General features: G+C 34.9%; 2 protein-coding genes across 2 annotated transcripts; both read left to right on the forward strand.

Annotated features, from left to right (window-relative positions):
• The first annotated feature begins 36,103 nt into the window (after positions 1-36,103).
• Positions 36,104-37,532, forward strand: LOC127538171 (hypoxanthine-guanine phosphoribosyltransferase-like). The gene has a single exon (XM_051961783.1). The coding sequence runs from the start codon at positions 36,106-36,108 to the stop codon at positions 36,547-36,549; it is 444 nt and encodes a 147-aa protein (XP_051817743.1). The 5' UTR covers positions 36,104-36,105; the 3' UTR covers positions 36,550-37,532.
• LOC127545326 (hypoxanthine-guanine phosphoribosyltransferase-like) lies at positions 36,886-37,293 on the forward strand. Its single transcript, XM_051972527.1, has one exon. The coding sequence runs from the start codon at positions 36,886-36,888 to the stop codon at positions 37,291-37,293; it is 408 nt and encodes a 135-aa protein (XP_051828487.1).
• Positions 37,533-72,089: the final 34,557 nt, after the last annotated feature.

Raw genomic sequence — 72,089 nt, forward strand, 5'->3', positions numbered from 1 at the left:
GGGTTTTGGGGTTTGTCAAACACTAGCTTATTAAAGTTATTGACTATTTGGTCCTGTGAACCTAACCTATTCCGCTGATGGACTAGTCTATTTCTTAGCCAATACCAAATGGTGTTGGTAACTGCTGCTTTATAGTATAGTTTTAGATCTGGTACAGCTAGGCCATCTTCATTTGATTTTTTTTTTCATTAGTTCCCTTGAAAGTCTTGATCTTTTGTTCTTCCAGATGAATTTTGTTGTTATTTTTTCTAGGTCATTAAAATTGTTTTTGAATCACACAAGCTCTAAAAAAGGAGAAGTTTTAAGGTGGACAGCCAGAAAAGGAAGTGTGAGGAGAAAGAAAAGGAGGGAATGGGACTGACAAAGCATGGAGAATTGAACAAGAAAGGAATTAAGTACAGCACTGATGAGCTTAAGGGGTGTGGGTGTTTCTCAGTTTCATGGGTCAGTTACACTTGAGCAGGATTCCGTTTGGCATTCTCCATCTCCTGACCCTCCCTGCTCAATTTCATCTTTGTGGGTCGAGGGAGGAGGAGGAGAGTGAACGACAATGACACCATCGGCACCATCCATGAAACAGCTTTGTCCACCCCCTATGACATGATTACAAAAGACACTGATAAGGCTAAAAAGGAAGGACAGAATACACCTGATTTGAGAATAGAAGCATATCCTGTGATTGAAGTTTGACTCTTCAGATCAGGTCAGGAGAAGATACAGTCCTTTTAATTTGGAAATCATCAAAGATCTGAAAAAGGGTTGCACTTTTTATGGGTCTACATCATCTTATGTTAAGATGCTATTGGAGAATTTGGCTTTTGAATTTTCAACCCCTAATGATCAGAAATCTATGGCAAGGATATGTTTAGAACCTGGACAAAAGTCATTGTGGCTTTCTGAGTATAGTGAACTCTATAGAATATAAGCCCAATGAAATAGGTAATTTGGAGTTAATATACCAATCACCTTTGACCAACAAACAGTTGTAATTCCTTATGCAGACACTTTAGCACAGATTAATTACCCTTTGACTGCATATAAGGAAATTGCTCCTGCTGCTATCGAAGCATGGGACACCCTCCCAGGAAGACAAGATAGAGGGGAAGACTTCACAAAAATAATGCAAGTTCAAATGAAATCTTTGCTGATTTTGTGGGACATCTGCAGACAGCTGTCATACAAACAATTGGTAAAAATGTAGCAACAGAAATTATGATAATGCAACTTGGTAAAGAAAATTCTAATGAGGTTTGTAGAAGAGGATGCTTCCTTAGATGAGATCATAAAATGCTGGGCCACGATGGGCAAAAATACCTTTTATACCCAGGCTATGATGCAGATTTCTCAAGCCCTAAGCATAGGAAGACAGAGTCCTTTTTCACAAGGACTTCCAGAGAGATTCACCAATTCTTTCTATGTGGTAAAGTAGAGCATTTGAATGGTCAATGTTGGCATAAAGATAGAGTGAAAAAACTGGGTGGGAGAACAAGATCCAAATCTCCATTCCAAAATGCAACAAAGGCTTCCATTGGGCATCAGAATGCAGATTGACTCAGGGAAATGAAAAATGGACTTGGCTCCAGGGCCCCAGGCAAAAACACTTGAAGCATGATGGCAGCCGATGCTACATACCAGAGAGTCTTTAAAAGTTTAGAACTCAGACATGACCAATCAGCCAAGAAGCAATCTGATGGGAGAAAGGGATTAGAATTCAGGAGAATACAGTTATATGCAGCTGGGACTACTGAGATATCCCCTGGAGAGGTGAAATCTGTCCCTATAATGTTCTCTTGTTGGGTTTTCTTGGGGTCCCTGAAGGCAGCCTTCATTTCAGTTCAGTAATCACCACATCAATAGCCAGGGGTTAAAGTCCAAATCCTTTAGTATCTTTTTCAAAGTCTTGTCTCCTTTCCTGGGACATGGATAGCTTTCTTAGAGGCCTATCTCTCTCCTTGGTTCCATGGGCTTGAGCTCCTTCCTCTTTCTCTGCCTTTTGAATCTCTGAATCCAATAGTTTGTGCTCCAGTCTCAAGTTAGCACAAAGGTAGATGATGGAATGAATCTGTCTTAGCCTCTGAGAGCTTCTAGTGCACTTGCCTTTTTTGGCCCTGAGAGTTTCTAGCTTATATGCTCTACACTGAGTATATGTCAATCATTATATCACTAGAAAATCATTATTTTTTGCAGGATTAAATCAATGCTAAACTAGATTTAACCATTGTCTCCTCAATTTCACTTAGTACTTTGTTTCAAGTACTGGCTCATAATAGCCTCCAGGCAAAGTGAGCTTAATCGTTTCACCTCCTGAAAGTGTTTACAAAACAGTGTCAATCCATATACTGATGTGGAAAACTGGGGAAGGTATAGCTAATATCCCAGTCACTAATACAGGTAGACAATATGTGACTTATAACCCAGGAGAAGTAGTAGCATCAGGTTTACTGATACACACTCCTGATAGGCAATCTGGTGATAGTTGCCCTTATTTTGACTCCCAACCACAGAATCCAGGAATATTCTAGACTGCAGCTTTTACAGCTGACTGTCCTATGGTTACTATCTATGTAAATGGCATATCATTGAAAGGTTTGGTAGACACAGGTGCAGAACTTATAATCATTAAAGATGCCAATTGGCCCAGTCATTGGCCAAAGATTACAGCAGACACCCATATGTCTGGAATAGGAGGATTAATAGCATCTGAAGTTAGTGCTATCCCTTTGAGATGGATATTTGAAGATGAAACAGGAATTTTTACTTCTTTTGTAATTGAAAAATCTCCATAAATCTATGGGGAGGAGACATTTTAAACAGTTAGGGTTAAAAATGAGTACTTCAGTTTTTTAGGCAGGGCTGCTGTTGAAGGCCTGCCAACCCTCTCACCTGTTCTTATTCAATGGAAAACTGATAAACCTTTGTGGATAATACAGTGGCCCTTAGCCAAAGATAAAATTCAGGCCTTATTAGATACAGTACAAGAGCAACTTGACTAAGGACATTTACAACATTCTCTAAGTCCTTGGAATTCCCCTGTATTTGTTGTAAGAAAGAAATCTGGAAAATAGAGGATGTTGACTGATCTGAGAAGAGTAAATGAACAGATGGAAACTATCCATGTCCTACTCAATTGCCTAGATAATTTCCTCTTTGGGTTATAGACATTAAGGATTATTTCTAGTCTATCCCTCTGGATAAAAGGGATATAAAAAGTTTTGTCTTTTCAGTGCCCAGCGTTAATTTAGCTGAGCCTTATAAAAGATATGAATGGACAGTTTTGCCATAGGGCATGAAAAATAGCCCTACTATGTATCAAATCTATTTGGCTGCTGATCTTACTCCAATAAGAAAAGCATTTCCAAAAGTTATGTTGTTACATTACATGGATGATATATTGGGATGTGTACATGAGGAACAAATGTTAGAAGCATGTCTACAAAAGACCATAGAAACACTAAGGAACTTCAAATTGCATATACCTCCAGAAAAATTCAAAGGCATGCTCCTTTTACATATTTAGGATATGAAGTATATCCTAAGGTGCTTACCGTACAAAAACTTTCTTAAAAACAGAGAAGTTGAACACCTTAAATGACTTTCAAAAATTGATAGGAGATATCCAATGGATGTGTCCTGTGTTAGGCTTAACCACCTATCAATTAACCGTTATATGACATTTTAATGGGAGACACTGCTTTAAATTCACTGTGTCAGCTTACATAAAAGCTCAAGAGACTTTGAGGGAAGTTGAACTTCCTTTATCCAATATGATTTAAAGAGTTCCAACCCTTGGAAATATCAGTTTTTGCTATAAAAAAGGAACCCACAGCAGTCCTTCATTGAGACCACAGTGTGGTAGAGTGAGTGAACCTCCCAGCACAACCAATACAAAGCTTTACTCCTTACCCAGTGCTTGTGGCTAGAATTTTATTAAAATTAATTAAACAAGTAATACAAATATCTGGGATAAGTCCTGACAAGATGTACACCTTTTATACCAATGTATGCTATGAAACCACCCCAGAGTGGCAAATTTTATTAGCCATGGCTCCAAATTTTACATATGGGTCTCCATTAAAAATAAGCTGGCTAGGACTTCCAGTTAAGATGGCGGAGAGGAGGCTCATAGCTGCATAAGCTCCACGCTTTCTCTCACTATCCACTTCATTACAAGCCTCTGAATTAATGCTTGACTGAAAAAAACCCACATATAGTTACCAAGAGAAGGCATCCTTGAGATTCGCCAAGAAAGGTCTGTCTTTACTGGAGGGCTGGGACGGTTTTAGATCGGGCGCAGGCTGAGGGTAGCGGCAGTGAGAGCACGGGAGCAGACTGGAGAGGAGGTGGGGAGTGATTGCAGCCGTCTCTGCGGGGAGAGCTTCGCTACAGGTTTGGATACTTTGCTCCGGCAGCAAGTCAGCAGCCCAGCAGAGAAGCTAAAAACACCGGGGCTGAAGAATACAACCCCAAACAGCTGGAGTCTCTCGGGACCTAGCCGCCCCCCTCCCCCCCCCCCCCCACAGTGACTCAGCATGCTCTGGGATCTCAGCGCGCAGGCGCAACACAGTCCTGCTAGTGCCTCACTGCTGCCCCCCCGCAGTCTGGAGAGGAAGCTTGATAACACACCCAGCCCCTCCCCCAAAGAAAGACTCCAGTTTTTTCTGTTTTTCTTTGCTAGTCTGTCTCTGATTATTAGACAGAATGAGCAAGAAACTGAAGAGGACTTTAACCCTTGACAGCTTCTATACAGATAGAGAGCAGACTCGAAATCCTGAGGAGACTAAAAACAGACAATGCCCAGGTGAATCCCCAAAGGAGGAGATCATCTGTTCCTCACACAGATGAAGCTCATAGAAGTAATTAAAAAGGCTCTCACAAGGGAGCTAGAAGAAAAATGGGAAAAGCAGAGTGAGGCTTGGCAAAAGAGCCTGGAGAAGTCAGTTAAAGAGAGAGTGAATAAAAAAGTAAAATCCTTGAAAAATAGGATTGGTGAACTGGAAACAGAAAATAGCTCTCTAAAAAACAAAATTGGCGAAATGGAAAAAAAATTCCACAGAACAAAAGAACTCAATTGGACAATTAGAAAAAGATCTTTAAAAAGTGAGAGAAGAAAATACTTCACTGAAAATCAGGGTTGAACAATTGGAATTGAATGACTCGAGGAGACAAGAAGAATCAGTCAAGCAAATACAAAAAATTCAAACAATGGAAAAGAATGTGAAATACCTTCTGGGGAAGACTACAGACCTGGAAAACAGATCCAGGAGAGACAATCTGAGAATCATTGGACTCCCAGAAAAACATGATGAAAAAAAGAGCCTGGACACTATCTTCCAGGAAATTATCAAAGAGAACTGCCGAGAAGTCATAGGAACAGAGGAAAAAATAAACATTGAAAGGATTCATCGATCACCCACTGAAAGGGATCCTAAAATCAAAACACCAAGGAATATAGTGGCCAAATGCCAGAACCCTCAGACGAAGGAAAAAATATTGCAAGCGGCTAGAAAAACCCAATTCAAGTATCAAGGAGCCACAATAAGGATCACCCAGGATCTGGCAGCATCCACATTAAAAGATCGAAGGGCCTGGAATATGATATTCCAAAAGGCTAAGGAACTTGGGATGCAACCAAAAATAACTTACCCAGCGAGAATGAGCATCTTTTTCCAGGGAAGAAGATGGACATTCAACGAAGTAAGCGAATTTCATCTATTTCTGATGAAAAAGCCAGAACTTAAAAAAAGTTTGATCTACAAATATAGAACTCAAGAGAAATCTAAAAAGGTAAAGATTAATCTTGGGAACTATATTTTGACTATATAGATGTATAAAGAATACATGCATACCTTGTTCTAGAAATTGATGTGGAAAGGACATTGTACCAGAAAAAGGATAAAGTGGGGATAGTACATCTCATGAAGAGGCATAGGAAACCTATTATATCTGAGAGAAAGAAGGGAGGGGGATGAATATAGTGGGTATCTTACTGCCTTCAGAATTGTCTTTAAGTGAAAAATCTTAAGACATATTCAATCTATGGTGAAACTTCTCCCACCTCATTGAAAAGTGAGAAGGGAAAAGTGAAAAGAGAAGGAATAAGCTAAGAAGAAGGGAATACTGGAACTGAGAGGGAAAGGGGTAAGATAGGGGGATGAACTCTAAGGTGGTGGGAGGGATACTAAAAAGGGAAGGCTGTGAGAAGCAAGTGGTGCTCACAAGCTTAATACTGGGAAGGGGGGGGAAGGGGAAAGGAGGGAGAAAAGCATAAACCGGGGTTAACAAGATGGCAAGCAATACAGAATTGGTCATTCTAGCCATAAATGTGAACAGGGTAAACTCCCCCATAAAGAGGAAGCAGTTAGCAGAATGGATTAAAAGCCAGAATCCTACAATATGTTGTTTACAGGAAACACACCTGAAGTGGGGAGATACATGCAGGTTAAAGGTAAAAGGTTGGAGCAAAATCTACTATGCTTCAGGTGAAGTCAAAAAAGCAGGGGTAGCCATCCTGTTCTCAGATCAAGCTAAAGCAAAAATTGATCTAATTAAAAGAGATAAGGAAGGGCACTATATCTTGCTAAAGGGTAGCATGGATAATGAAGCAGTATCTATATTAGACATATATGCACCAAGTGGTGTAGCATCTAAAATCTTAAAAGAGAAACTAAGAGAGCTGCAAGAAGAAACAGACAGTAAAACTATAATAGTGGGAGATTTTAACCTTGCATTCTCAGAATTAGATAAATCAAACCACAAAATAAATAAGAAAGAAGTCAAAGAGGTAAATAGAATACTAGAAAAGTTAGATATGATAGATCTCTGGAGAAAATGTAATGGAGATAGAAAGGAATACACTTTCTTTTCAGCAGTTCATGGAACCTATACAAAAATTGACCATATATTAGGACATAAAAACCTCAAACTCAAATGCAGTAAGGCAGAAATAGTAAATGCATCCTTTTCAGACCATGATGCAATGAAAATTACATTCAACAAAAAACCAGGGGGGAGTAGACCAAAAAATAATTGGAAACTAAATAATCTCATACTAAAGAATGATTGGGTGAAACAGCAAATCATAGACACAATTAATAACTTCACCCAAGAAAACGATAATAATGAGACATCATACCAAAATGTATGGGATGCAGCCAAAGCGGTAATAAGGGGAAATTTCATATCTCTAGAGGCCTATTTGTATAAAATAGAGAAAGAGAAGATCAATGAATTGGGTTTGCAACTAAAAATGCTAGAAAAGGAACAAATTAAAAACCCCCAATCAAACACTAAACTTGAAATTCTAAAAATAAAAGGAGAGATCAATAAAATTGAAAGTAAAAAAACTATTGAATTGATTAATAAAACTGAGAGTTGGTTCTATGAAAAAACCAACAAAATAGACAAACCCTTAGTAAATCTGATTAAAAAAAGGAAAGAGGAAAATCAAATTGTTAGTCTTAAAAATGAAAAGGGAGAACTCACCACTAACGAAGAGGAAATTAGAGCAATAATTAGGAGTTACTTTGCCCAACTTTATGCCAATAAATTCGACAACTTAAATGAAATAGAAAAATACCTCCAAAAATATAGCTTGCCCAAACTAACAGAGGAAGAAGTAAATATCCTAAACAGTCCCATCTCAGAAAAAGAAATAGAACAAACTATCAATCAACTCCCTAAGAAAAAATCCCCAGGACCAGATGGATTTACATGTGAATTCTACCAAACATTTAAAGAACAATTAACTCCAATGCTAAATAAACTATTTGAAAAAATAGGGATTGAAGGAGTCCTACCAAACTCCTTTTATGACACAGACATGGTACTGATACCTAAACCAGGTAGGCTGAAAACAGAGAAAGAAAATTATAGACCAATCTCCCTAATGAATATTGATGCTAAAATCTTAAATAAAATATTAGCAAAAAGATTACAGAAAATGGTCACCAGGATAATACACTATGACCAAGTAGGATTTATACCAGGAATGCAGGGCTGGTTTAATATTAGGAAAACTATTAGCATAATTGACTATATCAATAACCAAACAAACAAAAACCACATGATCATCTCAATAGATGCAGAAAAAGCATTTGATAAAATCCAACATCCATTCCTAATAAAAACACTTGAGAGCATAGGAATAAATGGACTTTTCCTTAAAATAGTCAGGAGCATATATTTAAAACCATCAGTAAGCATCATATGCAATGGAGAAAAACTGGAACCTTTCTCAGTAAGATCTGAAATGAAGCAATGTTGCCCTCTATCACCATTATTATTTAATATCGTATTAGAAACACTAGCCTCGGCAATAAGAGTCGAGAAAGATATTAAAGGAATTAGAGTAGGCAATGAAGAAACCAAACTATCACTCTTTGCAGATGATATGATGGTATACCTAGAGAATCCCAGAGATTCTACTAAAAAGCTATTGGAAATAATTCATAATTTTAGCAACGTAGCTGGCTACAAAATAAATCCCCATAAATCCTCAGCATTTTTATACATCTCCAACAAAACTCAACAGCAAGAGATACAAAGAGAAATTCCATTCAGAATAACTGTTGATACCATAAAATATTTGGGAATCTATCTACCAAAGGAAAGTCAGGAATTATATGAGCAAAATTATACAAAAGTCTCCACACAAATAAAGTCAGACTTAAATAATTGGAAAAATATTAAGTGCTCTTGGATCGGCCGAGCGAACATAAGAAAGATGACAATACTCCCTAAACTAATCTATTTATTTAGTGCTATACCAATCAGACTTCCAAGAAAATATTTTAATGATCTAGAAAAAATAACAACAAAATTCATATGGAACAATAAAAAGTCGAGAATCTCAAGGGAATTAATGAAAAAAAAAATCAAATGAAGGTGGCCTAGCTGTACCTGATCTAAAATTATATTATAAAGCAGCAGTCACCAAAACCATTTGGTATTGGCTAAGAAATAGATTAGTGGATCAGTGGAAAAGGTTAGGTTCACAAGACAGAATAGTCAACTATAGCAATCTAGTGTTTGACAAACCCAAAGCCCCTAACTTCTGGAAAAGAATTCATTATTTGATAAAAACTGCTGGGATAATTGGAAATTAGTATGGCAGAAATTAGGCATGGACCCACACTTAACACCACATACCAAGATAAGATCAAAATGGGTCCATGACCTAGGCATAAAGAACAAGATTATAAATAAATTAGAGGAACATAGAATAGTTTATCTCTCAGACTTGTGGAGGAGAAAGAAATTTGTGACCAAAGATGAACTAGAGACCATTACTGATCACAAAATAGAAAATTTTGATTACATCAAATTAAAAATCCTTTGTACAAATAAAACTAATGCAAACAAGATTAGAAGGGAAGCAACAAACTGGGAAAACATCTTCACAGTTAAAGGTTCTGATAAAGGCCTCATTTCTAAAATATATAGAGAACTGACTCAAATTTATAAGAAATCAAGCCATTCTCCAATTGATAAATGGTCAAAGGATATGAACAGACATTTTTCAGAGGATGAAATTGAAACTATTACCAGTCATATGAAAGAGTGTTCCAAATCACTATTGATCAGAGAAATGCAAATTAAGACAACTCTGAGATACCACTACACACCTGTCAGATTGGCTAAGATGCCAGGAAAAAATAATAATGAATGTTGGAGGGGATGCGGTAAAACTGGGACACTAATGCATTGTTGGTGGAGTTGTGAACGAATCCAACCATTCTGGAGAGCAATCTGGAATTATGTCCAAAAAATTATCAAATTGTGCATACCCTTTGATCCAGCAGTGTTTCTATTGGGCTTATATCCCAAAGAAATACTAAAGAAGGGAAAGGGACCTGTATGTGCCAAAATGTTTGTAGCAGCCCTATTTGTAGTGGCTAGAAACTGGAAAATGAATGGATGCCCATCAATTGGAGAATGGCTGGGTAAATTGTGGTATATGAATGTTATGGAATATTATTGTTCTGTAAGAAATGACCAGCAGGATGAATACAGAGAGGACTGGCGAGACTTACATGAACTGATGCTAAGTGAAATGAGCAGAACCAGGAGATCATTATACACTTCGACAACGATATTGTATGAGGACATATTTTGATGGAAGTGGATTTCTTTGACAAAGAGACCTAACTAAGTTTCAATTGATAAATGACGGACAAAAGCAGCTACACCCAAAGAACGAACACTGGGAAACGAATGTGAACTATCTGCATTTTTGTTTTTCTTCCCGGGTTATTTATCCCTTCTGAATCCAATTCTCCCTATGCAACAAGAGAACTGTTCGGTTCTGCAAACATATATTGTATCTAGGATATACTGCAACATATCCAACATATAAAGGACTGCTTGCCATCTAGGGGAGGGGGTGGAGAGAGGGAGGGGAAAAAAAATTGGAAAAGAAACGAGTGCAAGGGATAATGTTGTCAATATAAAGTAATCATTAAATAAAAAAATTAAAAAAAATAAGCTGGCTATTACATAATTGGCAATGGATATTTGAAGAAAATGTTTCTTAGGTTCCTCTTAAAGGACCAACTATCTTTACAGATGCATCCAAATATAACATTTGTGCTGTATATAGACTTAATAATAGAGTTGTCTGAACTCCTTTTCAGTCCATTCAACAGGATGAATTGTATGCAGTCATGCTAACTCTTACTTATTATCCAGGAGAAGTAAATATATTATTTGATTCAGCCTATTCAGTAGGTGTGGTACAAAGAATTTCCACAGCCCAAATAAAATTTGTAGCTTCTAATATATATCAGCTCTTTAAGGGGAACTTCAAGAACAAGTGAGAAAGCATCAAGGTCAGATATATATATATATATATATATAATATATATATATATATATATATTATATATATATATGTATATATATGTATATATATATACATATATATACATTCATGTATATATATGTATATATATATACATATATATATACACGTATATATATATATGTGTATATATATATATATATATATATATATATATATATTATATATATATATATTGCATGTCCATGTTCATAGTGGATATATTGCATGTCCATGTTCATAGTGGACTTCCAGGTCCTATTTTTTATGGAAATTCAAAGGCAGATACTTTTCTAACCATGTGAGCCAATACTCCTTTATTTCAGGCAACCCAGCAATCTCATTCTAAATATCATCAGCCTGCTTGAGCTTTACATTTGCAATTTGGGGTAACAAAAGAGGAAGCTAAGAACATAACAAAACCTGTACAGCTTGCCTTCCTTTCCATGCTCCTATGCTCTCTCCAGGGAAGAGCTCTCATGGTTTGAGACGCAGTGAAGTTGGCAAATGGATGCGACCCATTATAATTCTTTTGGTGGCCTGTCTTTTATCCATGTTGTAGTAGACACCTTTTCAGGATTTGCTTTTGCAATACCAGCAGCATAAACAACAGCTGGAGTGGTCATTGAATTCCTTATCCAAACATTTGCTATTATGGCTGTGCCACAAGCCATAAAAACAGATAATGGATCTGCATATACTTCTAAACATTGTGCACATATTAGATTTTACACACCACTGGCATACTTTTTAATCCTGAAGGACAGGCAATAATAAAGAAGAGAAACAAAGACATCAAGATGCTTCTCCAAAAATAAAAGCAAGTTGGGGAGCCATAGGTAACCCTAGAGAACTTTTAAATTTAGCTCTTTACACTATTAATTTTTTAATTTTTGATTAAGATACACTGTCTCCAGCAGACAGGTTTTATAACCCTCCAAAGGCAGTGTTCAGTGTGAGTAGCTTCACTATTTTTTGATAATGGTGATGTAAAGAGATCCAGAAAATGGTGAATGGAAGGGACCAGATAGGTTAACTGCTTGGGGGAAAGGGTTTGATTGTATCTCTACAGATGGAGAAAGAATCAGATGGTTGCCAACAAGCTGTATTTGCCTTTGGAAAGAGATGGAGAAGACCCTTAAAACAAAGGCAAAGACCCAAGAAACCTTGGTGGTTCCATCACTGACTGTGTCCATCACTGAAAGAGCATGGCAGTTATGGCAATTTACTCATGAACATCAAAAATTGTTGATGAGACTGCTGCAGGACTTTTTAAAACTAGCAGGAATCATTGGATTCCCTGAGATATGATGAGACTGTTGTAGAACTTCAAAACCTGCAGGAATCATTGGATTCCCTGAGACATGATGAGACTATTGCAGGACTTCAAAATCTGCAGGAATCATTGGATTCTGTGACACATGAAGAAATGGACAATAGATTGGTTTTGAATTATCTCTTGGCTATTGAAGGAGGTATATGCGTGATTGTTATTTATATACCCTCCTTCTAGGACTTATGGACATGTATATTCATATGGTTTGTTATATCATTATGTTCATTCATATTGTTACATTACTACTAGCCTGGGTATGTGCTTGTGTTGATATTTCAGTTTCAGTCCAGAGAGAATCTGCTAACAATATCTGGTTTGACTCCTTTACCTTTGGTGTTTTCATCTTTCTTTCTGAGGAGTCAAGGAGGGTGTGATTACCTCCTTTTGGGGATTCTTACTTTCCTTTCTGAATTGTGAGGGAGGGTGTGACCACCTGTGTTCTAAAACAAAAGAAAATGGGAGATATAGAGGGTTGATACTCTGAACAGGTGTACTTGAATCAAGGACAGCATGGTGCTTATAGTTAAGCACCTACTCAGTGTGAAATAATAATTCTCTATATGATGATGTAATGGCTCTCCTAACAGTTGGCATGTGCTCAGTGTGCTGTAATGATGTAATAGTACTGAGTTATTTAAGGGAATCTCAGATACACAAGCCTCTTTCAGTCACAGACTCCAACTCCATCTTTGACCAGCCTCGTGGTAGCCCTTCTGCCTCCTTCTTTACTCTTTCACTAAGACTAAGGACTCAGCCTGATCCTGAGATCCTTCAGGGAACTAGTCTGAACTTTATACAAGATGAAACTGCTAACAGAAAGAAAGTCTAATTTGGTGTTAAACTGGTAACTTACTTATTGGTATGGGGTTCCTTCTACCCAAGACAGCCTAAAAGCTGCAATACTGTATAGCAGTGCAGTAAAAGATGGATACTATAATTTTTACACAAGCAAACCTTTTGTCCATAAAGATCTGCTGATGGAATATATCACATTTTTCTACTTTCTGTTTTCTCCAATTGCTGTCAATGAAGACCTTTGCCATAAGGACAAGTGAAATATCCACAATATTGCTTCCTTATTTGTACTCTAATCCTTATTCTAATTACCCTTATTCTTCCTCATCCTTGCTCCAATACAGTTAATCCATTATCTACTTCATTCCATTATGTTTTGTTGTAAAGAAACTTTAAAATTTATTTCATTGTGATTTTTTGTTCTATGTAAATACCAAAGACAGTGATGTTTAAAAAACCGAAAGGCTGATGACTTTAATCCCTCTTCCACAGCAAATCACAGTTAGCTACTTTTGAGGTTTCACTATACTAAGTTTCTCAGAGGATCCTTAAAGAAAGTGATCACATGACATCTCATCAAGCACTCATAAATCAATTCAGAAAGGTAGAATTAATATAGGTGTCTTTCTTTCTTTTTTTTTAATTGTTTTTTTTATTTTTATTTGATAATTACTTTATATTGACAGAATCCATGCCAGGATAATTTTTTTTACAACATTATCCCTTGCACTCGTTTCTGTTCCGATTTTTCCCCTCCCTCCCTCCACCCCCTCCCCTAGATGGCAATCAGTCCTAATATAGGTGTCTTTCGAAACACAGTGCAAAAAAATTATATTTTATATTCCTTAATGTCTACAACCTTATGCTCTTCCAACTAAATTTTCTTATTTTTTTCTAATTCAAGTAAGGTATTTTCTTGATAATATGATTGATATGGCACTTAATTTATAAGTTAATTTGGGCAGAATAGAAATCTTTATTGGACAAATAAATACATAGATATATTTACATAAAATATTAATTTATTAATATTAAAATGCTTATTATACATTATATATGATACATTATAATATTGATTAAATTAGTTAAATATTATATATTTATATTGTGCATAAATATGGTATATTTATATAAACATAAATAATATGTTATAAGTTTTATGATGAGAAACCAAGAACTTTTTTTTTTTTAACTATTGATTTATTTTGTTATTTCATGAGATATCATTTAGTTAGAACTAATATGTTCTCTGGCAGATTTGTAGAATAAACAAATGTGCTATAGGATTCACAGGTGATTGTTTTGACTCAATTCTGCCTTGCATAATGCTTTGACTCTATGGTTGCTTGTAGTGGACCTATGTGTTGCTGTGGAGGTACAATTATTACAGCAATTCAAAAGAGATAATTTAATACAACTATGACACCACAATATAAAAATAATGATCATAAAATATTATAGACATAGTATATCCTTTACATGTTCTGAGGATGAAAGATAAGTGTTCAGAAATGGTGCAAGTAGACTTCATAAAAAAAGCATGATTTAAGCTGAATAAGGAAAGATAATAGATTTGGTCAGGTAAAAAGGGGGAAGAAAGTTTTAGTTTGAGTAAATTGTTCAAACAAAAATGTAGAGGGACAAGGAGATAGGAATCCATTTCAGGTTTTGATACAGTAGTTTGGCTCACCAACTTCCTTTTCTGTATACAATAGTAGAGACATACTTGTTAATAAATTGATAAGAAACCTAGTGACTGAAGCAAAATGCAAACTCAGCTTTATAATAGATCAAAATCATACCTTTGAACTTAGGACAGGAAAAAAGGACAGCTCACAATAGAGACTAAAGGCATTTGGGAGAATGTAATGGATTGAAAACTGAGTTGATGCACTGAGGTCCAAGACTGAAGGCTAATTACCAATTGGACAATACTCTATTAGTATATGCTTGGAGAAAGAATGGCCCTGTCCACTCTCTGTGCAGGTTTGATCTGTTTGGCGTATAGAGAGATTGAGACAGGATTTAGAGGGTAGAGTGAGAAAGCCAGAGTCACTCCTGGCCGGATTCGTGTCGAGATTCCTTTTACTTCGTATGGCCATTCCCTTCACGTCCACAAAGAATCAAGGAGTTTTGCTGATCCTGACTCTGGCTGATTCTAAAGTATCCAGGGTGCTAACGCAGTTATCACTGGAGAAAGGTACTTGAGGATCTTGGTATGATAATTTTACTCTGATGTGTATCGCAACTATTTATATTTCTGTTGGGGCAGCCAAAATCTGGGCTTAATCATTTGCTTCTCAATAGATTGAGCTTGTTAAAAAGGATATAGGAATATCAAAGAGTGTATTTTGAATCAACTCTTTAAGACTTGGAGGTGTATATATACTTGTCTCTCTGATCAATAAATTTGAAGAGTTCATATCAAATCCTGTCCCCTGCATTAACACACCCATTTCACTACTGGAGCAGGACTTTAACACAAAAACACAGAGGTAGGGGATGCAATCTATCCTTTGTCTTCTTACTTGACTACTCTGAGCATCTTATTATGTGCTGTAAATTTTTTGATCTGAAGATTAGTTCTTTTGTCTATTCCCCTATGTTGCTTCAGGAAGGCATCTTTACCAGAAGCAAAAGATATTTGTGAGGGCTGATATTGCTAACAGTTCAAGACCTCTTCAACTCTTGACTATTTCTCCATGATAAAAAAGCCCAGCAGAGCAAGGAAAGCAGAATTCGTGAACTTTTGGAAATTGTTAAATTTTGGGATTGTTTTCCATTTTGTAGATAGCTCAGCTCTAGAATCCAAGAATAGGGATCCAAGAAGAGAGGGACTGGAAAAACAGTCTGAAGATGTATAAATTAGCTCTGGAGCTATTTTGGTGCTAATGATCCGTTGGATATTTCCCAACACTGGTGAAGAATAATTGAAGACTAACTTTGTTCCAATAGGAACTGGTGGTCAATTCCAACTTGTTTTGTTTATGAGTGTATATATTTCCTCTTTGTCAGAAGGCCTAGTTGAAGAAAATATTTGTGGTCAATGTTCATGGGAGAATAGGTAGCCCTCTTGTGATGGTTAGAGAAAAAAACAAAAAAACAAAATACAAAACAGATTCATAAGGAAAACTTTCTTCCTTTTAGTAAGTTTTCTTTTCTTTGATACTGGTCAGTTCCTCTTCCTGGTCAAATATACCTTTACTCTGTCATTTTTTGGAAGATTTCATGTTTAGTGCTTACATTCCCTACTTGGATTTCGTTCACTTGCATTCGAGAGAGAAAATGTGACCCAGTAAATGGATATATTCCTTGCAGCATATAATGAATAGAAGGAAGCATGAAATGACTTATTAAAACCTAAAAAGGGAGATAAATGAAGTCGATATAACAATATGCACAATAATTAAAAAAACAACAAAAAAGGAAATGACATAAAGCAATCAAAAGTGAATGCTATAAAATTATCCCCCCCAAAAGATATGAGATTATACCTATCTTTAATTTGCAGAAATGAGTATCAATATTGTATATCTTTTCAGAGCTTTTCTAAGTATTGTTAGTTTTTGCTTTTTTTTTTCTTTTCTTTTCTTTAAAAATAGCCTTTTTAAAAAAAAATATGGACTGGTTTTCTAGGAATGAGAAAAAAGCAAATTTAGGTGATATAAAAACAAAAGATATTAGTAAACATTTAATTTTAAAACTTTATAGTTCTGAAGAGTTCCTTGAGGATCAACAAAGTTGAGTGATCTATCCATATTCAAATAACGAGTTGAGTATATTTTATTTAAGATATGAACCAGGTCTTCCTGATGCAAATGCTGTTTCTCAATGATCAGCTATCCTGTATATATTAAACTCCTACCCTATGTCATAAGTATGAGCAGTTTCTGCTTGCTATTGCCATATTTAATGGAGAAACATATCTAAGTGTGTTTCTGATATTATTTTACCTGCTAAATCTATCAGAAGATTTAATACGTATCATTAAAGACTTATATAAAGAGTCTGTCCAGTTATAATAAATAGGTTGTTTGCTTTATTGCAATGAAGGGAGACAAAACATTGCCTTCTGGATAACTACAGCAGTTGTTTTTACAATATAACTTTCTTTAGCATGTTTCAGATGCATAAATTTGTCTTGGTGCGTAACACCCAGTGAGTTACACAGTAGGTGTTCCAATATGGACGTCTGAAGTAGTTTCTACATCAGTCTGATGCTTCAGTAATCTCCCCTTTCTTTAGCCACATCAAAGACTTTCTTCAATCTTCTGTCATTTGCTTCCTTTACATTTTCATTGATCCCTATCTTCATTTTTACAATATTTCTCTAATTTTAATCTTGCTTTTCTTCTTATTAAGAGGTAAATAAATTTCTGTAAAGTCTTACTACAAAGAGAAGTAAACAAGTTTTAAAGAGATAAAATACCTTGGTTTTATAGTCACATAGGAAGACTAATAAATCTTTATTATTAAATATAATAAATATTATAAAAATACAAAGTTGTGAGAACCTATGCTTAACATTCAGATAGACTGCTTGTTGAAGCCAGAATTATGCTTTATTAACACATGCCCTGAATATGTATTCAAGTAGGCTACATGGAAACTAAACATTCTGACTTCAGAATTCAAATTGTAGTTTTGCTATTGTTTTGTACTGTTTGTTTTTTCTCTCAGTTCATCAAAAGAACCCTTCATTAATAAACAAAATCAGTCACCTACAATAACAGGCTGTTTGTACCATAATACATGTAAATAAAAATGATGATTCTTATATTATTGATAAGGTCACACCTATCAGGATAAATGATTGCTTTCTGCCAGTTTTCAGCTATTTTAATATACTCTCAGTTATGCTATGAGAATAGTCCTGCCTGAGCATATCATAAATTTACCCTGAACCCAATAAATATGAATTGTTATTTTATTTTGAAGAATGGCACATAGTTTGAAGAAATATTAATGCATTTTTATAATTAACATATGATAAAAATTTTATCCTTAATATTTTGTGATTAAATATAATAAAATAAAAATTAAAAATAAAGATTAATAAAAGATGAATTAGGAACCTAGTTCATCTAGGATCAATGACATCTACCTTTAAAAAAATTAGCTGAACATGCAATGTTTACCCATCTCAAAAGAAATTTTCTTTTAATGATTATCTTTAAGAGAAAAATAGATATTCAGAGAATACAATTATTAGAAAATGATGAAGCTTTACTTTGAATCCAGGTGTCATGTTTAAGAGGTGCTTTAGAAATAAACTTTTTATTCAGGGCTTTCATAGAAAAGTTCCATTTCAGCTTAAAAAATATGTCAGGATGAAAAGAAGAGATTTATACTGCCATTCTTTGAAGTGAGAGGGGAAAGGAAATGATCTGATAATATAACATTTCAGTTGGAGAAAGAAGAGAATGCTCTACTAACATATTTATTCAGTATATAAATATGTAAGATTAATTAAGGTATAGTGGAGAGAGGTACAATGTTAATGCAATTGTGTTTTGGAGAGAATTAATTTCATTTCCCTCTCTTTTTTCAAGGTACCACTTTTTAGGTACCACTTCCTTGATTTCTCCTACACCTTTGCTAGTCAGGTTGAGACCTTCCCTTCTAGTCTTTCTTGTCTATTATGTTCAATTTTCATTCTACATTGCCTTTTACTTACTTGTATACTTATCTCTAGATTATAAGCTTCTAGAGAGTAGGGTCAATAGCATTTTTTATCTTGCATTTCAGCATTTAGTGCAAGGCTCTAAATGTAGTTGGTGCTTAATTTTAAATATTTTAATTACAATTTTTTTTGACATCTTTCTTGGGTTATTATGTACTTATCTTTCTAATAGATGTTTGATGGAACTGCTGCTCAGTGGTTTGGAAGGACTCCTTTGTCTCAAATCCAGACTTCAAGATTTCCCAGACAGAATGTACTTTGCAGATGGACCAGCGTGACAAGTTAAAGTCTTCTTTCTCCTCATCAATCTCCTATAAAGCAACTCAAAACAGCCACGACAATATCCACATCTAAAAAGGAAGATAAAGGCCAAAGTATTGTCTTTACCTTTTTATTTATTCATTGACTCATTAGCTTCTTCAATCAATCAAGAGAGTCTTTAATTTTAGCCCTCCATTATACATAACCAGAAGTAGTGCCCAAAGCTTCTTTCTGTTCTATCAGAATAAAGAATAACTTTAAATCTGTGCCATTAAATAACCCCTAAAAACCATAAGAGGCTCAAAGTGCTGAAAGAAACTACATGAGTAAAGGTATTATTTTAAAGACTACAAGGTTAAGAACAGAATTGGGAAAAATATCAGAGCTTTGAAAAAAAATCAAAAAATGAAGCTTGAGGAGCAAAAGGTTATTAGGTTCAGGGAAAATCAAGGAAGTCTTCACAGGAAAAGTTTTCTTAAAGTTAGATAAGTGGATTTAGATTTATTATAAGTTGAATTATGCCTTTCTTCCTCTAACAATCAATAAAAGATAGTTACAACTAAGTTACTCCATAAGTTAGGCATTAATCCTGTCCTGCAGCACCAGTGTTAAGGATGCTAATGTATTTAACATGTAATTGTGAAAATGCATCACAAAACAAGTCAAATTTCTGGTTAGCTTTGAAGAAAAAAGTGTATATAGACATTTTAACTTAATCTAATTTGCAAACTAATCTCATAAATACTGTATAAGGGAACTTTTGTTTATTTGATGTATCTCTACAAGTGAAAGTAAGGGAATGTCAACCATGCAAATTAAAATGGCTACCCAGTCCCAGAATATGTGTAGGAAAAAATAAATTGGGTTTAAAAGAAATCAGCCTGTGGGCAATGAAGAACTTATTTAAATTAAAAATATAATCCAGAGCACTGATCCTGCTCAGTAATCAACCATTTCTTGACATTCACATATTTTATTTCTATAACTTTTGAAATGTGTGAAGGATGGGTGAAAATTTTATTGGCTGGTGATTTTTATGGGCTGATAGGTAATTTTTAACAGGTAATTTTTAGCCTCTGTACAAGACTGAAGTAGGAAATTAATTAACAGGATCTAGTGTCTCAATGTTCATAATTCCTATAAATATTTTTGAGACATTTGAAACAGATGAATAAAAATTGTTAATCCATCCAAATGTGAAGATTTTCAATTCATAAGCAAAACAAATACAAAAACTTTCTTTCCATTCAGATTTTTCTATTACAGGGCTGAAAGGGATGAGGGGAAGTAATCCAGTCTTATAAGCAGGGTCATACTTAAATCCTCCCTGAAAAAACAAGCTCCAACTTTTGCTTCCTAGTTAATTTTGCTTCCCTCGATGTACTATTCTTTGCTTATCCCTACTGAATTGCATTCCATAATGTGTTATGTATTTTCCAAGGAACCTAGGCATTTTGATTATGAATCTTATTTTCCCCTGACTGCCCCACAGCCCCAACTTTAGCTTTGGATTATTGCTTTCTACAAAATGAATAAAAATATTTTCTATTCTGTTTCCAAGATAATTGATAATTTTTTTAAGCAACATAGTACATAGAACTTATCTAACATGTTTTGTAATTCTCCCCTTCTCCTTATCCAAGCATATAATGATGAGATGATAATCATTTTTCAAATACAATCAGGGTTTAGATGACTCCCACAATTAAACATTAAAGAAATCTTCATTATATTCAACAAGTCAGAGTTTCAAGGGACAGAAGACTACAGTGAACTTAAATTTCAAATTTTTTTGTTCTTCATTTCTCTTATTATAATTATTAACAATCTGTTTTTTTTTTAAATATGGTGTTAATAGTTGACAATTTTTCCTTTGAGAATTGTTTGCCCATATCCTTTTAGGAAGTAGAAGATCAAAGAAAAGATAAAACTAACACTTGCTGTTGATGTTAACTGACAACAAAGAGAAGAAACTATTCAATATGCATTTTATTTTTATTTTCTTTGCCAATGAGAATGATCTTTATACTGGAAATTACAGAAGAAAAATGACCAACAGGGAGCTGCTAACCAAGACATGAATAAACAAATCTATTTTCTTTGATTGATTCAAGGAATTTGCAGCAGATAAAATATACTTTGAGGTACTAAAAGGATCAATTGATATGAATTAGTGAGCTACTTTCAGTAATACTTGAAAGGTCATGGAAAGCAGGAGAAATCCTGTAGGATGGTAGGAAGGTAAATGTCATTCCACTTTTTTGAAAAAGGGTAATAAAACTAGAATTTATAAACTATAAGCCACCTATCCTTGACTTAGACAGATGAAAAACTTTAGGAGAACTCATTAAAGAGGCAGTTGGTAAAAATTTAGGAAAGAAAGAAGTGAGACATCATGGCAACATCATTCTCCACACTATTCTTATGAAAGTAATGCAGAAAAGATGATCATATAATCAGAAGCATTCAGAGATTGAATTTCCTGATTAAAGAAGTGAACTTTTAGTGGCTCTGCAACACTTTGGTTTATTACTATCCTACAGAGAGTCCTTAGGAACTATAGTTGGTCTTTAGCTGTTTAATATTAAAAAAACAACTTGAATAAAGGTATAAGTGGCATATTCATTAAAGTTGCAACTAATGCAAAACTGAGAGAAATATTTAATGATATAGATAATTGAAGTAGCATTAAAAAATCTTGAATGGCCAGACCATTAAGCTGAATCTAATAAATTGAAATTTAATTGGAATAAATGTAATATGATATAGTAAAGGTATTAGGATTTTATTTAGGCAGATTCAAGTTCAAATACTGGTTTAGCCATTTTCCAGTTGTGTGTTTTTATAGAAATTGCTTTCCTTATCCTTGCCTCATCTGTAAAATGGATATAAGTGCTTACCTCATAGGGATGTTATAAAGACATAGTGATATAAAATATGACAAAAACATTGAAATAATTAAATTACAATATAAATGTTGACAATTATTGTTATTGATAAGTGCACAATTAAAGAATGAGTATTGAAAAGTACTTACTAAATTTTGTGAACTACAATTCAATATAGTTCATTATTGTGATGTGCATGCCAAAAAAGCTAATGAAATCTCAAGATTGGAACAGAATTTGTTATATGTTAGTATAGGGAAAAGAAAGTAATAATTTCCTTGTGTTCTACTCTTATAAGATACCAGCTTTGCAGAAACTGTATTCAGTTTGAGGCACCACAAATTCAGAAGGACATTGATAAATTATAGGGTTCATAGAAGGGCATTCAGTATGGTAAACGATAGGGTATGCTGTAACGAGCTTCTAGTACCTCTTGAAAGTTGGTTGTTAAATTTTAAGGGTGAGCAAATAGGCAACCCCTAAGAATGAAGGCTTGTTTTATTGTTATGGATTAAACTTAAAATTCAATCCTGAATACATTTTCACTGGACAGTTAGTTACTTCCAAAATCCTTACCAGCATATCCTGGAAATGACCTTGAGTCCATATTATGAAAGTATAGTTTGAAGGATCTGGGAATGTTTGGCATGATAATAAAATGGGATAGGGAGTGGAGAAAAAAGGAGACATGATATCTATCTTTAAATAGTTGAATAACTCATGTGGAAGAAAATTTACTACCTATCTTCATTGGCTTTAGAAGTAAAAAAATAAGGGCAACAATTGCAAAAATTTAGATTTAGACTCAATGCCCAGAATTTTTTTTTTTTAACAATTATAGCTGTCCAGAAATTGAATGGATCACTTTGAATGACTTACTCTTCACTGGAGGTCTTCAAGAAAAGTCTGTCAAGAAAAGACTTGTATAATCATTTTACTTTGATATATTGCTATGATCACTCTAGTTTGGTTTATACTCAGTATACTATAATAATATAATTGTAATAGGGTATTTAAACTGGGGACAAAGTCACACTTAGATTCAGACTGGTTGAGACTGGCAGACAGTCATACTGCTTGGGGAGACTGGGTCAGACTATGACAGACACAAACTGTGTAAGAGACAATAAAGACTTGGAACTCTATTCTTGTACATTTTCATAGTGACTATCCTGCTCATCCCAAGGCCCTTTAGAAGGACCTCCAGAAAGTAGCTCGAACATTACAATAAAATATCACTAGATTTTACAGAGAAACTAAATACTTGTAAAACTTTCTACTCCCCTTCCATTTTTATGGGGATGTTTATCACTAATTTTACTACATTAAACATGCTTCACTCAAATATATGTCAAATAGATTAAATGTCTTTAGAAAGAAATTGTAAATTACTTTAAATATTAACAATCTGGGGGGAGCCAAGATGGCGGAGAAGGTACACATGACTTTCTGAGCTTCTCTCATATCCTCACTACTAATTATTAAACTCAGCCTCAAAAATAGGGCTTGATTGGTAAAATTCATGAAGATTGGAAGTGGAACAATGTACCAGCTGAAGATAATCTAGATCACCAGAAAAGGTTTGTCCTGATTGGCGGGAACAGACCAGCACAAACAGGGATAGAACCAGAGACTAGCATATTGAACAAACTGAGGGGAGGTGGTCTCTGTGGTTGGAAAATTTACAGCGAGGACTCTACCATAGATTGACTGCTCTGCTTTGGTTGCAAAGCAGTAGACCAGCAGAGAAATTAAAGTCAAAGGTACAGGGTATTCTAAAAAACGCCAGAACCTAACAGGATCTGGCTATACCCACCCAAAACTGGAAGTGAGTGAACCAGCACAGGCCAGAGCACAGCTGTGCAGCCACATTCTGCAGCATGAGATTTGCTTGGGCAGTCACAAATCTGCGAAGCAGGGGGTGGTACAGCCCAGAGCTGCCTCTAATCTGCACAGTGGGGAGCTCAGCCTGGGGCAACGGAACTGTGATTCCCAGGGCAGAGACACTTCTGGTGCTGTGCAGGGCAGGGCAACTGTTAATACCCACAGCAGGCTTTTGCCTGGAGTAGTGACACATTTGCTGCTCAGCCTTTACCCCCAGGGCAGTTGTTAATCCAAACAAGCAGGGTTCTTAGTAGGGTACTTCCTTAGCTCAACCCATGCTACCTAGGCCTGAGTCACTTCTGGTGTGGAACTTTTCCCAGAGCTCTCCCATAGCTTGGCCACTCTTTGAAATCCATTGGTAGGATAGCTACTGCCCATATACCTATCCCTGTTCTGCAGAGGAAGCTGGTAACTTCCTTGCCCTGAAGGCAATCCCTAAAGGCTATAAAAATGAGTAAAAAAAAAATCAAAAGGACAATCGTTAGCTTCTATACAGAAAGAGGGCAAATTTTCAATGAAAAGGAGACTAATAGCAGACAGTCTCCAGACAAAACCACAAAAGGGAATGTAATCTGATCCCTATCACATAAGGCTCTCCTAGAAGAAATTATAAAAAATCTTAAAAGAAAGCTAGAAGAAAAATGGGGAAAGGAAAGAGAAGCTATGTAAGAGAGTAACAACTTCCTGAAATGTGAATTGGAAAAGGTAAAGAACTCCCAGAAAGAGTGGGGAAACAGAATTTGTAAACTGGAAAAGGTAAAGAACGTCCAAGAAAATAGGATTTGTGAATTGGAAAAAGAAAATAACAGTAAAAAAAAAAATTAGTGAAATGAAAAAAAAATTCCATAGAGCAAAACAACTCATTTAAAAACTCAATTGGACATATACAAAAAGAAGTAAAAAAAAAAAGCTAATGAAGAAAATAACTCATTAAAAATGCAGACCATTGGCAGGATAGCTACTGTCCATATACCTATCCCTGTTCTGCAGAGAAAGCTGGTAACATCCTTTCCCTGAAGGTAATCCCTAAAGGCTATAAAAATGAGTAAAGAATGATTAGGTAAAACAGCAAATTATAGACACACTTAATAATTTCACTCAGATAATGACAACAATGAGACATCATACTAAAATTTGTAGGATGCAGCCAAAGTGGTAATAAGGAGAAATTTTATATCTTTAGAGGCTTAATTGAATAAAATAGAGAAAGAGAAGATCAATGAATTGGGCTTGAAACGTAAAAAGCTAGAAAAAGACCAAATTAAAGACGCCCAATCAAATACTGAACTTGAAATTCTAAAATTGAAAGGAGAAATTAATAATATTGAAAGTAAAAAAAAATATGAATTAATAAATAAAACTAAGACTTGGTTTTATGAAAAAAACAATAAAATAGATAAACCTTTGGTAAATCTGATTAGAAAAAGGAAAGAAGAAAATCAAATTGTTAGTTTTAAAAATGAAAAGGGAGAACTTTCCACCAATTAAGAAGAAATTAGAGCAATAATAAGGAGTTACTTTGCCCAACTTTATGCCAATTTGATAACCTAAGTGAAATGGATGACTACCTCCAAAAATAGGGGTCCCAGATTAACAGAGGAGGAAGTAAATTGCTTAAATAGTACCATTTCAGAAAAATAGAACAAGCTATTAATCAACTCCCAAAGAAAAAAACCCCAAGACCAGATGGATTTACATGTGAATTCTACAAAACATTTAAGGAACAATTAGTCCCAATGCTAATATAAACTATTTGAAAAATAGGGAATGAAGGAGTCCTACCAAATTCCTTTTATGACACAGACATGGTATTGATATCTAAACCAGGTAGGTTGAAAACAGAGAAAGAAAATTATAGACCAATCTCCCTAGTGAATGTTCATGCTAAAATCTTAAAGAAGATATTAACAAAAAGACTACAGAAAATCATCCCCAGGATAATATACCATGATCAAATAAGATTATATATATATATATATACATATACATATATATGTATATATATATATATATATATATATATATATATATAGAGAGAGAGAGAGAGAGAGAGAGAGAGAGAGAGAGAGAGTAATGCAGGGCTGGTTCAATATTAGGAAAACTATTAGTATAACTGACCATATTAATAGCCAAATTAACAAAAATCATATGATCATCTCAATAGATGCAGAAAAAGGATTTGATAAAATCCAACATTCATTTCTATTAAAAACACTTGAGAGTATAGGAATAAATGAGTTTTTCCTTAAAACAATCAGTAGCATCTATTTAAAATCATCAGTAAGCATCATATGTAATGGGGATAAACTGGAATCATTCCCAATAAGATCAGGAGTGTAACAAGCTTGCCCACTATCACCATGACTGTTCAATATCATATTAGAAATGCTAGCTTTGGCAATAAGAGTTGAGAATGAGATTAAAGGAATTAGAGTAGGTAATGAGGAAACCAAATTATCACTCTTTTCTGATGATATGAACCTTAGAGATTCTACTAAAAAACTATTAGAAATAATCCATATCTTCAGCAAAGTTAAAGGATACAAAATAAACCCACATAAGTCATCAGCATTCTTCTATATAACTAACAAAATCCAACACTTAAGAGTTACAAAGAGAAATTCCATTCAAAGTAACTACTGATAGTATAAAATATTTATGAATCTATCTGCCAAGGGAAAATCAGGGAAATATATGAACAAAACTACAAACACTTTGCACACAAATAAAGTCAAATCTAACCAATTGGAAAAATATTAAATGTTCTTGGATAGGGCGAGCAAATATAATAAAGATGACAATACTACCTAAACTAATCTATTTATTTAGCGCTATTCCAATCGCAGTCCTCAAAACCTATTTTAATGGCCTAGGAAAAATAACAACAAAGTTCATATGGAAAAACAAAAGTTCAAGAATTTCAGGGAACTAATGAAAAAAAAATCTAATGAAGGGGCCTAGTTATAACAGATCTAAAATTATATTATAAAGCAGTAGTTACCAAAACCATTTGGTATTGGCTAAGGAATAGACCAGTTGATCAGTGGAATAGGTTAGGTTCAAAGGACAAAATAATCCAAAAAACCCAAAGACCCCAGCTTTTGAGATAAGAAATCACTGTTTGACAAAACTGCTGAGAAAATTGGAAATTATTATGGCATTGACCCACACTTAACACCGTACACCAAGATAAGGTTAAGATGGGTTCATGACCTGGGCATAAGAATGAGATTATAAATAAGTTAGAAGAACATAGTATAGTTTACCTGTTAGACCTGTAGAAGAGGAAGGAATTTATGGTCAAAGAAGAACTAGAGATCATTATTGATCACAAAATAGAAAATTTTGATTATATCAAATTGAAAAATTTTTGTACAAACAAAACTAATGCAGAGAAGATTAGAAGGGAAGCAATTAACTGGGAAAACATTTTTGCAGTCAAAGGTTCTGATAAAGGCCTCATTTCCAAAATATATAGAGACTTGACTCTAATTTAGAAGAAATCAAGTCATTCTCCAACTGATAAATGGTCAAAGGATATGAACAGACAATTCTTGGATGAAGAAATTGAACCTATTTCTAGCCATATGAAAAGATGCTCCAAGTCATTATTAATAAGAGAAATGCAAATTAAGACAACTCTGAGATACCACTATACAACTGTCAGATTGGCTAGAATGACAGGGAAAGATAATGCAGAATGTTGGAAGGGATGTGGGAAAATTGGGACACTGCTATGTTGTTGATGGAATTGTGAATACATCCAGCCATTCTGGATAGCAATTTGGAACTCTGCTGAAAAGTTTTTCAAACTGTGCATACCCTTTGATCCAGCAGTGTTACTACTGGGCTTATATCCCAAAGAGATTTTAAAGAATGGAAAGGGATCTGTATGTGCAAGGATGTTTGTGGCAGCCCTCTTTGTAGTGGCTAGAAACTGGAAACTGAGTGGATACCCATCCATTGGAGAATGGCTGAATAAACTGTGTTATATGCATATTATGGAATATTATTGTTCTTTAAGAAATGATTGGTAGGATGATTTCAGAAAAGCCTTAGAGAGATTTACATGAATTGATGGTGAGTGAAATGGGCAGGACCAGGAGATCATTATATACTTCAACGACAATATTATATGACGATCAATTCTAATGGACGTAGCCCTCTTCAACAATGACATGAACCACATCAATTCCAATAGAGTAGTAATGAATTGTAGGAGCTACACCCAGCAAAAGAATTCTGGGAGATGACCATGAACCCTTACATAGAATTCCCAATCCCTCTATTTTTGTCCGCCTGCATTTTTTATTTCCTTCATAGGTTAATTGGATATTATTTCAAAGTCTGATTCTTTTTGTACAACAAAATAATTGTATGGATATGTATACATATATTGTACTTAATTTATACTTTAACATATTTAACATGTATTGGTCCACCTGCCTTCTGGGGGAAGGGATGGAGGGAGAAGGGGAAAAATTAGAACAAAAGGTTTTATAATTGTCAATGCTGAATAATTGCCAATGCATATATCTTGTAAATAAAAAGATATAATAATAAAAAATATATTAATGATCAACAAAGCTAACTTTTTAAAAATAGAAGCTTCATTGGTTTACAATTCTGCCTTTGGTTTGTCAGGCAGCTTGTACTTCTCTTGACTATGTTGGGATATGAAAAAGAAATTGCTTTGGAATCTTCAGATCAAAGGAAAAACAAATTTCACCACAGTTATTTAGGAAAAAAAGACTTTAAAATGTGGCATAATTCGTCATGATTGTTGTTAAACATCCTTTAAAAATTCATGTCAACTTGATCTCGCTCTTGAATCTATCTCTTCTTGGCAGAATTTTGTTGGTATATATGGAAATATTAATGATTTGTGTGGGCTTATTTTATAGCTAGCAACTTGTCTGGAGTTAATTGTTTCAACTAGGTTTTAGTTGATTTTCTAGGGTTCCCTAAGTATATTATCACATCATTTGCAAAAAAATGATAATTTTGTTTTCTCGTTGCTTGTTTGTTTTTTCATTTTCTTTTTCTTGACTTTTAACTAGCCTTTATAAAACAATATTGAAAAATACAAGTGATAATAGATTTCTTTGTTTCATGCTTGGTTTTATTTTGAAAAGTTTTTAGGTTATACCCATTAGAGAGAATTTCTGCTGTTGGTTTTAGATGACTTATCATTTTAAGAAAAGTTTCATCGATTCTGTGCTTTCTACTGCTTTTAAAGGGACTAGATGTGATGCCAAAGCTTTTTCTTCATATGTTGAAATAAACTGTTATTTTCTTATTAATATGATTATTTAAGATAATATTTTAATAATATCAAATCAGTCCCACATTCATAGTATAAATATAATCTGGTCATAATCTTTATGAAATATTACTGTAATCTTCTTGATAGAATTATATTTAAAATTTTTGCATCAATATTAATTAGAAAAATTAATCCTAATTTTCTTTTTTCTGTTTTTACTCTCCTTGATTCATGTATCAAAACCATATTTGGGTCATAGAAGAAATTTTGTAGGACTCCTTGTTTACTTATTTTCCCAGTAATTTATGTAGCATTTTAATTAATCAAGCTTTAAATATACGATAGAATTCATTTGTAAATGCATTTTGTGCGGGAGTTTTATCTTAGGGAGCTCATATGTTATGCATTCAATTTCTTTTTCTAAGATGAGTTTGCTTAAGTATTTTATTTTCTGTTCCCCTAATATGAGTCGATTTATATCTTTGTAATTATTTTATGTAATTATGTAAATGTTTATTTAGATTGTAAGTTTTATTGGCATACAATTAGGCAAAATAGCTGCTAATAATTACTTTAATTTAATCTTCATGAGTTATGTATTCCCTGCTTTTCTTTTTTCATACTGGCAAATTAATTTTCTTTCTTTTTAAAATAAAATTAGTCAATTTATGTGTGTGTGTGTGTGCGTGTGTGTAATGGGCTGAGGCTTGAGTTGATGCATTGATGTCCCAAGCATGTGAGGCTAAATAGTAATTGGACCATACTCTATTAATATATATGCTTGGAGAAAGAATGTCCCCCGCCCACTCTTTGTGCAAGTCCTGATGTGTTGTATAGGAAATGACGATTTTGGTGGGTGGAGCCAGGGGAGTAAAAAGAGAAGCGGAAAGAGAGACTGCTCGCTGGTTTCTTGATACAGCTGCTCACATTGCTATCGTGACCCCCATTCACCTCCAATCTCCCCTTCACCTGCAATCCCCCTTCACTTCTGCTGGCTGGCTTTCTGTCACAGCTGCCCTTTACCTCAAAAAGAATAAAGATTGAAGATTTTTCCCTTAACCTGAATTCCTGACTCTGGCTGATTTTAAATACATGGTCATCACATTTGGCACCCAAGCATGGGAACTAAGGACCCTACTTTCACTAAAGAAGTCTCCAGTGACTAGGAACTTAGGTGAAGATAATAGACAAACAGGGAACTTATTTTCTTAAAGACAAAAATAGTAACCTTTTTTGGCTGAAATGGGACAGATGCTAGCTAAAGATTCTCCATCCCCCACCCCCACCCAGGAGTGGCACTATAGAAAGCATGCTTAAGCTGATACAAAATCAAGGGCTACTTATAACTTGGAAACAGATAGCTAGACTTCTAGATACATTAAAATGCACCTCCCCTTGGTTTTGAGAGGAAGAGCAAATCTCTCCTGATAATTGGACATTAATTGGGCAACAGCTCTCCACATATTACAATGAAAATGGTCTTCATTCAATTTCGAGGCATTCTATTTATACAATATAATACAGTTAGCCTTAAGAAGTCTTATAAGTTATAGAAGAAATAATAGGAATAGCCAAATGGGGAAGCCTGAGATAAAGGAGGAAGACAATGAACAAATTAATGACCATACATACAGGGCATGTAGACTTAAGTGAGGCTCAAGGATGTGGTGAATCTGAGGCAGCTTTAGCCCTACCTAAGGAGCAGTTAATTGACTCTCCTCCATCAACTCCACCCTCCAGGATGGAAGGAGAAGGGGTAGTGGGGCAGGGGCAGTGATAGCACCAGCACCTCCCCCCCAGCATCCAGCTGCTTCTATGACTAGATTGCAAAACGGACTAATTAAGGCCAAGGTAGAAGGGAGAAATGTATCGGAATTTCAACACCACATTTTTCCTATAATTCAACCATTTAATTCTTCAGATCAAGAAAGAAGAAAATATGCTCCTTTTGATGTAGAATTCCTCAAAGACCTGAAAAAGGATTACACTCTTTATGGGGCTACATCAGCTTATGTTAAGATGTTATTACAGAATTTGGCTTTTGAAATCTTGACCCCTAATGACTGGAAATCTATAGCAAGGATATGCCTAGAACCTGGACAAAACTACTTGTGGCTTTCTGAATATAGTGAGTTCTGTAGGATACAAGCTTAACAAAGTAGTAAAAGTGGAGTTCATGCTGCAATCACCTATGACCTACAAACAGGTGTATAGGCTTTTATGCAGATGTCACAGTACAGATTAATTATTCCATAGCCGCATATGAGCAAATTGCTGCTAATGCTATCAAAGTATAGGCTTCTCTCCACAATAAAAACGACAAGGGTGAGGCCTTCACAAAAATAACACAAGGACCAAATGAAACCCTTGCTGACTTTGTGGGATGTTTGCAGACAGCTATCACAAGAACTAATGGGAAAAATTCAGTAACAGACATTTTGATAAGGCAATCCTAATGATTGATAATCCTTTTGATAAGGAAAATCCTAATGAGGTTTGTAAAAGAATTATAGTAGGACTTCACAAGGATGCTCCTTTAGAGGAGCTCATAAGATGCTGTGCCACAGTGGGTACAAATGCCTTTTACAGACAGGCTATGATGCAGACTTCCCAAAATCCAAACATGGGGAGACAGGATCCCTTTTGGCAAGGAACTTCCAGAAAGACTCATCAATGCTTTCAGTGTGGTAAAGTAGGGCATCTGAAAGCTCAATGTTGTTATAGAGACAGAATGAAAAAACAGGGTAGAAGAACAAGACCCAATACCCCATGTCCAAAATGCAACAGAGGCTTCCATTGGACCTCAAAATGTAGACAGATTCAGGGAAATGGGATGAGGGGCTCAGCCCCAGGGCCCAAGGCAAAAAACACTTGGGGCATGATGGCAGCCAATGGTGGACCCAGAGAGTGCCTACAAGTCCACTATCCAGACATGACCAATGAGCCAGAAAGCCATATGATGGGAGAAGGGGATTACAATTGGGGAGAATAGAGCTGTATGTAGCTGAGACAACTGAGATACTCCCTGGAGAGGTGAGATCTGTTCCTCTCCAGTCTATGGATCCCTTGCCTTCAGTTATAGTAGGCTTGACCATTTCACCTCCTTTTTGTACATACAAAACTGTCCATCCACACACTGATGTGGGAAACTAGGGAATGTGTAGATAATATCCCAGTCACTAATAAAGATAGACAATGTGTGACTTATCAACCAGGAGAAGTAGTAGCATCAGGTTTACTCATACAGAATCCTAACAAGCAACCTGGTGATAGTCACCCAGATTCTTACTCCGACCACAAAATCCAGAAATATACTGCACAGCAGCTGTAACAGCTGACCGACCTATGCTCATGATCTATATAAATGGCATACCATTAGAAGGATTGGTAGACATAGGTGCAGATTGTACAGTCATTAGAGGTGCCAATTGGCCCAGTCACTGGCCAAAGATTAAAACAGACACCTACATGTCTGGCATAGGAGGATCAATAGCAGCTGAAGTTAGTGCTGCCTCTATGAGATGGACTTTTGAAGGCAAAACAGGAGTTTTTACTCCTTTTAGAGTTGAAAAAATCCCCATCAATCTGTGGGGAAGAGACGTTTTAGAGCAATTAGAATTAAAAATAAGTACTTCGGTTTTTTAAGCAGGGCTGCTGTTGAAGGCCTGCCAACGCTTTCACCTGTTCCTATTCAATGGAAAACTGATACCTAAGTGTGGATAGAACAGTGGCCCTTAGGTAGCAATAAAATTCAGGCCTTATTAGATATAGTACAGAAGCAGCTTGAACAAGGACACTTACAACCTTCTCTAAATCCTTGGAATTCCCCAGTGTTTGTTGTAAAAAAGAAATCTGGAAAATGGAGATTTTGGCTGATTGAAGAAATTTGAATGAACAGATGGAAACTATGGGGACTCTTCAGCCTGGACTTCCATCTCCTACTCAATTGCCTAGAGAATGGCCTCCTTGGATCATAGATATTAATGATTGTTTCTAGTCTATCCTTCTGGATAAGGAGGATACAAAAAGATTTGCCTTTTCAGTGCCCAGCGTTAACTTAGCTGAGCCTTATAAAAGATATGAATGGACAGTTTTGCCATAGGGAATGAAAAACAGCCCTACTATGTGTCAAATGTATGTTGCTGCTGCTCTTGTTCCAGTAAGAAAAGCATTTCCAAAAGTAATGTTATTACTAACGTGGATGATATATTGGGATGAGCACCTGAGGAGCAAATGTTAGAAGTACATCTCCAAAAGACCATAAAAACACTAAGGAACTACAAATTGCACATATTCCCCATAAAAAATTCAAAGACATACTCCCTTTCAATATTTAGGATATGAAGTATACCCTAAGGTGCTTACAGTACAAAAACTGTCCTTAAGAACAGAGAAGCTAAACACCTTAAATGATTTTCAGAAATTGATAGGAGATATTCAATGGATGCGATCAGTGTTAGGCTTGACTACCTATCAGTTACAACCATTATATGATATTTTAAGGGGAGACAGTGCTTTAAATTCACCACGCCAGCTTAACAAAAGAAGCTCAAGAGGCTTTGAGAGAAGTTGAACTGGCTTTATCCAATGTGGTTGAAAACCCTTGGAAATATTAGTTTTTGCCACCCAAGAGGCACCCACAGCAGTTCTTCATCAAGGAGATAGTGTGATAGTGTGGGTGAACCTCCCGGCACAACCAGAACTTACTCCTTACCCAGTGCTTGTGGCTAGAATTTTATTAGAGGCCATTAAGTGAGCAGTACAATTATCTGGGACAAGACATGACAAGATACACACCTTTTACACCAGTACACAAATTAATGTGTGCTGTGAGACCATCCCAGAGTGGCAAATTTTATTAGCCAGGCTCCAAATTTTACACACGGGTTCCCATTAAAGATAACCAGACTTTTACATAATTGGCGATGGATTCTTGAAGAAAAAGTTTCTAAAGTTCCTCTTAAAGGACCAACTATGTTTACAGATGCATCCAAACATAATATTTGTGCTGTATACTCTCATGACTTAACTATAAAGAGAGTAGTCAGAACTCCTTTTCAGTCCACTCAGCAGAATGAATTGTATGTGATCATTCTAGCTCTTATCCAGGAGACATAAGTATAATAGCTGATTCAGCAGGTGTGGTACAAAGAATTGCCTTAGCCCAAATAAAATTTGCATCCTCTAATATATATCAGCTCTTCAAGAAACTTCAAGAGCAAGTGAGAAAGCATCCAGGTAAGATTTATACTTTGCATGTCCATTCTCATAGTGGACTTCCAGGTCCCATTTTTGATGGTAATTCAAAAACAGATAGCCTTCTAACTATGTTGATCAATACTCCTTTATTCCAAGAAGCCCAGGCATCTCATTATAAATATCATCAGGCTGGTCAAGCTTTACGTTTACAATTTGGAATAATAAGCGAGGAAGCTAGGAGCATAGTAAAAGCCTGTACAGCTTGCCTTCCTTTCCATACTCCTACACTGCCTCCAGGGAAGAACCCTCATGGTTTGAGACCCAATGAAATCTTGCAAATAGATGTGACCCATTATAAATCTTTTGGTCATCTGTCTTTTATCCACGTTGTGGTAGACACCTTTTCAGGATTCACTTTTGCAATACCAGCAGCAAAAGAGACAGCCCGGGTGGTTATTGAATTCCTCATACAAGCATTTGCCATTATGGGTGTGCCACAAGCAATAAAAACAGACAATGGTCCTGCATATACCTCCAAACATTTTCCACACTTTTGTGCACAGTATAAGATTTTATACACCATCGGCATACCCTTTAATCCTCAAGGACAGGAAATAGTAGAGAGGAGAAACAGAGACATTAAGACACTCCTCCAAAAACAAAAGAAAGGGGGAGCCACAGGTAACCCTAGAAAACTTCTAAATCTAACCCTTTATACTATTAACTTCTTGATTTTTGACAAAGATGTACTGGCTCCTGCAGACAGGTTTTATGACCCATTTCCTCCAAGATCAACTTTGGCAATCAATCAGTCAATCAACACTCATTAGTCACCTACTATGTATAGGCCCTATGCTAAGTGCTGGTGATTCATTAGTAGGAAATATTATGTCTTTAAAAACTTTATAATCTAATGATGAAGTTTTTGCTAGGCTCCAGTGGCTTCTTCTTCACCTTAAGTGAAAAATAAATGCAAACACATATAAAGAATTTGACAAAGTAAAGACACTTAGTTCTAAAGACAAAGTCAGACAGTAGATCAATCAAGAAACATTGATTAAATTTTTATTAAGTGCATGGAGATACAAAGATAGGCAACAAAGTGTCTATGCTGAGGGAGCTCAAAGTCTAATGGGAGAAACAAATATGAAAGATACTAGGTATGTCAAAACTATACAAAGAGTAAATGAAAGGTAAATGGTAGGCCATGACAAATTTATTCCATAGTAAAAGAAAAGATAATATGTTCTTTTCTCACAGCCAAAGCATTGAAATGCAATGCAAATGAAAAACTAAATAACTACGGGTTGTGTTATTGTTGGGTCATTTTCAGTTTTGTCTAGCTCTTTGTGACTCTCTTTGTAGTTTTCTTGGAAAAAAAGGAAACTGAGCTAAATAGAGTGGAGTTTGCCTGAGGTCACAGAGCTAATAAATGTCCTTTTTATTTAGAGGTAGTTTTGCTCTTCAATTCTGGTTCCTTGGTATATACTTGCCTCCCTAAGATAGACTTGATGAAATTATAGAGATAGAGAGAACAAGGAATGGAGAGATCTCAATAATATTGGGTTGTTTCTTTGGTTTTTGGAGATAGTCTACATTTGTGCTCTTTTCTCTGACTCAAATGTGTTGGGATGAGAAGCTGCAGGTCATACTTCCTAGAGGCTCTAACTGATGAAATGAAATTAAAGAAGTTTTTCTACTTTTCTTTGAGAAGTCTGGTTCTTGACATCTGGACTTACATATGAGTATTTGAAGATTTTCTGACAGTATGAAGATTAAGATAGTTTTTTATTAACTAAGAAAAAATTAACTTCCACTAGACTTTAGTCATATAAAGGTGGAGACTACTGAAAAAAAAATCCTGAAAATTGATGTAAGAGATTGAATTCAAGAATTTATCTAGATCTTCTCCTTCTGCTGCTGCCCGGCCGCCGTCATCGAGCTTCCCGCATCATCATGGCGAACCTGAGCCCCAGCATCGTGATTGATTATGACGAACCAGGCTATGACCTGGACTTGTTTTGCATCCCTAAGCATTATGCCCAAGATTTGGAGAAAGTTTTCATTCCTCATGGGCTTATCATGGACAGGACTGAACGTCTGGCACGAGATGTGATGAAGGAGATGGGAAGCCACCATATCGTTGCCCTCTGCGTCCTCAAAGGTGGCTACAAGTTCTTTGCTGATTTGCTGGATTATATCAAGGCACTGAACAGGAATAGTGACAAATCAATTCCTATGACGGTAGATTTTATCAGACTAAAGAGCTACTGCAACCCCACGGAAGACAGAGCCCAGCAGCCACCCGTTGCCCATTCCAGCACCTCCATTTCTCGCTGCCTTTCGTACAACTGCCCCACTGACAACACGGATATGGATGTGAACCTCATCCTGGCGTAGAGCTTCCTCTTCGGATGTGAGCTCAAGGCAGACAAAGATTTCCATTTCAAGGTGGGGAACGAGCAAACCGAGCACCAGCTTTCCCTGAGAACCGTGAACTTGGGTGCCAGCGCCAAGGACGAGCTGCACGTTGTCGAAGCCGAGGCCCTCAATTTCGAAGGCAGCCCGACTACAGTCACTCTGGCATCGCTGAAACTGTCCGTGTAGCCCACGGTCTCTCTTGGTGGCTTTGAAATCACCCCTCTGGTCGTCTTGTGTCTGAAATGCGGTTCCGGGCCCGTGTACTTTAGTGGCCAGCATCTGGTTGCGCTGGAGGAAGATGTGGAAGAAAATAACATGAAGGTTGTGAATCTGCCTGCCAAGCGAGCTGCTTCTGAAGCCGATGACAAGATTCCCCCGAAAAAGAATGACCAGTCTACTGGGGACATAAAAGTGATTAGTGGAGATGATCTCTCAACTTTAACTGGAAAGAATGTCCTGATTGTTGAAGACATAATCGACACGGGTAAAACAATGCAGACTTTGCTTTCCCTGGTCAAGCAGTATAATCCAAAGATGGTGAAAGTTGCCAGCTTGCTGGTGAAAAGAACACCTCGAAGTGTAGGATACAGACCTGATTTTGTTGGATTTGAAATTCCTGACAAATTTGTCGTTGGCTATGCCCTTGACTACAACGAATACTTCAGGGACTTAAACCATGTCTGTGTCATTAGTGAGACTGGCAAAGACAAGTACAAAGCATGAGATGCAACTTGGTGGGCAGAGAAGCTTTGAAACACTTGGGGGAACCAATCAACTTCACCTCTGGACCACCAGCTAAATTTGTCCAATGTTTCAGCCCTGTGACCATCTGCTTATTAGAGCTTTTTGCATGTACTGTATCTTGTCTGTTTTATATTTTAGGAATGTCAAACAGTTGCTGCAGTTCTGATTGCTGTTTCATTTGCACTACAAAACCTAAAGACTATCACTACCCCTGGGTGGCTTGTATTGCTTGAATTGCTGTTTGACTTACGAATGGGAACTTACTTAAACCACACCGACACTGAATAGAAATACTTAAAGTATTGTGAATGTAAGAGATGTTTAAAGAGGATATACTGATTTTTTAAATTGGTAATTTAATTTTATATGTTACTGAAAATGCAGAGAAGTGATTGAATATTGTTAGTTAATACCTTTTTGGTGTCAAAGAGGGAGCAGTCAATTTCAATATCTGTTCCAGTTCTGTTACAGAATCCAAGAAGTTTGATTATTTTATGATAACCCTATCTAAACCCTAGTTATCTCCTGAAATTACATTATCATTTCAAGAATTTTGATTGTTGTTGTTAACAGGAATTAAAATGGAAGCAAAGAGTTAATTTTACTGAGATGGGCAAACGAACGAAAAGCCAAAAAAAAAAAGTTTGCTGAGCTGTCTGTCCCACTCTTACAGATTATTTCCTTTTTGTGCTCGCCAGTCAAAAGTAGTTTTCTTTTAAATATAAATTGACATTCTGGACATTTTACTTTTGAAATCTATAATGCAAAACGCTTCAAATAAAGGCTGTCTCTTTAAAAAAAAAAAGAATTTATCTATATACCATTACAAACATGCACAATACATATACACTAACATAGTCTTTGTTTCCTTGGAAGGGGACATGGATTATGAACATATAAACAACATGACCTCTCTTAGGGACACATTTCTTACTGTGTTTTTGTATCTCTGAAGACCAAGAAGGACTAAATTAGTAAATTGGCTTCTTTTTTGAATTATTATTATTATTATTATTACTCAAGAGCTCAAAACCAGTTGCAGATAAGCAAGACAATATAACATAATTGTTACAACAAGCACAAAGTACTATCAGGGAAAGATAGTCTCATTTTTATATTTGTCATGTCAAGTCTCACACTTACCTTCCTGGTCCAATAGCAGAAGGAAACAATATAGCAGACCAGGCATTACAAACATATCAACTAGATTAATCCAGTTAAGATGGCAGAGAAGGAGGCACACAACTGCATAAGCTCCACGCTTTCTCTCACTATCCATTTCATTACAAGCCTCTGAATTAATGCTTGACTGAAAAACCCCCCACAAATAGTTACCAAGAGAAGCCATCCTTGAGATTCGCCAAGAAAGGTCTGTCTTTACTGAAGGGCTGGGACGGTTTTAGATCAGGCACAGGTGGCGGGCAGCAACAGTGAGAGCACGGGAGCAGACTGGAGAGGTAGTGGGGAGTGATCGCAGCCGTCTCTGCGGGGAGAGCTTCGCTACAGGATTAGATACTTTGCTCCGGCAGCAAGTCAGCAGCCCAGCAGAGAAGCTAAAAACACCGGGGCTGAAGAATACAACCCCAAACAGCTGGAGTCTCTAGGGACCTGGCCGCCCCCCCTCCCCCCCCACAGTGACTCAGCACGTTCTGGGATCTCAGAGCGCAGGCGCAGCACAGTCGGGCTAGTGCCTCACTGCTGCCCCCCGCAGTCTGGAGAGGAAGCTCGGTAACACACCCAGTCCCTCCCCCAAAGAAAGACCCCAGTTTTTTCTGTTTTTCTTTGCTAGTTTGTCTTTGATTATTAGACAGAATGAGAAAGAAACTGAAGAGGACTTTAACCCTCGACAGCTTCTATACAGACAGAGAGCAGACTCTAAATCCTGAGGAGACTAAAAACAGACAGTCCCCAGGTGAATCCCCAAAGGAGGAGATCATCTGTTCCTCAGCACAGATGAACCTCATAGAAGTAATTAAAAAGGCTCTCACAAGGGAGCTAGAAGAAAAATGGGGAAAGCAGAGTGAGGCTTGGCAAAAAGAGAGGGAAGCTTGGGAAAAGGAGAGGGAGGCTTGGCAAAAGAGCCTGGAGAAGTCAGTTAAAGAGAGAGTGGATAAAGAAGTTAAATCCTTGAAAAATAGGATTGGTGAACTGGAAAACAAAATTGGCGAAATGGAAAAAAATTCCACAGAACAAAAGAACTCAATGGGACAATTAGAAAAAGATTTTTAAAAAGTGAGTGAAGAAAATACTTCACTGAAAATCAGAATTGAACAATTGGAATTGAATGACTCGAGGAGACAAGAAGAATCAGTCAAGCAAATCCAAAAAAATCAAACAATGGAAAAGAATGTGAAATACCTTCTGGGGAAGACTACAGACCTGGAAAACAGATCCAGGAGAGACAATCTGAGAATCATTGGACTCCCAGAAAAACATGATGAAAAAAAGAGCCTGGACACTATTTTCCAGGAAATGATCAAAGAGAACTGCCCAGAAGTCATAGGAACAGAGGAAAAAATAAACATTGAAAGGATTCATCGATCACCCACTGAAAGGGATCCTAAAATCAAAACACCAAGGAATATAGTGGCCAAATGCCAGAACCCTCAGACGAAGGAAAAAATATTGCAAGCGGCTAGAAAAACCCAATTCAAGTATCAAGCAGCCACAATAAGGATCACCCAGGATCTGGCAGCATCCACATTAAAAGATCGAAGGGCCTGGAATATGATATTCCAAAAGGCTAAGGAACTTGGGATGCAACCAAAAATACCTTACCCAGCGAGAATGAGCATCTTTTTCCAGGGAAGAAGATGGACATTCAACGAAGTAAGCGAATTTCATCTATTTCTGATGAAAAAGCCAGAACTTAACAAAAAGTTTGATCTACAAATATAGAACTCAAGAGAAATCTTAAAAGGTAAAGATTAATCTTGGGAACTATATTTCGACTATATAGATGTATAAAAAAATACATGTATACCTTGTTCTAGAAATTGATGTGGAAAGGACATTGTAGCAGAAAAAGGGTAAAGTGGGGGTAGTACATCTCATGAAGAGGCATAGGAAACCTATTATATCTGAGAGAAAGAATGGAGGGGGATGAATATAGTGGGTATCTTACTGCCTTCAGAATTGGCTTTAAGTGAAAAATCTTAAGACATATTCAATTTATGGTGAAACTTCTCCCACCTCTTTGAAAAGTGAGAAGGGAAAAGTAAAAAGGGAAGGAATAAGCTAAGCGGAAGGGAATATGCAAACTGAGAGGGAAAGGGGTAAGATAAGGGGAGGAACTCTAAGGCAGGGGGAGGGATACTAAAAAGGGAGAGCTGTGAGAAGCAAGTGGTGCTCACAAGCTTAGTACTGGGAAGGGGGGAAAGGGGAAAGAAGGGAGAAAAGCATAAACCGGGGTTAACAAGATGGCAAGTAATACAGAATTGGTCATTCTAACCATAAATGTGAACGGGGTAAACTCCCCCATAAAGAGGAAGCGGTTCGCAGAATGGATTAAAAGCCAGAATCCTACAATATGTTGTTTACAGGAAACACACCTGAAGCGGGGAGATACATGCAGGTTAAAGGTAAAAGGTTGGAGCAAAATCTACTATGCTTCAGGTGAAGGCAAAAAAGCAGGGGTAGCCATCCTGATCTCAGATCAAGCTAAAGCAAAAATTGATCTAATTAAAAGAGATAAGGAAGGGCACTATATCTTGCTAAAGGGTAGCATGGATAATGAAGCACTATCTATATTAAACATATATGCACCAAGTGGTGCAGCATCTAAATTCTTAAAAGAGAAATTAAGAGAGCTGCAAGAAGAAATAGACAGTAAAACTATAATAGTGGGAGATCTTAACCTTGCACTCTCAGAATTAGATAAATCAAACCACAAAATAAATAAGAAAGAAGTCAAAGAGGTAAATAGAATACTAGAAAAGTTAGATATGATAGATCTCTGGAGAAAATGGAATGGAGACAGAAAACAGTACACTTTCTTTTCAGCAGTTCATGGAACCTATACAAAAATTGACCATATATTAGGACATAAAAACCTCAAACTCAAATACAGTAAGGCAGAAATAGTAAATGCATCCTTTTCAGACCACGATGCAATGAAAATTACATTCAACAAAAAACCAGGGGGAAGTAGACCAAAAAATAATTGGAAACTAAATAATCTCATACTAAAGAATGATTGGGTGAAACAGCAAATCGTAGACATATTTAATAACTTCACCCAAGAAAACGATAATAATGAGACATCATACCAAAATGTATGGGATGCAGCCAAAGCGGTAATAAGGGGAAATTTCATATCTCTAGAGGCCTATTTGTATAAAATAGAGAAAGAGAAGGTCAATGAATTGGGCTTGCAACTAAAAATGCTAGAAAAGGAACAAATTAAAAACCCCCAGTCAAACACTAAACTTGAAATTCTAAAAATAAAAGGAGAGATCAATAAAATTGAAAGAAAAAAACCATTGAATTAATTAATAAAACTGAGAGTTGGTTCTATGAAAAAACCAACAAAATAGACAAACCCTTAGTAAATCTGATTAAAAAAAGGAAAGAGGAAAATCAAATTGTTAGTCTTAAAAATGAAAAGGGAGAACTTGCCACGAACGAAGAGGAAATTAGAGCAATAATTAGGAGTTACTTTGCCCAACTTTATGCCAATAAATTCGACAACTTAAATGAAATAGAAAAATACCTCCAAAAATATAGCTTGCCCAAACTAACAGAGGAAGAAGTAAATATCCTAAACTGTCCCATCTCTGAAAAAGAAATAGAACAAACTATCAATCAACTCCCTAAGAAAAAATCCCCAGGACCAGATGGATTTACATGTGAATTCTATCAAACATTTAAAGAACAATTAACTCCAATGCTAAATAAACTATTTGAAAAAATAGTGATTGAAGGAGTCCTACCAAACTCCTTTTATGACACAGACATGGTACTGATACCTAAACCAGGTAGGCTGAAAACAGAGAAAGAAAATTATAGACCAATCTCCCTAATGAATATTGATGCTAAAATCTTAAATAAAATATTAGCAAAAAGATTACAGAAAATGGTCACCAGGATAATACACTATGACCAAGTAGGATTTATACCAGGAATGCAGGGCTGGTTCAATATTAGGAAAACTATTAGCATAATTGACTATATCAATAACCAAACAAACAAAAACCATATGATCATCTCAATAGATGCAGAAAAAGCATTTGATAAAATCCAACATCCATTCCTTTTTTTTTTTTAAATTTAATTTTATTTAATAATAACTTTGTATTGACAGAATCCATGCCAGGATAATTTTTACACACCATTATCCCTTGCAATCACTTATGTTTCGTTTTTTCCCCTCCTTCCCTCCTCCCCCCCCCAAGATGGCAAGCAGTCCTATATATGTTAAATATGTTGCAGTATATCCTAGATACAATACATATTTGCAGAACCGAACAGTTCTCCCCCTGCACAGGGAGAATTGGATTCAGAAGGTAAAAATAACTCGGGAAGAAAAACAAAAATTAAATAGTTCACATTCATTTCTCAGTATTCCTTCTTTGGGTGTAGCTAACATCCATTCCTAATAAAAACACTTGAGAGCATAGGAATAAATGGACTTTTCCTTAAAATAGTCAGGAGCATATATTTAAAACCATCAGTAAGCATCATATGCAATGGGGAAAAACTGGAACCTTTCCCAGTAAGATCTGGAGTGAAGCAAGGTTGCCCACTATCACCATTATTATTTAATATCGTATTAGAAACACTAGCCTCGGCAATAAGAGTCGAGAAAGATATTAAAGGAATTAGAGTAGGCAATGAGGAAACCAAACAATCACTCTTTGCAGATGATATGATGGTATACTTAGAGAACCCCAGAGATTCTACTAAAAAGCTATTGGAAATAATTCATAATTTTAGCAAAGTAGCTGGCTACAAAATAAATCCCCATAAATCCTCAGCATTTTTATACATCACCAACATAACCCAACAGCAAGAGATACAAAGAGAAATTCCATTCAGAATAACTGTTGATACCATAAAATATTTGGGAATCTATCTACCAAAGGAAAGTCAGGAATTATATGAGCAAAATTATAAAAAAGTCTCCAAACAAATAAAGTCAGACTTAAATAATTGGAAAAATATTAAGTGCTCTTGGATCGGCCGAGCGAACATAATAAAGATGACAATACTCCCTAAACTAATCTATTTATTTTGTGCTATACCAATCAGACTTCCAAGAAAATATTTTCATGATCTAGAAAAAATAACAACAAAATTCATATGGAACAATAAAAAGTCGAGAATCTCAAGGGAATTAATGAAAAAAAAAATCAAATGAAAGTGGCCTAGCTGTACCTGATCTAAAATTATATTGTAAAGCATTAGTCACCAAAACCATTTGGTATTGGCTAAGAAATAGATTAGTGGATCAGTGGAAAAGGTTAGGTTCACAAGACAGAATAGTCAACTATAGCAATCTAGTGTTTGACAAACCCAAAGCCCCTAACTTCTGGGAAAAGAATTCATTATTTGATAAAAACTGCTGGGATAATTGGAAATTAGTATGGCAGAAATTAGGCATGGACCCACACTTAACATCATATACCAAGATAAGATCAAAATGGGTCCATGACCTAGGCATAAAGAACAAGATTATAAATAAATTAGAGGAACATAGAATAGTTTATCTCTCAGACTTGTGGAGGAGAAAGAAATTTGTGACCAAAGATGAACTAGAGACCATTACTGATCACAAAATAGAAAATTTTGATTACATCAAATTAAAAAGCCTTTATACAAATAAAACTAATGCAAACAAGATTAGAAGGGAAGCAACAAACTGGGAAAACATCTTCACAGTTAAAGGTTCTGATAAAGGCCTCATTTCCAAAATATATAGAGAACTGACTCAAATTTATAAGAAATCAAGCCATTCTCCAATTGATAAATGGTCAAAGAATATGAATAGACAATTTTCAGAGGATGAAATTGAAACTATTACCACTCATATGAAAGAGTGTTCCAAATCATTATTGATCAGAGAAATGCAAATTAAGACAACTCTGAGATACCACTACACACCTGTCAGATTGGCTAAGATGACAGGAAAAAATAATGATGAATGTTGGAGGGGATGCGGGAAAACTGGGACACTAATGCATTGTTGGTGGAGTTGTGAATGAATCCAACCATTCTGGAGAGCAATCTGGAATTATGCCCCAAAAGTTATCAAATTGTGCATACCCTTTGATCCAGCAGTGTTTCTATTGGGCTTATATCCGAAAGAAATACTAAAGAAGGGAAAGGAACCTGTATGTGCCAAAATGTTTGTAGCAGCCCTATTTGTAGTGGCTAGAAACTGGAAAATGAATGGATGCCCATCAATTGGAGAATGGCTGGGTAAATTGTGGTATATGAATGTTATGGAATATTATTGCTCTGTAAGGAATGACCAGCAGGATGAATACAGAGAGGACTGGCGAGACTTACATGAACTGATGCTAAGTGAAATGAGCAGAACCAGGAGATCATTATACACTTCGACAATGATATTGTATGAGGACATATTTTGATGGAAGTGGATTTCTTTGACAAAGAGACCTAACTGAGTTCCAATTGATAAATGACGGACAGAAGCAGCTACACCCAAAGAAAGAACACTGGTAAATGAATGTGAGCTATCTACATTTTTATTTTTCTTCCCGGGTTATTTATACCTTCTGAATCCAATTCTCCCTGTGCAACAAGAGAACTGTTCGGTTCTGCAAACATATATTGTATCTAGGATATACTGCAACATATCCAACATATAAAGGACTGCTTCCCATCTAGGGGAGGGGGTGGAGGGAGGGAGGGGAAAAAAATCGGAATAGAAACGAGTGCAAGGGATAATGTTGTAAAAAAAAAAATTACCCTGGCATGGAATCTGTCAATATAAAGTAATTATTAAATAAAAATTAAAAAAAAAAAACATATCAACTAGACACACCAGCCCTCAATGTAGAAAATACACTGGCTGCACAAGCTCACAATAGATAATACCTCTATGCAAAATCATTCAGGTAGTTATATGGAATCTCAAAAGAACAGGCCAGACAGATAGTAAAACAATGCACAGATTGTGTCCCTTTTCTTCTACCACAAAAAGTTGCAGTCACTAACCCAGAAGGAGATGTTCCTAAGGACCTGGATATTAAAAACAGATAATGGCCCCACCTATATTTTCAAATCTTTTCAACAATTCTGTTTTGAATACCAAATTAAACATATAACAGGGTTTCCCCATAATCCAACAGGACAGGCCATTGTTGAATGAAATAACCAAACTCTCAAGGCCTATCTTAACCAATTGCAAACAGCAATTTATATGATGAATTATTTGAAATTTGATGACAAAAGCCTATCTCCAGCTATGAAATAACAATTACTAAATGTGAAGGTGAAAATAAAGATAAAAGAAAAGAGAATTTCACTACAGGAGTGAGAGTTATGTGGAGGGATCATGAAAAACAATGGCATGGGTCACATAATCTGGGAAAAAGGGTATGTTTGTATTTCCACAGGAGAAGAAGAAAAGTGGGTTCCAGTGAGGAGGATTCGCATGCTGTGGAATAGGGAAGACATCACAGGGAAAGAGGCAGCATGTGAAGAAGAGAAAAAAGCACCTATTAGAACTGATCAAAATTCTCACCACACAAAATGAAGACTGTCATCAGAATACTCAGCAATATCCTGATAATAACAGCAACAGCTCCCACCTTGATGTCCAGAAAGGTCAAACAGACACACAGATGGGCTTTCATCCCATGGACAGAAACTATGCCAGAATTTATTCTGCATGGTAACCTGTCACACATGTATAAAGAGGGTGGTTTTGAATGGGACTCGGATGACACATAATGATGTTCAACAAGACATTTAATTTTACAGGACTAACCAAGGGGCTATCATTATGCATCCAAAAATAATAGGGGGAGTTTGGACAAGGGATAAGTGGGAATACTATGGAATCAATACAGACTTGGTGGGTTGGTGTGCTCCACTAAGGGATGGGGTCATGTATATAAGGGACACATCTGTAAGAGCAGTAACAGGTACCTTGTCCATTAGTACGTGCCAATATCACTTGTACACATGGAGACTGGAGGGTCAAGACATTCCTCTCGACAAATCAAATAATTACTAGAGCAAAAGGCATAGCAAATTCTGCAAGAGCATTCTGCCCCGTAACTTATCAATGATGTGCAGGTTTTATGCTTTTTTTTTTAATTTTTTATTTAATAATTACATTAAATTGACACTCGTTTCTGTTCCGATTTTTTTCCCCTCCCTCCCTCCACCCCCTCCCCTAGATGGCAAGCAGTCCTTTATATGTTGGATATGTTGCAGTATATCCTAGATACAATATATGTTTGCAGAACCGAACAATTCTCTTGTTGCATAGGGAGAATTGGATTCAGAAGGTATAAATAATCCGGGAAGAAAAACAAAAAAGCAGATAGTTCACATTCATTTCCCAGTGTTCTTTCTTTGGGTGTAGCTGCTTTTGTCCGTCATTTATCAATTGAAACTCAGGTCTCTTTGTCAAAGAAATCCACTTCCATCAAAATATGTCCTCATACAATATGGTTGTCGAAGTGTATAATGATCTCCTGGTTCTGCTCATTTCACTTAGCATCAGTTCATGTAGGTCTCTCCAAGCCTCTCTGTATTCATCCTGCTGGTCATTTCTTACAGAACAATAATATTCCATAACATTCATATACCACAATTTACCCAGCCATTCTCCAATTGATGGGCATCCATTCATTTTCCAGTTTCTAGCCACTACAAACAGGGCTGCTACAAACATTTTGGCACATATAGGTTCCTTTCCCTTCTTTAGTATTTCTTTGGGATATAAGCCCAATAGAAACACTGCTGGATCAAAGGATATGCACATTTTGATAATTTTTGGGGCATAATTCCAGATTGCTCTCCAGAATGGTTGGATTCGTTCACAACTCCACCAACAATGCATTAGTGTCCCAGTTTTCCCGCATCCCCTCCAACATTCATCATTATTTTTTCCTGTCATCTTAGCCAATCTGACAGGTGTGTAGTGGTATCTCAGAGTTGTCTTAATTTGCATTTCTCTGATCAATAATGATTTGGAACACTCTTTCATATGAGTGGTAATAGTTTCAATCTCATCCTCTGAAAATTGTCTGTTCATATCCTTTGACCATTTATCAATTGGAGAATGGCTTGATTTCTTATAAATTTGAGTCAGTTCTCTATATATTTTGGAAATGAGGCCTTTATCAGAACCTTTAACTGTGAAAATGTTTTCCCAGTTTGTTGCTTCCCTTCTAATCTTGTTTGCATTAGTTTTATTTGTACAAAGGCTTTTTAATTTGATGTAATCAAAATTTTCTATTTTGTGATCAGTAATGGTCTCTAGTTCATCTTTGGTCACAAATTTCTTTCTCCTCCACAAGTCTGAGAGATAAACTATTCTATGTTCCTCTAATTTATTTATAATCTCGTTCTTTATGCCTAGGTCATAGACCCAATTTGATCTTATCTTGGTATATGGTGTTAAGTGTGGGTCCATGCCTAATTTCTGCCATACTAATTTCCAATTATCCCAGCAGTTTTTATCAAATAATGAATTCTTTTCCCAGAAGTTAGGGTCTTTGGGTTTGTCAAACACTAGATTGCTATAATTGACTATTCTTTCTTGTGAGCCTAGCCTTTTCCACTGATCCACTAATCTATTTCTTAGCCAATAACAAATGGTTTTGGTGACTGCTGCTTTATAATATAATTTTAGATCAGGTACAGCTAGGCCACCTTCATTTGATTTTTTTTTTCATTAACTCCCTTGAGATTCTCGACTTTTTATTGTTCCATATGAATTTTGTTGTTATTTTTTCTAGATCAATAAAATATTTTCTTGGAAGTCTGATTGGTATAGCACTAAATAAATAGATTAGTTTAGGGAGTATTGTCATCTTTATTATGTTCGCTCGGCCGATCCAAGAGCACTTAATATTTTTCCAATTATTTAAGTCTGACTTTATTTGTGTGGAGACTTTTTTATAATTTTGCTCATATAATTCCTGACTTTCCTTTGGTAGATAGATTCCCAAATATTTTATGGTATCAACAGTTATTCTGAATGGAATTTCTCTTTGTATCTCTTGCTGTTGGGTTTTGTTGGTGATGTATAAAAATGCTGAGGATTTATGGGGATTTATAAAGTAGCCAGCTACTTTGCTAAAATTATGAATTATTTCCAATAGCTTTTTGGTAGAATCTCTGGGGTTCTCTAGGTATACCATCATATCATCTTCAAAGAGTGATAGTTTGGTTTCCTCATTGCCTACTTTAATTCCTTTTATATCTTTCTCGACTCTTATTGCCGAGGCTAGTGTTTCTAATACGATATTAAATAATAATGGTGATAGTGGGCAACCTTGCTTCACTCCAGATCTTACTGGGAAAGGTTCCAGTTTTTCCCCATTGCATATGATGCTTACTGATGGTTTTAAATATATGCTCCTGACTATTTTAAGGAAAAGTCCACTTATTCCTATGCTCTCAAGTGTTTTTATTAGGAATGGATGTTGGATTTTATCAAATGCTTTTTCTGCATCTATTGAGATGATCATGTGCTTTTTGTTTGTTTGGTTATTGATATAGTCAATTATGCTAATAGTTTTCCTAATATTGAACCAGCCCTGCATTCCTGGTATAAATCCTACTTGGTCATAGTGTATTATCCTGGTGACAATTTTCTGTAATCTTTTTGCTAATATTTTATTTAAGATTTTAGCATCAATATTCATTAGGGAGATTGGTCTATAATTTTCTTTCTCTGTTTTCAGCCTACCTGGTTTAGGTATCAGTACCATATCTGTGTCATAAAAGGAGTTTGGTAGGACTCCTTCAATCCCTATTTTTCAAATAGTTTATATAACATTGGAGTTAATTGTTCTTTAAATGTTTGGTAGAATTCACATGTAAATCCATCTGGTCCTGGGGATTTTTTCTTAGGGAGTTGATTGATAGTTTGTTCTATTTCTTTTTCTGAAATGGGACTGTTTAGGATATTTACTTCTTCCTCTGTTAGTTTGGGCAAGCTGTATTTTTGGAGGTATTTTTCTATTTCATTTAAATTGTCGAATTTATTGGCATAAAGTTGGGCAAAGTAACTCCTAATTATTGCTCTAATTTCCTCTTCGTTAGTGGTGAGTTCTCCCTTTTCATTTTTAAGACTAACAATTTGATTTTCCTCTTTCCTTTTTTTAATCAGATTTACTAAGGGTTTGTCTGTTTTGTTGGTTTTTTCATAGAACCAACTCTTAGTTTTATTAATCAATTCAATAGTTTTTTTACTTTCAATTTTATTGATCTCACCTTTTACTTTTAGAATTTCAAGTTTAGTGTTTGACTGGGGGTTTTTAATTTGTTCCTTTTCTAGCATTTTTAATTGCAAACCCAATTCATTGACCTTCTCTTTCTCTATTTTATACAAATAGGCCTCTAGAGATATGAAATTTCCCCTTATTACCGCTTTGGCTGCATCCCATACATTTTGGTATGATGTCTCATTATTATCGTTTTCTTGGGTGAAGTTATTAATTATGTCTATGATTTGCTGTTTCACCCAATCATTCTTTAGTATGAGATTATTTAGTTTCCAATTATTTTTTGGTCTACTTCCCCCTGCTTTTTTGTTGAATGTAATTTTCATTGCATCGTGGTCTGAAAAGGATGCATTTACTATTTCTGCCTTACTACATTTGAGTTTGAGGTTTTTATGTCCTAATATATGGTCAATTTTTGTATAGGTTCCATGAACTGCTGAAAAGAAAGTGTATTCCTTTCTGTCTCCATTACATTTTCTCCAGAGATCTATCATATCTAGCTTTTCTAGTATTCTATTTACCTCTTTGACTTCTTTCTTATTTATTTTGTGGTTTGATTTATCTAATTCTGAGAGTGCAAGGTTAAGATCTCCCACTATTATAGTTTTACTGTCTATTTCTTCTTGCAGCTCTCTTAATTTCTCTTTTAAGAAGTTAGATGCTACCCTACTTGGTGCATATATGTTTAATATAGATAGTGCTTCATTATCCATGCTAACCTTTAGCAAGATATAGTGCCCTTCCTTATCTCTTTTAATTAGATCAATTTTTGCTTTAGCTTGATCTGAGATCAGGATGGCTACCCCTGCTTTTTTGACTTCACCTGAAGCATAGTAGATTTTGCTCCAACCTTTTACCTTTAACCTGCATGTGTCTCCCTGCTTCAGGTGTGTTTCCTGTAAACAACATATTGTAGGATTCTGGCTTTTAATCCATTCTGCTAACTGCTTCCTCTTTATGGGGGAGTTTACCCCGTTCACATTTATGGTTAGAATGACCAATTCTGTATTACTTGCCATCTTGTTAACCCCAGTTTATGCTTTTCTCCCTTCTTTCCCCTTTCCCCCCTTCCCAGTATTAAGCTTGTGAGCACCACTTGCTTCTCACAGCCTTCCCTATTTAGTATCCCTCCCCCCCACCTTAGAGTTCCTTCCCCTATCTTACCCCTTTCCCTCCCAGTTTCCGTATTCCCTTCCGCTTAGCTTATTCCTTCCCTTTTCACTTTTCCTTTCTCACTTTTCAATGAGGTGGGAGAAGTTTCACCATAGATTGAATGTCTTAAGATTTTTCACTTAAAGCCAATTCTGAAGGCAGTAAGATACCCACTATATTCATCCCCCTCCATTCTTTCTCTCAGATATAATAGGTTTCCTATGCCTCTTCATGAGATGTAGTACCCCCACTTTACCCTTTTTCTGCTACATTGTCCTTTCCACATCAGTTTCTAGAACAAGGTATACATGTATTCTTTATACATCTTTATAGCCTAAATATAGTTCCCAAGATTAATCTTTACCTTTTTAGATTTCTCTTGAGTTCTATATTTGTAGATCAAACTTTTTGTTAAGTTCTGGATTTTTTATCAAAAATAAGTGAAATTCGCTTACTTCGTTGAATGTCCATCTTCTTCCCTGGAAAAAGATGCTCATTCTAGCTGGGTAAGTTATATTTGGTTGCATACCAAGTTCCTTAGCCTTTCGGAATATCATATTCCAGGCCCTTCGATCCTTTAATGTCGATGCTGCCAGATCCTTGGTGATCCTTATTGTGGCTCCTTGCTGCTTGAATTGGGTTTTTCTAGCCGCTTGCAATATTTTTTCCTTCGTCTGAGGGTTCTGGCATTTGGCCACTATATTCCTTGGTGTTTTGATTTTAGGATCCCTTTCAGTGGGTGATCGATGAATCCTTTCAATGTTTATTTTTTCCTCTGTTCCTATGACTTCTGGGCAGTTCTCTTTGATCATTTCCTGGAAAATAGTGTCCAGGCTCTTTTTTTCATCATGTTTTTCTGGGAGTCCAATGATTCTCAGATTGTCTCTCCTGGATCTGTTTTCCAGGTCTGTAGTCTTCCCCAGAAGGTATTTCACATTCTTTTCCATTGTTTGAATTTTTTGGATTTGCTTGACTGATTCTTCTTGTCTCTTCGAGTCATTCAATTCCAGTTGTTCAATTCTGATTTTCAGTGAAGTATTTTCTTCACTCACTTTTTAAAAATCTTTTTCTAATTGTCCCATTGAGTTCTTTTGTTCTGTGGAATTTTTTTCCATTTCGCCAATTTTGTTTTTTAGAGAGCTATTTTCTGTTTCCAGTTCACTAATCCTATTTTTCAAGGATTTTATTTCTTTATCCACTCTCTCTTTAACTGACTTCTCCACACTCTTTTGCCAAGCTTCCCATTTTTCATCTAGCTCCCTTGTGAGAGCCTTTTAAATTTCCTCCATGAGATTCATCTGTGCTGAGGAACAGATGATCTCCTCCTTTGGGGATTCACCTGGAGACTGTCTGTTTTTAGTCTCCTCAGGATTTAGAGTCTGCTCTCTATCTGTGTAGAAGCTGTCAAGGGTTAAAGTCCTCTTCAGTTTCTTGCTCATTCTGTCTAATAATCAAAGACAAACTAGCAAAGAAAAAAAGAAAAAACTGGAGTCTTTCTTTGGGGGAGGGGCTGGGTGGTGTTACCGAGCTTCCTCTATAGACTGGGGGGGGGGGGCAGCAGTGAGGCACTAGCCCTACTGTGCTGCACCTGTGCTCTGAGATCCGAGAGTGTGCTGAGTCACTCTTGGGGGGGTGGGGGGGGGGCAGGTCCCAAGAGACTCCAGCTGTTTGGGGTTGTGTTCTTCAACCCTGGTGTTTTTAGCTTCTCTGCTGGGCTGCTGACTTGCTACCAGGGCAAAGTATCCAAACCTGTAGCAAAGCTCTCCCCGCAGAGACGGCTGCGATCACTCCCCACCCCCTCTCCACTCTGCTCCCGTGCTCTCACTGCCGCTGCCCGCCGCCTGCGCCCGATCTAAAACCGTCCCAGCCCTTCAGTAAAGACAGCCCTTTCTTGGTGAATCTCAGGGATGGCTTCTCTTGGTAACTATTTGTGGGGTTTTTTTTCAGTCAAGCATTAATTCAGAGGCTTGTAATGAAGTGGATAGTGAGAGAAAGCGTGGAGCTTACACAGCTGTGTGCCTCCTCTCCGCCATCTTAACCGGAAGTCCCAACCCAGTGTATCGTCTCCTCAGTATTTGAAATGTGTTCTCTTTTTCTTTAGAAGCTATCTATAGTTAGAGCCTCCTTTGCCTTTTTACTCATTTTAACAATAATAAAATGCTGTAGTCTGCTTTTGGGGCAATGAGGGGTTCCTGAGCTTTCTCAATAGACAACAGTCAGTGGCAGTGAAGTAGCTGTGGAAAGGCAGTGTCTGTGCTGGAATCTTGCTGAGTCACTCCCAGTGTTGGGTGGGTGTGGTCAGGTCTCTTGAGACTCCAGCATTTTGGGGTATACTCTTTACCCTCTGTGTTAATGTTGGAAATTTTATAACTTCTCTGCTAATCTACTGGCTTGCTGCTAGGGCAGAGTAGCCAATCCTGTTGTAGAGTCCTCCCTACCGATTTTCTGTCCCTGGAGATCACATTCCGCCCTGGTCTGCTCAGCATGAGCTGTCCTTCATGCTCCGCCTGCACTCAATCCAGTCTTCTCTCATTCCCATGCCTGACTAAAACAGACCTTTTCTGGTAATCTTTTAGATTATCTTTTGTGGTTATATGTTGTACTTTTACTATTAGTGGGTTCTGTCAATCCAGCACTAATTCAGAAACTGAATTTTGTAAATTGTTTGAGGGCAGTGGAGGAGCTCAGAATGAAGCATGTGTCTTCTCTGCCATTTTGGCTCCATACCTCACAAATATTTCTTAAAATTTCTTAAAACAGAGCACTGAACTAGGCCACTGGAATACAAAGATTTTATACAATCTTGGAGAGATGCAAAATAAGCACAAATGAATAAACAAAAATTATGTATAAATAAGTAAATAAGATAATGCAAAGCAGGTTGAGGATTGAGAAAATTATAATTATTGAGGGAGAATGAATAAAAAAAGATGTCTAACCCTATGACTCTCCCACTCAATTAACTTCATTTACTTCCTATCTTATAAGGATAATAAATAATAATAAACATAATAAATAAATAAAAATATAATTTTACCTTGTATTTCTTTAAAGTTTTTTCAATCTATGTCCAATATACCTTCCAATAATTATTATAAAATATGCTTCTTGCATTGTGTAATGCTGGCCTTTTTGTTGTTGGCATAAACAAACACTCTAGCTTTCATCTCTATGCCTTTGCTCTCTATGTATTCACTGCTTACCTCTGTATCTTAATATGTCTTCTTTTTTTTTTTCCAGAATTCAACTTGAGAATCTACATGATGTTTTATTTGATGCAGAAGCAGTTGGTTGTGCCAGGAAAACCTAAATTTAAATTCAACCTCAGATACTTTCTGTCTGTATGACCCTCTTAATTTCTGCCTCACTATTCTCACCTTTAAAATGGGATAATAGCATTTAGAATTGTTATGAGGATTAGATTGTTGAAGGATTGTTATGAGGATTAGATAAGATAATGTTTGTAAAAAGTGCTTAGCATAGTATCTATCATATAGTAGCTACTATATAATACTCTTATTCTCTTCCTTTTTCCCTTCTCTGTTTTATCTCTACTTCCAGCTACTAGGATCATCCCCACAAATTACTTTGTCCTCAATTTTGTATATATTTTTGCCAGTTTTATGTTGATACGTTATCTTCCATGATTATTTCATTTTGTCTTTATATTTCCAACAACTAGCCCAGTACTTGAAATCAAGTAAGTATTTAATAAATTATTGTTGATGGATTAATTGATAATTGTATCAAATATACATGGAGATAGCATGTGGAAGAGAAATTTGCCCCTTTTTCTACTTTGACCAAAAAGAAAAAATTAATAGTCTCAGGTAAAAAAAAATAAATAAAGGGAAGATGTTGGTTTGATACAAGGGGGAAAAAATGTCCTAATGATAGAACTTTTCTGAAGTGGAATTAGCTACCTAGCAGACTTACACTTAATAGGTGCTTAATTTTTATTGAGTAATTAAATTTGTTTTTATGTTAGAATTTTTTCATGTTAATGGACTAGATAGTTTCTAAGATAATTCTGAGATTAAATTTTAAAAACTTAGTGCTGATTGAAATGATGTATGTATATGTAAGCAATGAAGTAGGGGACAGAGCCAAGATGGTGGAGAGTAGACAGGTCTTTATTTGACCTTTTCCTGGCATCCCTCAGATCACTAAATCAAATCTCTTAACTGTTTTCAAATTATGATGCAAAAAAATTACGTATAATATAGAGCCAGGAAAAAAAATTAAAAATTAATTGGAAACTAAATAATCTGATCTGACAGAATGAGTGGGTGAAACAACAAATCTTAGACACAGCTGATACTTTCACCCAAGAGAATGATAATAATGAGACAACATACCAAAATTTATGGAATGCAGCCAAAGCAGTTTTTAGGGAAATTTTTATATCTCTAGAAGATTACTTGCATATAATAGAGAAAGAGAAGATCAATGAATTGGGCTTACAGCTAAAAAAGCTAGAAAAAGAACAAATTAAAAACCCTCAATTCAATACCAACATTGAAATTCTGAAAACAAAAGTGGAGATGAATAATGAATAGAAGAAAACTATTGAATTAATAAATAAAATTATGACTTGATTTTATTAAAAAACCCAATAAATAGATAACAGATACACCTTTAGTTAATTTTATTAGAAAAAGGAAAAAAGGAAATCAAATTGTTAGTCTCAAAAATGAGGGAGAACTTTCCATCAGTGAAGAGGAAATTAAAGCAATAATTAAGAGTTATTTTGCCCAAATACACTGAAAAAATTATATAATATAAATGAAATGGAGGAATATATACAAAAATATAGATTGTCCAGGTTAACAGAAGAGGAAATAAATGACTTAAATAGCCCCATTTTAGAAAAAAGAAAAGAACAAGCTATTAATCAACTCCCTAAGAAAAAAAATCTCCAGGGTCCAATGGATTTACATGTAAATTCTACCAAACATTCAAAGAACAATTAATTCCAATACCAGAAGGAGTCCTACCAAATTCCTTTTATGACATGGGTATGATGCTGATACCTAAACCAAGATAGGATGAAAACAGAGATAGAAAATTATAGACCAATTTATCTAATGAATATTGATGCAAAAATCTTAAATAAAATATTAACAAAGAGATTACAGAAAGTTATCCCCATGGTAATACACTCTGACTAAGTAGGATTTATACCAGACTTGCAGGACTGATTCAATATTTTTTTTAAAAAACTATTAGCATAATTGACTATTTCAAAAACCAAACTAACAAAAATCATATGAATATCTCAATAAATGAATGAAAAACATTCGATAAAACTCAAAATCCATTCCTATTAAAAACACTGGAAAGTATAGGAATAAATGGAGTTTCCCTTAAAATGATCAATAGCCTCTACTTAATAATAGCTAAACTCTATTTAATAACATCAGCAAGCATCATATGTAATGGAGACAAACTAGTCCCATTTTAGAAAAAGAAATAGAACAAGCTATTAATCAACTCTCTAGGAAAAAATCTCCAGGGTCAGATGGATTTACATGTAAATTCCACCAAACATTCAAAAAAAAAAAATTCTAATACTCTATAAATGATTTGGAAAAAAAAAGGGAAAGGAGGACTCCTTCCAAATTCCATTCTCCTTATGGAAGGGCAGAAAAAGAATAGTTAGGAACCTCCAATGTCTTGTTCAATGATAAAAAGGCAAATACTTTGTCTCTACCTAGAAATCATGTTTGTCTATCTAACTGTCTAACTATTGGGAAAAAATTCATCATACATTCATCTATTTTTTTTTAGCTTTGTGATGGCAAGTGGTATTTTTAAATATTTCTCTTTCTCTCCAAGAATATGAGTAAATTGTATTTATAACCCCCTCCCCCAAGCTGATCATCTAATAGACTGGATCTTAGAAGCATTACTCAAAATATCTTGCTTTTTAGGCCAAACTCCCTTCACACAGATTTAGGTGCAGCAGGAGATGGAAGAAACAATTTTCAAATTCCCTGGTGAGCTGGATTAAATTACCCCATAGATCATATGTTTGACAACCCTACTCCAGTAGATTGAGTCTTTTTCTTTCTCTTTGAATTTGAATATATTTTCCGGAAAAATATAGAAATCTTCTAGGTACTGGTAGAGAAACAAATACATTTTCTGTTGTGAAATTACAGGTTAAAAAATTGAAATTGAAATGACTGTAATGGATGGATAGTCAATGAGTAGATGGGCTCTGCTTAACTATTAATATGTCTCTTATTTAAAGGAATGAAAAAGATCAATTGGTGCTATGAGATAATGGTTTCTCCTACTTTCTTTTCTCTTCTCATGGCATTAATAACTATTAAAATATTTAAAGAAACCCTACAACAATTCTGGAATGGAGTGTCCCATTGGGATTGAATGTCATTAGAAAAGAAAAAAAAGAAGCTAAATGGAGGAAGAGGAAAATGGTAGATAGTCTTTCTTTTCTCATTTCCTTCTCATTAAAGACATCTGGTATCAGAGCATAGACTTTGCAAGGAGGAGAAAAAAATCTATTACGGGAGAAATATTCCTCTTCATTATTTATTTACTCTTTAAGAACTTTGATACCTTGGTAAATTAATCTCTGGTCTCAATAATGTAATCTCACTATTGACACAGATCCAGATCTATTAACATCTCAAACTGTGAGACTTTTATCCCTATCCACCTGAAAACCATACACAAGGTGTCTTTCCAATGTGTTAGAAGTTTAGTTCTGTAGTTTTTAATTTGAACTGAAAAGAAAGAAACAAACAAAAACAATGGAACTATCAGACTGCTCATTATCCCAAAGTTTGCCATGTAACTGGCCAAACTTAGTTTCCTATCATACATTTTTGTGATGAATATTTTGCTTTTTTATCTTTATTCTTTTGTGAAATTCTTCATTAGCAATGCGTTGCACTAGTCCATACCTACCATGAACCACTATATTGAATTTTTGATGTCCCTTAATTAATTTTGAGGGGAGAGTCATGTATTCTATGTCTTAGAACTATATAACATTGCCAAAAAAATATTCATTTAAAAAGGGAGTCTTTGTTTGAGGTGTCATTAAGGCACTGAACAATTCCCTCAAATAATCCAGAAATCTTTCCTCTTATCAAATTTTGGGGAATTTACTTTGAAAATTCCACTCAAATAGCTATCATAGTCTGGATACTAAACATTTTTACTCACTTGGGTTTTTAAAGTGTAGAGGGATAGGCTGAATTCTCTTGAGTGAATGTCTATCTCATTCATGGAATTCTACTTTGGTATATGTCTCCATGCAATCTACATAATGCTACCCACAATAAAGAATCACTGGAGTTTATTACCTTTATCAAATCTCCCTAACATTTGTGTTCTGCCCTGTCTTCCATGTTGATAGCAAAAGCCTTTAGTAAAAATATCTTCCTATTTTATAGATCACTTGATGTTAATAAAACAGAGTGTTGTCAAACAGGGTTGTGTCTGTTATAGATCTCACATATCTTTGTTATTTGCATGGGAAAAACCATTTTGAAGGTAAACCTCTAATTTTTCATTTTATTTTAATGAATCACACATTTAAAATTATCAACACAGGATAAAGATAATAAAATGTTGTGTTCTCCATATCTTTGTTCAATTTTATAACTGTACAGATGCCTGCTTGTTAGGAATATTTTTCCTAGAAGGCTGTGCATGCTCTACTTTCTACTCCCATACCTTGTTCTCAAGGAAACCTTTGATATATATATATAGATAGATAGATAGATAGATAGATAGATAGATATAGATATAGATATATATATATATAGATAGATAGATATAGATATAGATATATATATAAATATATATGTATACATGTATATATACACAAATGAGGAAAGGGGAAGAGTACCATCTTTATATATTTTTAAAAGAAGAAAATGAGCAAAAATGGAAACTGTAATTTTTCTAAAAGAAAGTATCAGGGGCAGAGTCAAGATGGTAGAGAGGACACATGCATCTGTTCAATCTCTCCCTTACCCTAAGATTAATTTTTTATGAAACAGCCTCGGAATTAGTGCTTGACTGTCAAAACCCATGAATATTGGGAGTACAACACATTACCAACAGAAAACAATCTCAAAATTTGCCTTAAAAGGTCTGCTTTTGCTTGTGGACAGGGATGATTAGATAGGTGCAGCATCAGGAAAGTAGGTAGTGAGAGCATGAGAAACAGCTCATGCTGAGCAGACCAGAGTGGGGTAGAGTGTGATCTTTGCCAGCAGAAAATTTGTGGGGCGAAATTTATCACAGTGTCAGCTGCTCTGCTCTGGCAGCAAGCCAATGGATCATCAGAGAGACTATAAACACAAGGGGTAAAGATTGTGACCCCAAAACTCTAGAGTCTCTCAGACCTGGCCACACTACCCAGCAATAGAAGGGACTCAGCAGGATCTCAGCTCGCAACCACTGAGCAAAGCACAGATGCTGACCACAGCATAGACACTAATCCCAGTGCAATCAATGATCCCAGCACAGCCATTGCTGTCCCACTGCTGCTTCATTGCTACTTCCTGTTATCTGTAGAGGAAGCCTGGTAACACCACACTGCCCCCCAAAAAAACAGACTGCAGGTTTTGGTTTTTGTTTTTTTGTCGAAATGAGTAGAAAGGCAAAGTGGACTCTAACTATAGTTAGCTTCTATACTGAAAGAGAACAGACTTCAAAGCCTGAGGATACTATAAGCAGATTGTCTCCAGATGAAGTGCTAAATGATGATATAATCTGATCCTCATCACACAAGACTCTAATAGAAGAAATTAAAAAGGCTCTTTAAAAAGAACTAGAAGAAAAATGGGGACAGGAAAGGGAAACTTTGCAAGAGGCTATGGGATAAGTTATGTTAGTCATTAAAAGATAGAGTGGATAAAGTAATCAACTCCTCATTTGTATGTGTGTGTGTGTATATATATATATATATATATATATATATCAAAGGTTTCCTTGAGAACAAGATATGGGAGTAGAAATCAACTGTACTCCCAATTTGAAAAAGAAAATACTCTTTAAAAAAATAAAATTGGTGAAATAGAAAAAAATTCCATAGAACAAAATAACTCATTTAAAAACTTAATTGCAAAATTACAAAAAGAAATTTAAAAAAAGTAAATGAAGAAAATAATTCATTAAAATCAGTATTGAACAAATGGAAATGAATGACTCTAGGAGACACCAAGAATCAGTCAAACAAAATCAAAACAATGAAAAAATAGAAAAATAATGTTAAATACCTACTTGGGAAAACAACAGACCTGGAAAATAGATCTAGGAGAGATAATCTAAGAATTTTCGAACTTCCTGATAATCATGATGATAAAAAGACACTACTTTTCAGGAAATCATCAAAGAGAACTGCCCAGATGTTATAGAATCAGAAGGTAAAATAGACACTGAAAGAATTCATTGATCACCTACTGAAAGAGATCCCAAAATCAAAACTCCAAGAAATATTGTGGCTAAATTCCAGAACTATGAGACCAAGGAAAAAATACTACAAGCAGCCAGAAAAAAATCAATTCAACTATTAAGGAGCCACAATAAGGATCACTCACAATATAACAGCTTCTACATTAAAGGATGAAAGGGCCTGGAATCTGATATTCCAAAAAGCAAAGGAACTTGGTATGCATCCAAGAATAACTTACCTAGCCAAACTGAGCATTTTCTTCCAGGGAAGAAGATTGAAATAGGTGAATTCCACCTATTTCTGATTAAAAAAACAGAACTAAACAACAATTTGATGTCTAAATATAGGACTTAAGAAAAACATAAAAATGTAAAAAGAAATCTTGGGAATTATATTTCTGTTATGAGTATACACAAAGAATGCATGTATAATTTGGTTTTGCTGTCATAATATAAAAAAGAAGCTAGAGATGGAAAAGAAATTGTTCCAGAAAATTGAAGGTACTACATCTCATGGAGAGGCAAAGGAAACCTATTGTATCCGAGGGGAAAACCTATTGTATCCGAGGGGAGTGAACATAGAGTGAATCTTATTCTCATCAGAATTGGCTCAAAAAGAAAATATTAGACATATTTGATTTGCAGAGAAACTTCTCCCACCTCATTGAAAAGTGGGAGGGGAAAAGTGAAAAGGGAAGTTCTAAGCTAAATAAAAGGGAATACAGAAATTTTAAGAGAAAGGTTTAAGGAAAGGGGAGGGACTCTCTTTTTTAAAAAAATATTTTTATTTTATTTTATAATAACTTTATATTGACAGAATCCATGCCAGGGTAATTTTTTTTACAACATTATCCCTTGCACTCGCTTCTGTTCCGATTTTTCCCCTCCCTTCCTCCACCCCCTCCCCTAGATGGCAAGCAGTCCTATATATGTTAAATATTTTGCAGTATATCCTAGATACAATATATGTGTGCAGAACCGAACAGTTCTCTTGTTGCACAGGGAGAATTGGATTCAGAAAGTAAAAAACAACTCGGAAAGAAAAACAAAAATGCAAATAGTTCACATTCGTTTCCCAGTGTTCTTTCTTTGGGTGTAGCTGCTTCTGTCCATCATTTATCAATTGAAATTGAGTCTTTGTCAAAGAAATCCACTTCCATCAGAATACATCCTCATACAATATTGTTTTTGAAGTGTAAAGTGATCTCCTGGTTCTGCTCATTTCACTTAGCATCAGTTCATGTAAGTCTCTCCAAGCCTCTCTGTATTCATCCTGCTGGTCATTTCTTACAGAACAATAATATTCCATAACATTCATATACCACAATTTACCCAGCCATAAGGGGAGGGACTCTCAGGGAGAAGAAGGGGTTCTAAAGAGGGAAGGCAGCATAAAGCAAATGGTACTCACAAGTTTAATACTGGGGAAGAGGGAAGATGTAAAGGAAGAAAAAAGCATAATCTGGGGTTAACATGATGGAAGGAAATACAGAATTAGTAATTTTAACCATAAATGTGAATGGGGTAAACTGCCCCATAAAGCAGAGGAAGATAGTAGACTGGAATAAAAGTCAGAATCCTACAATATGTTGTTTACAGGAAACATACTTGAAGCAGGGTGACACATACAGAGTAAAGGTGAAAGGCTGGAGCAGAATTTACTATGCTTCAGGTGAAGCCAAAAAAGCAGGGGCAGCCATACTGATCTCAGATCAAGCAAAAGCAAAAATTGATCTAATTAAAAGAGATAAGGAAAAGCACTATATCTTGCTAAAGAGTGGCATAAATAATGAAGCAATATCAATATTAAACATAGATGCACCAAGTGGTGTAGCATCTAAATTCTTACAGGGGAAGTCAAGAAAGCTGCAAGAAAAATAGACAGCAAAACTATAATAGTGGGAGATCTCAACCTTGCACTCTCAGAACTAGATAAATCAAACCACAAAATAAATAACAAAGAAGTTAAAGAGGTAAATAGAACACTAGAAAAGTTAAGGATGATAGAACTTTGGAGAAAAGTAAATGGAGACAGAAAATAGTCTCACTTTCTATTCGGTAGTTCATGGAACCTACAGAAAAATTGACCATATATTATGACATAAAGACCTCAAATTCAAATGCAGAAAGGCAGAAATAATAAATGCATCTTTTCAGATCTCAATGCAATAAAAATTACATTCAATAAAAACTCAGGGGAAAATAGACCAAAAAGTAGTTGGAAAATAAATAATCTCATCCTAAAGAATGATTGCATGAAACAGCAAATCCTAGACACAATAATTTCACCCAAGAGAATGACAATAATGAGACATTATACCAAAATGTGTGGGATGCATGCAAAGCAGTAATAAGGGAAAATTTTATATCTCTATAGGCCTACTTGCATAAAATCGATAAAGAAAAAAAAAATCAATGAACTAGGCTTGCAACTAAAAAAGCTAGAAAAAGAGCCCATTAAAAATCCTGAGTCAAACACTAAACTTGAAATTCTAAAAAGAACAGGTGAGATTAATAAAATTGAAAGTTAAAAAAAACTATTGAATTAATAAATAAAATTAAGAGTTGATTCCATGAAAAAAACCAAGAAAATAAATAAACCCTTGGTAAATCTGATTAGAAAAAGTAAAGAGGAAAATCAAATTGTTAGTCTTAAAAATGAAAAGGAAGAACTTTTCAGTAATGAAGAGGTAATTAGAACAATAATTAGGAGTTACTTTGCCCAACTTTATGCTAACAAATTTGATAAGTTAAATGAAATGGATGAATACCTTCAAAAATATAGCTTACCCAGATTAACAGAGGAAGAAATAAATTGCTTAAATAGTCCCATTTTAGAAAAAGAAATAGAACAAAATTATTAATCAACTCCCTAAGAAAAAAATCCCAGGACCAGATGGATTTACATGTGAATTCTACCAAACATTAAAAAACAAGTAATTCCAATGCTAAATAAACTATTTGAAAAAATAGGGATTTAAAGAGTCCTACCAAATTTATTTTATGACAGACATGGTATTGATACCCAAACCATGTAAACAAAGAAAGAAAATTATAGACCAATCTCTTTAATGAATATTGATGCAAAAATCTTAAATAAAATATTAGCAAAAAGATTATAGAAAATCATCCCCAGGATAATACACCATGATCAAGTAGGATTTATACCAGAAATGCAGGGCAGGTTCAATTAGGAAAACTATTAGCATAATTGACTATATCAACAACCAAATTAATAAAAACCATATGATCATCTCAATAGATGCAGAAAAAAGCATTTGATAAAATCCCACATCTATTCCTATTAAAAACACTTGAGAATATAAGAATAAATGGACTTTTCCTTAAAATAATCAGCAGCATCTATTTAAAACCATCAGCAAACATCATATGTAATGGGGATAAACTGGAACAATTCTCAATAAGATCAGGATTGAAACAATGTTATGCACTATCACCATTACTATTCAATATTGCATTAGAAATGCTAGCTTTGTCAATAAAATAAGAAAAAGGAGATTAAAGGAATTAGAATAGGTAATGAGGAAACCAAATTATCACTCTTTGCAGATGATATGGTGGAATACTTAGAGAAACCCAGTGATTCATTCTACTAAAAAGTTATTAAAATAATCCATAATTTTAGCAAAGTTGCAGGATGCAAAATAAACCCACATAAATCATCAGCATTCTTATATATCATTAACAAAATCCAACAGTTAGAGTTACAAAGAGAAATTCCATTTAAAGTACCTGACGATAGTATAAAATATTTGTGAATCTATCTATCAAGGGAAATTCAGGAACTATATGAGCAAAACTAGAAAATACTTTCTACACAAATAAAGTAATATCTAACCAATTGGAAAAATATTAAGTACTCTTGGATAGCTTGAGCAAATTTAATAAAGATGACAATACTACCTAAACTAATCTATTTAGTGCTATACCAATCAGACGCTTAAAAAAAAACTATTTTAATGGCCTAGAAAAAAATAACCACAAAATTCATCTGGAAAAAAAAAAAAGATCAAGACTTTCAAGGAAACTAATGAAAAAAAATCAAATGAAGATGGCCTAGCTGTACCTGACTTAAAACTATATTATAAAGCAGCAGTCACCAAAACAATTTGGTATAGGTTAGGCTCATAAGACAAAATAGTAATAACTTTAATACTCTAGTGTTTTACAGATACAAAGACCCCAACTTTTGGGATAAGAATTCATTATTTGACAAAAACTGCTGGGAAACCTGGAAATTAGTATGGCAGAAATTAGACATGGACCCACACTTAACACCAAGATAAAATCAAAATGGGTCCATGATTTAGGCATAAAGAACGAGATTATAAATGAGGAACATAGGATAGTTTACCTCTCAGACTTGTGAAGGAAGAAGGAATGTGTGACCAAAGATAAACTAGAGATCATTATTGATCACAAAATAGAAAATTTTGATTATATCAAATTAAAAAGCCTTTGTACAAACAAAATTAATCCAAGCAAGATTAGAAGGGAAAACATTTTCACAGTTAAAGGTTCTGATAAAGGCTTCATTTCCAAAATATATAGAGAATTGATTCTAATTTATAAGAAATCAGACCATTCTCCAATTGATAAATGTTCAAAAGATATGAACAGATAATTTTCAGATGATGAAATTGAAACTATTTCTACTCATATGAAAGAGTGTTCCAAATCACTATTGATCAGAGAAATGCAAATTAAGACAACTCTGAGATACCACTACACATCAGTCAGATTGGCTAAGATGACAGGAAAAAATAATGATGAATGTTGGAGGGGATGCAGGAAAACTGGGACACTGATGCATTGTTGGTGGAGTTGTGAACAAACCCAAATATTCTGGAGAGCAATCTGGAATTATGCCCCAAAAGTTATCAAACTGTACTTACCTTTTGATCCAGAAGTGTTACTACTGAACTTATATTCTAAAGAATTATTTAAAAAGGGAAAGACCCATATGTGCATAAATGTTTGTGGTAGCTATTTTTCATAGTGGCTACTACAATCCATTAGTGTCCCAGTTTTTTCACATTCCCTCCAACATTTATCATCATCTTTTCCTTTCATTTTAGCCAATTTGAGAGGTGTGAAGTGGTACCTGAGAGTTGTTTTAATTTGTATTTCTCTAATCAATAGTGATTTAGAAATTTTTTTTCAAATAACTATAGAGGGTTTTAATTTCATCATCTGAAACTGTTCATATCCTTTGACTGTTAATCAATTGGGTATTGACTTTGTATTATATTTTGACTCAGTTTTTTATATATTTAAGAAATGAGACGTTTATTAGAAACACTGACTGAAAAGATTTTTTTCTCAGCTTTCTATTTCTCTTTTAATCTTGTTTCTGTTGGTTTTATTTATGCAAAAAACCTTTTTTTTTATTTAATGTAATCAAAATTGTCCATTTTGCTTTTCATAACATTCTCTAATTATTCTTTGGTTATAAATTTTATCCTTCTCCAAGTATCTGAGGGGTAAACTATCACTTGCTCTCCTAATTTTATTACAATATCATCCATTATCTTCAAATCATAAACCCATTATGATCTTATTTTGGTATGGGGTGTGAGATATAGGTCTATGCTGAGTTTCTAATACATCATATTTCAGGTTTCTTAGAAATTTTTGTCAAATACTGAGTTTTTATTCTAGAAACTGGAGTGGGAGTTTATCAAATACTAGATTGCTATAGCCTTGTAATGTGTATCTAAACTATTCTACTGATGCACTACTCTATTTTTTTGTTGGTTTTTCTGTTTTTGTTTATATGTATATATTTATACAATTTTCATGCTGTACAAGAAAAATCAGATCAAAAAGGAAAATAATGAGAAAGAAAACAAAATGTTGTCATTCACACTCAGTTCTCACAGTTCTGTCTCTGGGTGTAGATGGCTTTCTTTTATCACAAGATCATTGAAACTGTCCTCAATCACCTCACTGTTGAAAAGAGCCATGTGCATCAGAATTGATCTTAGTATTATTGTTGTTGCTATGTACAATGATCTCTTGGTTCTGCTCATTTCATTTAGCATCAGTTCATGTAAGTCTCTTCAGGCTTCTCGTTAATCATACTGCTGACCATTTCTTATAGAACAATAATATCCCATAACATTCATGTGCGATAATTTATTCAGTCACTTTCCAACTGCTGAATATCCACTCAACTTTTCAGTTTCTTGCCACTAAAGAAAGAGCTACTACATTTTTGGACATCTGGGTCCCTTTTTCTCCTGTACGATCTGTTTGGAATATAAGCCCAGGAAAAATATTGCTAGACAAAGGGTATGCACAGTTTGATAGCTCTTTGGTTATAGTTCCAAATTGCTCTTCAGAATGGTTGGATCAGTTCATAACTCCACCAATAATGTATTGGGGTCCCAGTTTTCCCACATCCCTTCAAATACCATATTTATATTTTTCCTGTCATTGTAGCTAATATGAAAGGTGTATAGTGCTACCTGAGAGTTGTCTTAACTTGCATTTCTTTGATCAATAGTGATTTAGGGCATCTTTTCATATGACTAAAAATGGTTTCAATTTCTTCATCTGAAATTATCTGTTCATATCCTTTGACTATTTATCAAATATGTAATGTTCGGGCTAGTTTTCTGGAGGGCCTTGGGACGAGAATAGTCAGGAGTAAAGACCAAACTCTTTATTGCCTCCTTCAGTCTCCCAGTCTAAATCAGTGCCCCTTCCATAGTTCAGGAGGCAGGAGAGCCACTAAGAGGCTCATCAAAGATAGAATGTCTTTCTTCCAGTTTTTGTTGGTTCTTATATATTTTATTGTAATTACATTATTACAGCATACTGATTGTGTGAACTTAGAGAACCGTTATATCATCATGCTAAGTACTCAGTATATATGTGATCTAAAGAACAATCATTTTGTCAATTCCACTGAGTTAACACCTTGTTTCAAGTAAACTTCTTTCAAGCATACTTCTCCAAAATTCCACCCTCTACAAATTGGGTCAACTAAATTCTTATTCATTTGAATAAATTCTCTATATATTTTAGAAATGAAGCCTTTATCAGAAGCCTTAAATGGAAATTTTTTTCCCAGTTTATTTCTTCCCTTCTAATCTTGTCTGCATTGGTGTGGTTTGTACAAAACTTTGTAAACTTAATATAATCAAAATCATTTTGTATTCAGAAATGTATTCCAGGTCTTCTTTGGCCACAGATTCCTTCCTTGTCTGCCAATCTGAGAGGTAAACTGTCTTTTATTTTTCTAATTTGCTTATAATATCATGAACCCATTTTGAGCTGATCTTGATGTATGAAGCTAGATGTGGGTTGATGCCTGGTTTCTGCCATAATAATTTCCCATTTTCCTAATAGTTTTTTTTTGTTTGTTTGTTTTTTTTGTCAAATAGTGAGTTATCCCAAAAGTGTGTTCGTCAAACATTAGATTATTTTTAGTTATTCACTATTTTGTCCTGTGAATCTAACCTATTCCACTGCTTGACTGTTATATTATGAATGATTGACTGGCTCTTTCTTAGCCAGTACCAAATGTTTTGGTGACCACTGCTTTATAATATAGTTTTAAGTCTGGTACAGGTAGGCTACCTTCATTTGTATTTTTTCATTAATTCCCTTGAAATTCTTTATCTTTTGTTCTTCCAGATGAACTTTGTTATTTTTTCTTGTTCTATAAAACAATTTCTTGTCTGTTTTTGGTATGACATTGAATAAGTAGATTAATTTAGGTAATATTGTCCTTTTTAATATGTTTGCTCCACCTATCTATGAGCACTTGATATTTTTCCAGTTGATTAGATCTAACTTTATTTATGGGGAAAATGTTTTTTATTTGTGTTCATGTAGTTTCTGACTTTATCTAAGAAGGTAGATTCCCAAATATTTTATTTTGCTGACAGTTATTTTAAATGGAATTTCTCTTTGTATCTCTTTCTGTTGAACTTTGTTGATAACATATACAAATGCTGATGGTTTATATAGATTTGTTTTGTACCCTGCTGCTTTGCTAAAGTTGTGAATTGTTTCTAGTAACTTTTTAGTTGAGTCTCTAGCATTCTAGAGAATCTAGGGGATTCTAGAGAATCCTATTATACGTGATAGTACACTATCATATTATCTGCAAAGAGTGATAATGTGGTTTCGTGATTGCTTGCTCAAATTCCTTTAATCTCTTTTTCTTTTTTATTGCCAAAGTTAACATTTCTAATATTGAATAGTAATGATGATCATGGGCAACCTTGTTTCACCCCTGATCTTATTGGGAATAGTTCTAGTTTGTCCTCATTATATATGATGCTTTCTTGATGGTTTTAAATAGAAACTACTGATCATTTTAAGAAAAACTCCAATTATTTCTATACTTTCTAGTATTTTAAATAGGAATGGATGGTGGATTTTAACAAATCCTTTTTTGCATCTAATGAGATAATCATATGATTTTTGTTAGTTTAACTATTGATATAGTCAATTATCCTATATAGTTTTCCTAATATTGAATCAGCTTTGCATTCCTGGTATAAATTCTACTTAGGAATGACTGGCTGTAATCTCTGCTAATATTTTATTTAAGATTTTTGCATCACTATTCATTAGGAAAATTGGTCTATAATTTTCTTTCTCTCTTTTGACCCTGTCTAGTTTTAGTATAAGCAACATGTCTATGACATAAAAGAAATTTGGTAGAACTCCTTCTTTCCCTATTTTTCAAATACTTAGCTTATTATTGGAGTTAATTATTCTTTAAAGATTTGCTAGAATTCATGTGTAAATCCATCTGATTCTGGAGATTTTTTTCTTAGGGAGCTGATAAATAGCTTGTTCAATTTCTTTTGCTAAAATGAGACATGTATTGACATATATTTGGGTAAAGTAACTACTAATTGTTACTCTAATTTCCTCTTCTCCCCTTTAATTTTTGATATTTACAATTGGATTTTCTTGTTTTCTTTTTTAATGAAAATAACTAAAGGTTTATCTATTTTATTGGTCATTTCACAAAATCAACTCATAATTTTGTTTATTAGTTCAATAGTTTTCTTACTTTCAATTTCATTGATCTCCCATTTTATTTTTAGAATTTCAAATTTGTTATTTAATTGGTTTTCTTATTTGTTCTTTCTGTAATTTTTTTAGCTGCAAACCCAATCCGTTGATCTTCTCTTTGTTTTATACAAGTAAGCATCAAGAGATATAAACTTTCTCCTAATAACTGCCTTAGCTGTGTCCCACAAATATTGATATGTTGTCTTATTGTTGTCATTCTCTTGGATGTAATTATCAATTGTGTCTATGATTTGTTTTTTCATCCACTCATTCTTTAGAATTTGATTATTTAATTCCCAATGAAATGGGAATATTAAATATTAAATGGAAATATTAAATTCCCAATTTTGGTCTATTTTTCCCCTGGCCTTTTATTGCACATAATTATTTCATCATGATCTGAAAAAAAGATGCATTTACTATTTCTGCCTTTCTGCATTTCATTTTAAGGTTTTTTATGCCTTAATATGTGGTCAAATTTTGTGTAGGTTTTATAAACTGCTAAAAAAAGGTATACTACTGCCTGTCTCCATTCAATTTTCTCCAAAGTTCTTACATATTTATGTTTTCTAGAATTCTATTTGCCTCCTTAACTTTTTTCTTATTTATTTTGTGTTTTGATTTATCTAGTTGTGAGAGAGCAAGGTTGTAATCCCTTACTAGTATAATTTTGCTATCTAATTCTTCTTGCACCTTTCTTAACTTCTCCTCTAGGAATATGAATGCATATATGTTTAGCATTGATCTTATTTCATTATATATATATATAATATATATATTCATTATATATATATAATAGGATATAGTTTCCTTCCTTAAATCTTTTAATTAGATCTATTTTTGCTTTTGCTTAATTTGAGATCAGGTTTACTACCTACTTTTTTTTTTTTTTTTTTTACCTCTGCTGGAGCATAATAAATTATGCTCCGGCCTTTTACCTTTAATCTGAATGCATCACTCTGCTTTAAATGTGTTTCTTGTAAACAACAAATTGTAGAATTTTGCTATTAATCCAGTGTATATGTTTCTTTTTATGGAAGACTTCATTCCATTAACATTCACAATTAAAATTACTAACTCTGTATTTCCTGCTATCTTGTTTATCCCAAGTTATGCTTTTTTCTTTCCCTGTTCCCTCTTCCCCAGTATTTTGCTTCTGACCACCTCCTCCCTCAAACAATCCTCCCCTTTTACAGCCCCTCTCTCTTTTTATATCTTTCCCTGTATAGTTCTGTTCTTTCTTATTTTAGTCTCCCCTTTCTCCTATTTTCCTGTAGGGTTAGGCAAGCTTCTCTATGAAGCTAAATGTGTCTGATATTCTCTCTTTGTGCCAAATCTGATGAGGGTTAATTCACACAATGCTCATTCCTCTCCTTTTGTTTCCTTAATTGTAATAGGGTTTTTTGCCTCTTCATGATATGTAACCTACCCCATTTTAACTCCATTTTCTTCTTCCAATAGAATCATATTTCCTCCTGTAGTTTCTTTTTTATATCATTTCAAGAAAATCAAATTATATTTGCACTAAGTATACCCATAACAGATACAGATCTCATGAGTTAAACATATCATATTCCCATAGAGGGATATAAGCTTTTAAAAGATAGTTATTTTTTCTTTTCTTTTTACCTTTTTATGCTTATCTTGTGTTCTGCATTTGAAAATCAAATGTTTCATTCACCTCTGGTCTTTGAATCAAAAAAAAAATGAATCCAAATTCACCTGTTTCATTGAATGTCCATGTTTTTTTTTTCCCTAAAATATAATGCTCAATTTTCTAAATAATTGATTCTCACCTGTAATCCAAGATTCTTTGCCTTTAGGAATATCAGTTTCCATGTCCTTTGATCTTTCAATGTTGCAGCTGCTTGCTCCTGGATAATCCTGATAGTGGCTTCTCAATATTTGATTTTTTTTCCCTTCTGCTTGCAATATTTTCTTCTTGAAGGGATAATTCTGAAATTTAGCCATGATATTTCTTGGAGTATTCATTTTGGGATCTCTTGCAGAAGGTAATTGTTGAATTCTTTCAATGGCTATTTTAGCTTTTTTTTTTTTTTTTAGCATATTAGAGCAGTTTTTTCTTGCTGATTTCCTGAAATATGATGTTTAGGCTCTTTTTCTCCATCAAGGTTTTCAGGAATTCCAATAATTCTTAAATTGCTTGTTCTAAAACTGTTATCCAGGTTAGTTCTTTCTGCAATGAGGTATTTTACATTTTCTTCTATTTTTTCTTTTTTTGTGATTTGAAGTCTTATTGAGTCATTCACTTCCATTTGTTCAATTCTAATTGTTAGTGAATTTTTTTCTTCATTTAAGTTTTTTATCTTCTTTTGCATTTGGCCAATTGAACTTTTAAATGAGGTGTTTTGTTCTTTGCATTTTTTCCCATTTCATAAATTTTGTTTTTCAATAAATTGGTTTCTTTTTCTTATTTATTTTTTAAGGAATTATATGCTTTTTCCATTTCATCATATCTATTTTAAGGATTTTTCTTCAGCTAATTTATGTTTTTCCTTTTCCAAATTCTCTTGCAAAGTTTTCATTTTCTTTTTCCATTTTTCTTCTAACTCTCATTTAAGATCCTTTTTGAATTCTTCCAATAGAGCTTTGTGAAATGGGGACCAACTCATATCACCCTTTGGGGCTTCATTTAGAGATGATTTTCCTTTAGGATCCTCAGGGTTT

This window comes from Antechinus flavipes, chromosome 1 (genome assembly GCF_016432865.1).
Source record: "Antechinus flavipes isolate AdamAnt ecotype Samford, QLD, Australia chromosome 1, AdamAnt_v2, whole genome shotgun sequence".
Taxonomy (NCBI): Eukaryota; Metazoa; Chordata; class Mammalia; order Dasyuromorphia; family Dasyuridae; genus Antechinus; species Antechinus flavipes.

Coding starts and splice junctions, on each gene's coding strand:
- LOC127545326 (XM_051972527.1), top strand. CDS start 36,886: ATGAAGGTTGTGAATCTGCCTGCCAAGCGAGCTGCTTCTGAAGCCGAT.
- LOC127538171 (XM_051961783.1), top strand. CDS start 36,106: ATGGCGAACCTGAGCCCCAGCATCGTGATTGATTATGACGAACCAGGC.